This window comes from Porites lutea, chromosome 1 (genome assembly GCF_958299795.1).
Source record: "Porites lutea chromosome 1, jaPorLute2.1, whole genome shotgun sequence".
In the NCBI taxonomy this organism is placed as follows: domain Eukaryota; kingdom Metazoa; phylum Cnidaria; class Anthozoa; order Scleractinia; family Poritidae; genus Porites; species Porites lutea.
The window spans coordinates 24,011,736-24,083,824 of NC_133201.1; the positions used below are offsets into that span (position 1 = coordinate 24,011,736).

Here is a 72,089-nt window from a genome sequence, read left to right on the forward strand (position 1 = left end):
CCGAATGGCATTCAGTTCATGCAGGGGTGCCACCAGGAACGAAACTGGGCCCCTGGCTGTTTCTCGTTATGCTAAAAAATCTAGCTGCAGATACTTTGAGCAGTCTTTTCAAGTACATAGACAATACAACTGTCTAAGACATAGAGGAGAAAAAAGGGACTAGTTGTCCGCAGTTAATCCTCGATGAGGTGTCTGCATTGTCTGCTAAGAACAAGTTCAACTCCACCCCAGTAAATGGAAGGAACTAAGGATAGCTTTTGCACGCTCTCTGACAAAACAAGAACTTGTTGAAATCGGTGGTTGTAACATTAAAACAGTACAGGTAGTTAATTTGTTAGCCTTTCATATTCAAGAAGACCTTAAGTGGAATTCTCTCTATGTAGCTTGCATCCAGTTTGGTTTACTCTATGGCTGCCAGGTTTTTCATTTCAGTCTCCCACCATATCTAAGCTTAACTTTTGAAGTGACACAGAAAAGTGCTCTGAGGATAATAATAAAAATGATTATTTTTGGTTACGAAGTGCACAACTCAGATGCCCTGTCACGTTCAAACCTTGTTACGTTAGAGCAAAGACAGACAGAGCTGTGTAATAAACTCTTTACGAAAATTGTAGAAAATCCCCTTATTTATTTGTTACAATCTATGGATTAAAAAAAAAACCAAAGGATGAACTGTAAAGGAGTCCTAGACCCCATATGAAAATAGATCACCTAAAAATACATAGAAACACAAAATAGTAGTTTCAGAAAATACAGAAATATAAAAGCTACTTAAAAATCACTGAAAAATTTCCTAACTCTAGCCTTAAAAATATTTACATTATCAGATACACGAATGTCTAACGGTAGTTGATTCCACTGGTCAGTAATTCTATGGAAAAAACTATACTTCAAGACATTAGTTCTGGCATATTTCTTCTTTAAAGTTAAAGAGTCCTTAGCCCTAAGTGAGAAACGGTCAGCTTCTGAGTGGAAATCTATTATTTTACTGATGTCAATATCAATGTTGCCATTAAGTACTTTATATAAGAAAGTCACGTCAGCCAGTGATCTTCTCTTCTCCGATGACATGAAGTTTAACTTCTTCAAACGAATGTCATAGGGATCATCACTTTTTAAAATAAGTTTAGTCGCTCTTCTCTGTACTCTTTCCAGCTTTTCAGTATTTCTCTTTGTATATGGGGACCACACCACTAAGCAATATTCCAAATTTGAGCGGACCAATGAGCAGTAAAGAGTATGCAAGATCTTAGGGTCATTCAGACTTTTACAAGTTCTCTTAATCAGACCAAGCATTCTGTTAGCCTTGGATACTACGTAATCTATATGTGGGTTCAATGATAAGTGATGATTCGTAATAATCCCCAAGTCTTTAAACTCTTTAACCTCTTCCAGTTCAGAGTTTTCCAGGAAAAAAACTAGAAGTGAGTGATTGAATCTTCTTAGTAATTTTCATAATTTTGCATTTCTTGACATTGAAGTTCATGAAATTCCGAACACTCCACTGATGCAGACTATCCAGGTCCTGTTGAAACAATTCAAGATCACCAGCCGTGCCAATGATTCGAGAACATTTACAGTCATCAGCATAAAGAGCAATAGTACTGTCAGGAATAACTACTTCGGGAAGGTCACTAATAAATAAAACAAAAAATAAAGGCCCTAATAAAGAGCCCTGAGGAACTCCAGATGGGACATCAGACCAGGAAGGGGATATACCATCCAACAATACTCTCTGTTGGCGATTGCTTAAATAACTTTCACACCATTGTAATAATGAGCCAGTGATCCCAAAGTTGCACAACTTTTGCAACAAAACTGCATGGTTCACTTTGTCAAAGGCTTTGGAAAAGTCTAAAAAGACTACATCAACTTGTCTGCCTTTATCACGGGCAGTAGCCCATTGATGATGGGTTAAAATCAGTTGAGTCTCACAGGATATACCTTTAATGAAACCATGTTGCCACTCAATTAAAAATGGTGAGACATGATCATAGATAGCAGAATGAACAATACGTTCTAAGTACTTGGCCGGGATTGGCAATAGCGAGATAGATCTGTAGTTGGTAACAAGCTCCCTGCTATCTCCCTTATGAATTGGGGCAATATTGGCTGACTTCCATAAAGTGGGCATTTTCCCGGTTCTCAGGGATAAATTAAACAAATGGGTAAGTGGAATAGAAAGCTCTTTTGCACAAGTACGTAAAAAACGGGCTGGTAAGTTGTCCACACCAGGTGCCTTGTTTACGTAGATCTTACTTAGAATTCCTTCAAGCTCTGGAGCTGTTGTTGTAACTTCAAATAACAAGTTGGGATTAACAACATCTGTGGCCAACAGTTTAACATCAGTAGAGGATTGAGAGTAGACTGAATGAAAAAACACATTGATGTTTTGCACCCTTTCATACCATTTATTTACTAGTGTTGAGCAGTGGACAGATCAACAGCCCAGCTCCTCACCATTACCGCCTGACCTCATGGACCAATTGGTGTCTTGGATTGTACAGGAGGTGACCCAAAGTTTTTCTCCCCCTGAGGTTAGCCATAGTGGGTCTTCCTTGCCACCAGGCGTAAGCAATGCTGCCCCTTTCCCCGGTCATGGTCCCTCACTTGGCCACAGCTTCCACCTCAAGTTTGCTGAAGGTACCCGTTGGAACACCCACAGACGCCCCAGTACTCAATGCTGTTTCCAGTGGGGGTCTAGCTGCTACCATTGTGCAAGGACCTTTAGATGCTGCTCAGCCCCCCTTGTCAGGTGAGATACATCCAATTAATCCTGCAGTCCCCTCTCAGTTGTTCTCATCGCCCAGCCCTCCAGTAGATTCCAGAGTATCTGACAAGCTTAGGGTCAAGATATGGAACAATGAGTATTTTGAGTTGGGAACCCTACTGACTAATACAGTGCATGAAAGTCGATACCAACTTAGCTGGGACAACTGCTGAGCAGTTGCCCTCTTTATATCTGGAGCCCGTAGCCAAACCAAGGAAAATTTTTACCATTGAAACCTGGTTGGGTTGCTTCCATATTTTTCTTGCGATATACACTAGACGATACCCTCATGAGGCCCTGGCTCTCATGAAGTATTGTGGGGTAATCCAGGATTCGGCAGAAAGTGGTTTTAACTGGCGCTTTTACGATGAAAATTTTTGTCTTTTGAGACAAGCGCACCCCTCCTCCTTTGGTTGGTGTAATATCCACTGGGAGCTTTGGATGCGCACTCCACATTCTACTGCGAGTAAGCCGTAAACACTTCCACGGTGTCTAAGATCTCATGAGCAAGGTACCCCTAAAGGTTTTTGTTTCAAATTTCATGGGGGTGTCCAGTGTGCCCCTGGTTGTGCTTTTAAGCATTTATGTTACAAATTCGAAGGCCCTCAAAAAGTCAGTCAATGTAATTTTCGTTCCTAAAGCAAAAACACTGGGAAACAATCCTTCCTGCCAAGTCCCAACCCTCAAAGCCTTAACTTGCCGACACCCATAAATGCGGAAAGGTTGGTATTCCTTCTTTCTGGTTATGATCCTTCAATTGTTGAATTTCTGTTTGTAGGTTTTAGCGAAGGTTTTGCTATACAATACGATGGTTTACGTGAGTCATCAGATGCCAAACATTTAATTTTGGCCTTGGAAAATCCTGATGTTGTGGATATCAAAATAAAAAAGGAACTTGATGCTGACTGTTTGACTTGTCCTTTCATTGCTCATCCCTTTTACCCTTTCTGCATTTCTCCCCAAGGAGTTGTGACGAAGAAGACTCCAGGGGATTTTCGTCTTATACACAATCTATCTAACCCCAAAGGTTTTTCTGTGAATGATAGCATCTCCTCTGACCATAGTAGTGTATGTTATGCCACTACTCAGGATGCTATTCACCATATTTAGACCTTTGGTCCAGGATGTTTTTTGGCTAAGACTGACATAAAGAATGCTTTTCAGATTATTCCTGTGTGTCCACAATACTACAATCTTTTGGGTATGAGATCGCACGAGGCATATTTCTATGATTGCTATGTGCCCATGGGGCGCTCTAGCAGTTGTAAAACTTCTGAGACCTTTAGTACAGCTTTGGAGTGGATTGCCACTTCACAGCTGAGCATTGGCCACATCATTCATTTGCTTGATGATTTTCTCATTACTGCCCCAACTCATGCCTTATGCCAAAATCAAGTAAATTTATTCCTGGACCTTGGTTCTTATCTTAGTTTTCCCATAGCACCAGACAAAACACTTGGCCCCTCCACTAAAGGTTTGTCCAAAACTCACAAATAGACTCCATTAGTGTTAGTAGTGATAAGAAGGGTGTCCATTGGTACCAATGGTACGATTGGTACCAATAGATAAGGACATCATTCCAATGGTTCTATTACTGAATATGCACATCATTACAGGCACTTAGATTATTTTCCATGTGATCTAGCTGGGTACAGGGCAATTCCAATGGCCAAATGGTGCGATTGTCACCAATAGAAAAGCACGCCATCCCAATGGTTCTATTGGTGAATATGCACCTCATTGAGGGGACCTACATTATTTTCCATGTGATCTAGCTGGGTACGGGGCAATTCCAATGGTCCATTGGTACCAATGATGCAATTGGTACCAACAGAAAAGCACGTCGTTCAAATGGTTCTATTGGTGAATATGCATCTCATGACGGGGATTAAGATTATTTTCCGTGTGACCTAACTGGGTACAGGGCAATTCCGATGGTCGATTGGTACTCATGGTGCGATTGGTACCAATAAAAAAGGATGCCATTCCAATGGTTCTATTGGTAAAAATGCATTCCATTAAGGTCATTTAGATTTTCTCACGTGGCCTGGCAGGGTACAGGGTAATTCCAATGGTCCATTGTTACCAATGGTACGATTGGTACCAACAGAAAATGATATCATTCCAATGGTTCCATTGGTGAATATGTATCTCATTAATTGTCATCACCATATTTTTTCTATCTGTTGTCTGAAAACAAATGCATATGGATTTTGGTTGGCATGCTTTTTTAAGAAAACTGCATGTTCTTTTCATTTTAGAGTTCCACCATTCCACAATGGTTTCGTAATCCCACCGGGCAGTTTTTCAGATGATCACGGCTGCGAAGTGATTCAGCATGGACCGCTTATATTTGGCCGAGAAAATAATGGAATAGAAGCAGCATCAGCAGCGGCACAACTTCCAGTGAATGCAACTCTCCAAATGACATTTGCTCTATGATTTGGTGCCGAGAGAAAGTACGGCAACACTGCAAGGGCACACAATTCAGACAAGTTTACTAAAGCCGAAAAGCGCCGAGCAGTCACACAATCGATGGGTAGAAGGAGAAGTGAAGCTTCTCATTTCAATCTATGGAGAGGAATATAAGAACAGACATAAAGGAAGAAACCTGGATTCCATGTGGGAGAAAATAGAAGCCAGACTGGCGGAAGAGTCTAAAGAAGTTCTCAATATACATTGCGAAAAGTCAGCCAAGAGTTGCCGTGATAAAATAAACAATCTCAGCAAAAAAGACAAGAACGTAAAGGACAAGAGCAAAATGACAGGGGAGGGCAGCAAAAACATCAAATCGTTTCCCGAGTTTGATGAATTAGATCAAATTTGGGGAACAAGAGATTCTGTGAATCCTAAGTATGTAATGGAGGCATGAACGTCTAAGTCAGTCATCGCCACACCAAGTCCAAATTCCTCCATGTCTTCCTCAGGTAGTGGAGATGGTACTTCATTTGGCCCCCTCGAGGATAGCAGTGATGAAATGGATGAAACCCTATCCTTGCCTTCTGCAATTGCCAGACCTACTAGGAGGGAAAAAGCAGAAAAGGGACGTAGACAAGAGAAAAAAAAACGAAATCAGCCTTCAAATGACGATGACAGCAAAAAAGATGAGGATTTAGAATATTCATCCAGTTTGTTTTTCAAAAAGAAGCAAAAACAACCAGATTCCTACATAAGTTGAAATTCAACACTTTTCCGTACAAATAACCTTAAGAGAAGAAATGTTTACATAGTGAAATTGAATCACGTCATTTTTGCGAAATCTACAAATGAAGATTCAAACGAAGTACATGTAATATTTAAAAACAATGCTCATTCGGTTTCAAAACTTGGATCACTTTTAGTCCAGATAACATAAAATACTAACATAAAATACTAACATTTGAACCTGTTTCGAAAGTTTGATTTATACTAACAACGCCACCCGCACGAGTACATACAACCGCACTCGTTCGGCCACCATGCAGACACTATGCTGTAAGAACTCAAGTAAACTGAATACACGCAAATAAGAACAATCTGCGTGTAAATTTTGCACGGAAAGTTGCATGTATTTTCTTGTGTATTCTTGCGTGGATTTTTTTACACATCTGTTTCGCGCGTGTTTTTCTGGTGGAATTGGCGTGCAATATGGAGGATTTCCATGTAGAAAACACGCGTGTAATGCTGCAATGTCCGCAGCCTGTACTGTACCAGAGAGCAGTTGTAAATGGGTCTACCTTCAGTTGCACAAGCACCATCGGGCTAGAAGCAAATTGAAGAACTCACATACATGTACTGTTCAATATCAGGATGTAAAAGAACAAATTATCCAGTTTAGAGAAATAAAGGGATTCTCAGTTTTAGGAAGATACCACTTTGCAGTTGTAACAAAACAGGACCAAAGTGAATCTCTTTTATCCAAAATCACATCTTCAAAACTTTTGAACAACATATGCAACATACAGTAGGTGTTTTTCTCCACCACATGGCTGTTACCAAAAGATCAAAGAGTTTGTTCTGGCCTTGATACACTAAGATGAATATCACCTTACGATGCATACTGATAAAGAACCCATGACAATTGAATTAAAATGATCAGTGTAACTAGCATAATGATGGCAACATGAAATTGAGTCTGGTCGCATGTTTGTTTCAGCATTGCACTCTACTATGATTTGGGCAAATTATGGAAAAAACAAATTCTTTCCCAGGATCAGACAAGAAATCAAGGCTAAGAATCTGGCATTAAAATTAATATCCCCATACTGAGCCAAAGAGGCAACACTCTTGAGAAATCTCAGGATTTCATAACAAAGATTTAAGACCTTTATCAAAACCTTTCAAAAATCCAAAGGTCAGACAACGAGGCTTTCGCAGTGTTCCCCCCCATGATTTTAGAAGGCCAGGGGGTCTTCTGACTGAGATTTTTAACAGTGTTTATACCCAACCTGCTGTAGCCAGAACAAAAATTCATAAAGACTCTGGAAATTAAATTCAGTTGTTCCTTTGGTTAGCAAACAACTGTTATTCTCCAGTTTTACTGAGCCCCCAAACCAGTCTGCAGAGTATGGCAGGACCCAACAAGATCTTGTGCATGCAGAGCCAATTTTAGCTGTATGCAATACGTAAAAGTAGTGTGTTGCCTACCAACACATTAAATTTTTTCAGTAATAAAAATTCAAACAAGAGCAGAGCAAGCGATTTTGAGAGTGATTTCCCGTACATGTGCAGCTAATGAGATTACCCATGAAGACTGACATTTAGCATGGTGTATGTGTGTTAAAAAATGCGTCACACTTTTTGTGCACATACACTCATCTGTTTTCAGCGAGTATGTAGTGTGTCACTTACATCAATATTTTATTATATCATTATGCTACATCACATACATTATTTAATTCATTAATTGCAATAAATGGCTTAATGACTTTGTACTACTACTGGCCAATATTTGTAAACTAGACACTTAACTAAAATGCTTAATTCAAAAATGGTTAAAAGCTTCACCTTAGAAATCATTGCAAGGCAACATATGTTGAAAGAACAACAATCTATATGCATAAACAACTGCAAATGTATTAGATTATATTGCTGTAACTGTATAGCAGAGGTCATAATAAGGAAGATAAAATCAATGACCGCAAACCATGCAGACAGCAGAAATACTATGTTAGTAAATTGGTCTCCTTAAGTCAGTCAAATGAACCATTCGCTCTTCCTGTAGCCCTGGAGAAGAACAGCATGTGTATTTGATACAAAAGTGTCACATAAGAAATGACAGAATTCATTCTTGTAATCACTGAGTTTTATAGGCCGCAGACAGATGGCTCTGATCACCTCAGACAAGTGCCTATGTGCATGGATGCTCTGCTTTAGTCTGCCATGCTGGACTGGCAGACTCAAAAGTCCAGCCCTTTTGAGCATTGCATTTTTTATTTAATAATTAAGGCATCAGGCACCCTTTTGATTCTATTCAAATTTTTTCACATTAATTTATTATAGGAAATTAACGATGCACATTGGCGATGCAAAGAAAATTTACATTACACGAAATTAATGTGAATTTTGCAAAAGTTAGATTTACATCAAATTAACACAAAATTTTTGAAAACAATGTGCACCTAACTTCATTTCATGTGAATTTGCTGCAATACAAACTTCACTGGTTCAAGGCGGCTTGGTAGTCCCATAAAGGTAACTGTGCAGTGAGAGGATGAACGGGCCAGGGAAATTTTAAGAAAAAAGACAGAAGAAGTTGGCTATCACCTCAGGGAAAAGGATCAGTATGAAGACCAATTGAACTCAATTGAAGAACCTGATGAATCAAAAGGTAAAACACTTCAAGAAGCCTACACAGGTACGGTGGCTGTCAACACATGAAGCTGTGGAAGCCATTTATTCTGCATGGACACTGTTAATATTGTCTCTGAGAATGAAGCAGCATCTAGCAACAAAGATGGGGCAGCAAAAGCAAGGGGTATGATTTAAAAAATAAAATGTTTTGTTTCTATTACAACCACTTGCTTCCTTCTTGATGTACTTGGTGTTATTAGTAAATGTAGCAAAGTCTTTCAGACAGACATGAGTGATGTTGATCAAATACAATGCTAGAAGCAACTGTGTCAATGATTAAAGACATGAAAGAAAATCCTGGTGAGCATTCAGAAGAACTACTTTCCTATATGGAAACAAAATAATTATATTGAACACAAAGGAGCCAAAGTGGAAGACTTCAATCTGGAACAGAAAAATCGTTTCAATAGAAACAAGGACAATGTTACAGACAACATGATTGTTCAAGGGGAAGAGACAATTCCTGAAAAAGATATGCAATTACTTAAAGAATTTTTACAGACCATTCACAACACTGCAAAATTACCTGACACACCAACTGGAATTTGAAAACATGGTCCTGAGAGGCTAGAAAGACTCCTTGAGAGGCATGCTGATGCATCTAAAGAAGAAAGTCTAATTGATGCTGATGGAGCAAGAAATTCATTTATCCATTTCAATCACTTTATAAATACTGGTAGTAATAAGGACAAAGCTCCAACAGAAATTTGTGAAATTCTTGCAAAGCCAGGTGTTTATGAAGACACATTCATATTGTGTAGTCACGTGCTAGGCAACAAAAAAGTTCACCCATATCATGTTCCATCATGGGAAACAAACCCAATTCAGTGATTTCGTTACCCCTGCATACTGTATCCCTGAAACACAAAAATCCCCAAAGACGCAAAATAATTCATGGCATGCATCCCATAGGGCGCAAAGACGGATCAACAATTGATCGATCTGAACATAAGTTTTTGTAGAAATACACTGTTTGTGTAATTACTGTGGCAGTTAATATGGCTGTTGTTTAACGATGCATATTTCATTTAGCCTTTGTTGTGCTTTAATTTTAGTATACTGTAATACAGAGTTTTGGAGTCTGTCTTCAGATTAACTGTCTGGTTATTTAACTGTCTGGTTACATAAAGGTCCAAGAATTTTCAATTTTGGACTTCTTGTTTTTTGAACTGGGACTCAATGGTTCTGGACTAGGACTGTATGGTGGCCTAGGACTGCCACTCCAAACAAAACCCTTCCTTGACAATTTCTGTGTAAATCGACCATTTATTTCCTTTTTTTCTTTCTTTTTACTATTTTTTCCTTTTCTTTTCATTTTGTTTTATTTTTCTGCCATTTTGTTTTCAAAATATAATTATTATTAATATTCGTCAAAGTCAATTAAAATGAAAAGATAAATTATCGTACAAACTATAATACATGTGGTTCCATATTGGAAGTGAAGTGCTGCCCCATGTACAAAAATCAAGGGGTTGGAACGGTGGTAAATAATCAATTGTATCTCAGTTTAGGATGGATATCACATGGTCTTCCAAGGTTGTAAGCATTGCATAACAAGACAAAAACAGCTGCGGGGGAGACTATAAAGTAAATAATTTGATGATGTATAAAAATAAGACAATAATATGGTCAATTTTGATCTGATAAGATGTAAGAAGGTATGTAGTTAGTATCACCCTTGTTAACAAGTGAACCATAATTTAACTAAAAATAACATTTTAAACACACTAATTTCATTATAACAGAGAGCAGTTTCATAAATACACATGTATGTCATGTATCTGGGCATTATTAAATATTGTGAAAAGACAGTGTGTTCCTTTTTGTTTTCTCAAGAGAGGGAAGATCGGTAATTTTTATTTGACATTATGTAAAAGTCATGTTTGCTTGGAGACTGCTTTTAGCATATGTCATGGTCCCAGCAGTTCATAGAGAAGTTGTAAGGTTCAAATGAAATAGCCACATGATCCAAAAACAAAGATACGTTTTTACCAGATGGTGTTCCAAAACATATATGTAGTTTTCCAGATAAATACAGACTGGAAACATTTCAGTTTTTTGGCTGCCCTTTTGCACACGGACACTACTTTCTTTGCACGCTGATACCGCACACTGGTTTTCATGATTTCAGAATTCTCTGAATAATGGAACTGAGCTGGAAGGTCTCCAATAACTGTGACCTGCCTGAAAGAAGTATCCCTTTCAGTTTTGACAAAGATATAATTTCCATGAATAGTTCTTTTATATTTAGTGCCCAATGTACATGTAAGAAAAAGACCCTTAAACTTTTCCTAATCTCTAATGTGTATTTCAATGACAGGACATGTATTCTTGATTAGCAAACCACTATTGACAGGACTTAAAGCCACAACTTTGAAACAGTCAAATACCTCCGAAGGGAAGGTCCATAAAAAAGAAATAGTCCATGGCCCATCCTGTGATCAGGCGGTCCTTCTTCCCTTTTGTTAGGGAGTTCTTTTTTTTCCCTCCCCCCCCAAAAAAAAACTCCTTGTTGCAGGTTATCCATAGCTGGAAAGCACATGTTTTTTGCTTCATTTTCTCAGCACTGTCTTGTGCCAATAACCCACACTCCTTGCCACCATCCTCATACGTTGAGCTAAATGAAATTTAAAAACTCTTTCATTGTTGAAGGTGTGCAATGACTTGTAAGAACCTTGCTGCCAATTTCTATTGCTAGAGACCAATTTTCAGCAGAATTCATGTAATCATTCATGGTTTCATGCACTTTGACCAATGAGGCTGTCATTTTTTACAAAAATACATATATTTTTATCTACTGATTGCTGACCATTTATAAGCCAGCTCACTGTTGTTAAAATGGCACGATATGGCTTGCTCCTGGACCGGCATAGCTGAACTATTTTACACATACTCATATCTTGTGCATGAGCAGATACCCTGCAAGCAGTGGTTTCTCCAGGCCGGACGCTACGCTACGAAGGGAAAGAAACCACTGCGAGCATCCGTCTGCTTCTTTGATCGAGCCGCCGTCCAGGGCTATGGACGAATAAATCAATTTTTGCGTTCGACGTTAGGAGAACGCTTCGTAATCTTTGGGGATCCTGTGGTCGATGGGATACCTGTGCATGCCAGGCGTGAAGATTCGAGATTTTTGGTTACTTGGACGGGCGATGTTCAAAATCTGCGCCATTTTGAATAATTATTAAGCGCGCGCACGAATTTTAAGCCCAATAGCCGGCCAAAGAAATTGCGGGCTCACCTGGTGGACATACGCACACAACTATTTTTATGCGCAAGCAACTATACCTCGTGCGAGTGCGCACGCAACTATACCTCGTGCGAGTGCAAGCTGCTCGTGCGTCCGTGTCGCCTCCGTGGATATCTTTGGATTATTCGGTAAGTTCATTTATTTTTCTCAAACTTCATGCGATGTTTCTTAAAAAGTTCATCGCTTCAACTTGTCAAAGCCTTACCAGGAAACTTTTTAGTACTCCAAGAGCATGTAGAAAGCCCGATGTCGGCGTTGTCCGAACTACAACAAACCGAAGACCTTCGCTGCTCTCCTGCTTTGAATTGATGTCCTCGAATTTGCCGAACAACAAAGCAAATCAACCGATAACTCTGACACAAAGTTGTCTCAAAGCAAATCTACCAAGCCATTGTGCTTTGACCCATAGCGGTCACAAATACAAACCAAACAAACCGAGTCATTGTACTCGGTGGCCATTGCGCCAAATGACCCGTTGTGGTCACAAAGCAAATAAACCGAGTCATTCTGCTCGATGGCCATTGCGCCAAATGAAAAGTGACAAAAGTCAAATGGTTACCGGGCTGATAAGTGGTGATTGTAGTTCACAAGATCATGATAAGGCTTTGACAAGTTATTCTTCTGAGAAAATTGAAAATCATAGTGTAACTATTTCTGAAAATGTTGAAGTTCGTAAGAAAAGAGTGAATTGTCAGAGGAAAAGGGACAGGGAACCATCTCGCGTTCCTGTTAAAATAATTCTAAAGGCACTAAGTAATACGAAGTCTAGGAATAGAATCAAGTCTTTTGTAAGACAACATCTTCCAGACAGTTCTTTTATCACTAATTTATGTAGAAATTACAACACCTGGAAATTCTGGTATACCAATGATCATTATTATAGTAAATTTGTTTTTTACATGAACATACAGAAAAGAAAATTTACAACAACAGATAACTATTCTACATGTAACTGTAGACAAACACATATCCGTGTGGCAGATTTAATGAATTCTGGTGGAAAAAGCTTTCCTCAAACTCATAATGATAATTCAAAATTAAATGGAGGTATGTCTCCTGAGAATGCTGTTAGTCATGATTTACCATGGGATTGTTTAACTGAAAGGCTTCGTCTCATAGGACTTATACCACATGATGTAGGTGGATTTGGAGATTGTTTCTTTAAATCAGTTTCGCACCAACTGTATAGGACTGCTGACTTGCATCTTGAAATTCGTATGGCTGGAATTGGCCATTTACAGAGTTACCCAGAATTGTATATTGAAAGCATTTCTAATGATCACTGGAATAACTATATTCAACAAATGTCAAAACAAGGCACATGGTGTGATAACATCATAATGCAAGCTGTGGCCAATGCATACAACTGTGTCATTCATATCACACAGTCTAATATAAATTCACCTGAAAGTACAATCTTAACTCCTGTTGCTGATCAGGATGGACGAAAGACAATATTTATTGGATATATTAACGAGTTGCATTATGTTTCAACATTGACTGACAAAAACAGTAGATATAAAAACAAACTCACATGCATAAAGAGAAAATTATCAGAAACCAATGAAAACAGACATGGTAGACTTCTTAAGCACAGAAATTACATGAAAAGAGTCAAATATACAGAAACAGCTAATGAAAGGGCAAGCAGACTTGAAGATAAGAGAGGCACTTATAGAAAAACAATGTCTGAAGAAACTGCTGAAAAGCGAAAAGAGAGACTTAAAAATAAGAGAGACACTTATAGAAAAAGAGTGTCTGAAGAAACTGTTGAAAAGCAAAAAGAGAGACTAAAAAGTTACAAAGACTCTTATAGAAAAAGAACGTCTGAAGAAACTGTTGAAAAGCGAAAAGAGAGACTTGCAAATAGGAGAGCCAGTTATAAAAGGTCTCAAACAATTTCTGCAGGACAAAAAGAGAGCTCTGCTGGTCCAGTTCACGAACAAAAACATGCACAAAATAACATGAACGATTTTCATAAGTCCAATCAGTATTCAGTTTGCCAATGCACTGTCTGTTTTGAAGCATGGCCATTGAAATCCAGTCCAAGGAAGGTTGATCACTACCAGTGTCAGAGGTGCATACGAGATAAACAACAACCAAAAAAGTTTTCTAAGGAAAATGACATGGTGCCATCATTAGTACCTTTACAACTGCAGGGGTTAACCCAAGTAGAAGAAATGCTTATTGCACGTGCACTTCCTGTTATGCGAGTTTACATAAAACCTGGTGGACAAAGGGGCTATTCAGGCCACTGTATCAATTTGCCTCAGGATATAGCTGAACTAGCACATTCTCTGCCTAGATACCCAAAAGATCTATCTGTTATTGTTGTTAAGATGAAAGGTAAAGAGAACAGTTTTAAAGATGTGACAGTGCGAAGGCAAAATGTAGCTGATGCACTACAATGGCTTGTTAATAATAACTCACACTACAAGGACATAACCATCAATCAAAATTCTTTAAATTCTTTACCAGAACATGGTGTTCCACATGGTCTTCTCTCGGTTGAAACAGAGAATATAGATTTGGATGCCACATGTGAACCTGACTTAGGTCCTCAAAATAAAGATGACATTGTTTATAATGAGGGTACTGAAATGAGTAGTTTTCTGCCTATTCCAGAGTGTCAGCAGCAAGAAATAGAAGCTGTGCGCCAACAATTGTCTAATGATTCTAATCACTTGCCCTGGCCAACAGTTGGCAGTGAACCATTAAACGAGTATGTAACTCCCTTTTTAGCAACAATGGCTTTCCCAACATTATTTCCAGATGGTAAGGGTGATCCTACTAACCCATCATTACGCCGAGATATACCACTCGGAGAAAGAGTAAAGCACCTTTTAAAGTTTGGAGAAAACAAGAATGACAAATGGGTATATCGCTTTGCTACTCACCCCAGATTTGGTTACTGGGCATTGAATATGATACAAAGAAAACGTATTCTGCAACAGACAGGCATGTTCCTAAAACAAAACCCAGGAGAAGCTCATTTGACTGCTGAAGAGCTGCGGCAAATGGCAACTAGCAATAACACAAGTATGTTTATATCTAAGATATCACGCTATCTTAGTAACATTACTGGTTCTAATGCTTATTGGCACAAAGCTAAAGAAGATTTAAAAGCAATAATAGCCCATGCTGGAGCTCCAACATTCTTTTTCACATTCTCCTCTGCTGATATGCATTGGCCTGAACTTCATGCAATTTTTGGCAACTCAGTCAGTAATAATTCAACTGACAACAAACGGCAGAATGTGATTAACAATCCTCATATTACAGACTGGTTCTTTACACAGCGTTTAGAAAGTTTTATTAAATACTGGTTATACAATTCACTAGATGCTGAGTGGCACTGGTACAGATTTGAATATCAAGCTAGAGGTAGTATACATTGTCATGGTGTAGCAAAGCTGAAAAATGATCCAGGTTCATGTAAACTCTCAGAAACAGCTCTAAAAGGCTATTTGGCTGAAATGTCCACTAATACAGCTGAGCAAGTCAATATACTAGAACTCAATCAACAGATAGTGGATGGGAAAAAGGCTTCCCAGGTAGTTTGTCAGTATGTAGATTGGTTATTGTCTACATATAATCCAGATCCACCAGATAATGGCACATGGGTGAAGCCCTCTATTCATCCTTGTCAAAAGCATCACAAGGACCTTGTAAGTTTACAAGACTCTGAACAAGATTATGTTGATTTGTTGAATACTGTACAAAGGCACACTCGCTGTAGTACAAACTATTGTCTTAGAAAGAAACAAAACGAAACAGAACTGAAATGTAGATTTAAGTTTCCATTTGAACCTTGTGTTAATACAAAACTAGAGTTTGAGCCCATTCATACAAAAGATCGAAGCACTCAATACAAAGCAAAGATCATAACAAAGAGGAATGATAGCAGACTCAATAATCACCAACGACTTCAGCTTCAAGGCTGGAGGGCAAACTGTGATATTCAAGTGATCATTGATTATCATGCATGTGTTGAATACCTTGCAAAATATGCTTCAAAAGGTGAACCAAAGTCACCTGTAATGAAACTTGCATTTAATTCTATTGTCCGTAATTGCAACAACAATAGCAACCCTACAAAATTGATAAAAAAAGTGATAATGAAGTCACTTGGCCAACGTGACTTCTCTGCACAAGAGACTATGCATCATCTCATGTCACTGAAACTTGTCAGCTCATCATTTAATGTGGTACCTATTAGTCTAAATGGTTCACGTAGAATCAAAACTATAACAAATGATGGAGATACTGTCACCAATGACTCATTGCTTGATACTTACGCTAAAAGGGAAAAATATATTCAAACCATCCCAGATATAATGGCTCTTAATTTCATTCATTTTGCAACAAAATACAAACTTGTCAACAAAAAACTAACAGTTCAGCCTCATAACATGATTCCCAGAGTTTTTCCAGTATTTTCTTCCAATTCAAAAGGTCCAAATTTTGGACTTTATTGCAAATATCAGTTACTTAAGCACAAACCTTGGCATACTACACAAGACAATGCCTGGGATTGTCAGGAAGGCACTGATGAAATATACATCACAAAATGGAAGGAATTTCTACAAACACCATATGCTGAAGAGCATGTTCCTGACTGGTATGAAAAACTACAAAGTGTACAGAATAACACAGAAGAGGAACCAAATATAGAGCACTCTTCAGAAGAGCTTCCACAGCGTGAAGAGTGGATGGATTTAGCAGATCTCATACCTGGGTATTTTGTTAACCAAGATAATATAACACAACAAACCTCTCAGCCTGATTATGACTGGCAAAATGACAAGATTAAGTATGCAAATCACTTAATACAGGAAATGCCATCCTGGATAAAAACTAAGAAAGATACTTTGGATTCTACCTTTGGTTTGCAACAACAAAATATTGATGTTAATACATTCAGTGACATGCAAAGACATGCCTACAATATGGTGAAAGCACATTCTGAACAAGCCTGCCCTAAAGATCCATTGCTTCTTATTATACTTGGAGTTGCCGGTACAGGGAAAAGTTACCTCATTAATGCCATCCGAAACCTGCTCCAACACTCTTGTGCAGTGACTGCCACAACTGGCAAAGCTTCATTTAACATAAACGGATGTACAATCCATTCACTATTAAAATTGCCTGTTGGCCCAAGACATAACAAAGAATTAACAGGACAAGGGCTTGTCACATTACAAACCAAGCTGAAAGATATCAGTTATATCCTAATTGATGAATACTCTATGCTAGGACAAACATTGTTTGGCTGGATTGATAGACGCTGCCGACAAGCAACAGGCAAAAATGACGAAGTATTTGGTGGTAAATCCATGATATTAGTTGGTGACCCAGCTCAATTGCCTCCAGTGGCAGATAAGCCATTATATCATTCGAGACCCTCCAGTTCTACAGGTGAACAAGGTTATTTAGCTTATCACATGTTTGGCAATGTTGTAAAACTGTCAGTAAACCAGAGGGTTCAAGGCTTAAATCAACAGCAAGCTCAGTTTAGAGATTTACTCATACGCCTTCGCACAGGAGATTCTAATGAGCAAGATTGGAAACTTCTTTTGGCAAGACAGCCTTCCATAGCATTGAACGTGAATGAGTTTCAAGATGCCACTAGGCTCTATTTCAGCAATGAAGAAGTTGCTAATTATAACTTTGAACAGTTATCAGAACTTCATCAGCCAATAGCCTGCATCACTGCACGTCACTCTAGTGATATAGCTAAGAAAGCAAGTTCGGATGACATGTCAGGTTTACAACCGACCATTTTCCTTGCAAAAGGTGCACATGTAATGCTTACCATGAACCTATGGATAGATGTTGGACTTTGTAACGGTGCAACTGGAACGGTTGAAGATTTCATTTATGCAAACAACCAGCAACCACCAGACTTGCCTGTCGCTGTCATAGTAAAATTTAATGAGTATAGAGGTCCATCTATCAGTGATAGCATTCCACGATGTGTGCCTATATGCCCAATAACAATAACCTCACAGACACTAGATGGTTTACATGAGAGACAACAGTTGCCTCTCAAACTTGCTTGGGCAATCACAATACACAAGAGCCAAGGGTTAACACTGCCAAAAGCATGGATTGACATTGGTCAGACTGAAACTACTGCAGGCATTTCATATGTAGCTATAAGCAGAGTGAAAACACTTTCATCTTGTATTATTGAACCAATGACTTTTGAAAGACTTAAGAGTCTTAAGAAATCCACTAATTTAAAATATAGACTTGAAGAAGAAAGCAGGCTATATAATCTAGCAAATATAAATTGATCCCAAGTTGAGTGATGCGAACAAAGTCACTCACAACAGTACAGCACCCAAAATTGATTAATTAGAATAAATTGATTATATGGCCTTCAACACATGCATACATAAATGATTTTTTTTTATGGTTATCAATAGTTCACTTTCCAACTACATTTAAAGCAAAGTTCCATGTAATGTTTCAGAGTGTTGTATTAACTAGGGTTTAAAGGTATTTTAAACACCCTCCTAAAACATCTGTATACATCCTTATTTTTTTTTTTTTTCAACAGACAAGACAGAGATCTAATATGGCTTCAGGTATGTATCTCCCGGTCATACTTAAATATTATGGTTATACGTTCCTTTCTTCTATTAAACTAATGCTTCTTGTTTTAAAATCATTTTATAACCTTACCTGCTCTATATGCTCTCATTAATAAAACATATTATTTTGAACATCTAGGTATTAGATGTACACTGTTTCCTATCACTTTTGTCACCCTTTAATGTTCTCATGTAGTTATATGATACAATTTATTTTTCCCACACCTCTTGCATGTTGGTGGCGAACTTTGGCCAAAATATCACTGTTATTTGTACTAAAAATAATCTTAATTACAGTAATTAATGAGTGGTGAACTGCTCCTGTTTTGCTAAATTTTAACACTTCCCCTTCTATTAAGCCCTTCCTTTCTATTTAGCCCCCCCCCCCCCCCCCCCCAATGCGCCTTAAAACAATAAGCCCCCTGTGGGCTTAATAGAGGATTTACAGTACATGAAACAAGGAGACTAATATTTACACATATGTTTTTTTCAAATAACACAAGCTACCTTATGCAGTAATCCCATCCATGCCAAATTTATTACATTAATCTAAATATCTTTTTACCTCCTCCTACAGAAAAACAAGACATAACTTGCTTTGTGCATAATGTCTCACCAGTAAAAAAATCTGGACCAACAAGCTACTTTAACTGCCACCTTCAGACAGAGAAAGATCTCATTGGCAGTGTATGCTTTGCAACTGAAAAGAAGGAAACTCTTGATGCAATGGCCGCACAAAGATCACCGGTTAAAATTTCAAATTTTAACATCAGCAATAAGTATGGACGAAGTGATGTAGTAATAAACAGGAACACAACCATCACTTCAACAACAGCTGATTTTCCATACAAAGCACAAGATGATGTCACATCAATTGCATCCTTGTCAAAAGTAGCACCACAACAGCTAGTGTCAATAAAAGGAAAGATATCACATCTAAGTGCGACCAAAACTATAGTCATCCAAGATTCTCCTGTCAAAAAACAGGAAGGCTATATAGTTGATCCATCTGGTTACATAAAAGTTATTTTCTGGGGTGAGCATGTTGACAGCGTCACACCACAGTCCACCTATTTCTTCAACAACTTGAGAATGAAAGTATCTCAGAATCAAAGATACTTGAACACACCAAAACAAGATAATTTATACACCATCAAGGACGCTGAACCCTTCAAACAAACATTACCTGAAGTCAGTGACATCTCAACAACAACAGAAACCATTGGAGAAATACTAGGAATAAGCAGTGTCACCAAATACAACTGTTGTTGTTCATGTTCAAAAAAAGTTACAATCAAGGGAAAAATTGCAGTCTGCGATAACTGCAAAGTAACACAAAAGGCAACCAGCTGCAGTGTAAAGTGGACACTCAAGATCCATATCCAAAACTCCAAACAACCACTGCAGAAGCTTCAGCTACAGGTTTATCAAGAAGCAGTGCCAAAGTTGTTTTCAATTTGTCACTTAATTGCAAATGAAACAACAGAGGAGGAAATCACAGAGGCTGTCTTAAACCTAGACACAGTTAAAGTATGCTTTGACACGCAAACGCGAAAACTTGTGGACATTGAAAAAATTGCCATTTAACATGTTTTGTTGCATTTTCCTTTGTAACAAACCAATCTCTAGTAACTATTTAAGTTACTAATAATTCATGCTATGAGATACAAACACTAAACTTTTAGATATCGCAAAAACTTTTATAGCACTTAATTTTTGAATTTCATATTAAACTTTCTTGAAACTATTCCATTTACTATTATTCATGTTACTGTTAGAAAAATTAGTCTCGCTCATTTAGTATCTAAACTACATTGTAAATGAGTAGATTCTCATGTTTTAATTATTGCATTTTACCTTGTGACTAATCGAGTTAGTATCATCCAGGGCCCAGTTGTTCAAAAGACGATTACTGCTAACCCACGATTAAAGCTTAATCAAAGATTTAATCTCTTTTGTTTAAAAAGATTTCAAAAGCTAATTATAAGCTGCACATGAAGTCAAATCGAAAAATAAAACTAAAGAGCAAGAATCCTTAAGAAAATCTCTTTTGGTTATTAATTTAACTGGAATAAAAATTGACGCTAACCCTGGGTTTGCTTAATCGCGCTTTGAACAACCCGGCCCTGGTTACTGTTAAGATAAGAAAAATAGTTAAACAATGCTATGACACACAAACACGAAATATTTAGACATGGAAAAAAATCTAAGTTTCATAGCATTTTGAACTTCATCACAGCTTCATGTTCCAGTTCTTGTTATAAAATTTAGTCTATCTCTTTCAGTTTTTCAAGTTACTGAGTAGATTGACATGTTTTTTTACATTTTCTCTTGCAACTAAGCAATCCCATGCAACTATTCAAGTTACTATTCATGTTACTATTAAAATTTTTTTGTTAAACTATGGTATGACATGCAAACACCAGAACTTTTAAACATTGCAAAAAGTTTCATAGCATTACCAACTTCATAACTTTCTTGAAACTATTCAATTTACTATTATTCATGTTACCGTTACAAAAATTAGTCTCACTCATTTAGTATCTGAACTACATTGTAAATGAGTAGATTGACATGTTTTAATTATTGCATTTTACCTTGTGACTAATCGAGTTAGTATCATCCAGGTTACTGTTAAGTTAAGAAAAATTGTTAAACAATGCTATGACACACAGACACGAAACGTTTAGACATGGAAAAATCTAATTTTCATAGCATTTTGAACTTCATCATAGCCTCATGTTGTTGTTATAAAATCTACTCTATCTTTTTCAGTTTTTCAAGATACTGAGTAGACTAACATGTTTTGTTACATTTTCCCTTGCAACTAACCAATCCCTTGTAACTATTCAAGTTACTATCATTCATGTTACTGTTACAAAAGTTAGTCTCCCACAATCAGTATCTAAACTACATTGTAACTAAGTAGATAAACATCTTTGGTTACATATTTGGGTTTCACTATTAAAGTTGCTATTGTTCATGTTGCTCTTTAAATACTTCGTCTTTCTCATTTAATCTCTCAACTAATTTCCTCCTCTGTTTTTGTATGATTTTAGCTAAATTCATTGAACTTCGAACGCACTTATTAATCTTTGATTACTACTAGTTAAATATGTAAATCCTGTTTGAAAGCAAGTTCCATTTCGCTACTTGTTCGATACATACCATGGTAGATATTACTTCCTACAAACCTTTTAACATATTTCCTCAATCCCACTATAAAAGAATATTCAACTGAATTTCTTGTTCTTTTACGCTTGCTCCTCCGACGGTGCAAGTTTTGGACTTTGCCAATAAGCAGCGAGCCCAGTAAGCTTTTGTAGGAGCGAACTTTGACGTAGCGAATTTGACAAGTAGGGAAACCAGTGGAATACAAGTTAGGCCAACGGTAAAGTTAGCATTTAAACAAATTCTGACTTACCGAGTTCTCAATTCTTTGAAAGAACAAACAAGGAGCCGATGTTACGTAGCTATACATACTGCAAACCTCGTAAAACTGCAAATTCAAGCGGTAATTCGCCATCTTCGATCTCGCTGTGCAGACAAAATAAATTAAGCTAAAATTAATCAAAGTGGATAACTTTGTTTACGTAAACCGTCTCCAAAATCTAACAAAACTATTATTTACTAGCTCCAAGTGTATATAAAAACATAATTTGAATGATTTCATTTCAAACAAGGTGGGTTTCAACGAAAACACATATGTTGAAAATAGGATTTTCAGCAAAATTAAGTCTTAGTCGTATCTCAAAAAAAAAAACATGCACCGATCAGCGACTGACACTGTACGATCACAAGTTGTTTGTTGATTTCTTTACTCTCAAGAACCATTTTTAATAGTTTAATCTGACTGGATTTCCTCAGCAATTGATCTTTTTGTTCCCTTAATTTAATTGCCTCGAAAAAGACAGATTTAAGCCAAGAAAACTCACCCTTTACTTCGCCATTCCGTTCACTTCTTTCAGCTCGCTGTCGTCAGCTGTGGCTGTGATTTTGCACGTGTCGCGTTCTGCGCATGTGTTCCCCGCACAAGGTTTCAACCTCAACCACAGGCCAACCATCCGGATCAAAATGAAGGTAAAGGTAGGATCGGATACTTTCAAACGATTAGAAAAAGGGATTTTCAGAAATTCTAGAAAATTTTCTGACTGCCGGGCATTCAGTTTTTTAAACCCTTTCCGGCTTCCGAGCATATAGCCACGGCGTCTCTGTTTTTTAAATTTTTTTAAATTTTTAAATTGTAACTAATTAAAATTAGTTACAATTTCTTTGACCGCTTTCAAAGCGTGGGGCTAAATAACCATTTATAAAGGTTTCAGTTTCATTAGATTTCTCCGAAATGCCTGGATCGGAATAACTACATAGTTTTTTGGTCCATGTATGTATGTAAATCCCTGTTAAGTTTTTTCACGCTGGGCCCACAGTAAATCTTCATATGGCTTCGCTGCGACCGCTGAAGGATATCAAAATTATTTTCTTCTTTCTACAAAAAGTTCATCCCTACCACTAAAGAATGTGATTAAACTTCTGTCTTCACAAAGTTCGCTTTCCTGAACTGAACCATGATATATCCTTCCTGGCTACTGAGGCCAGGGTGAAATAACTCCGTGTAGACAGTACGCATAGAAGCTCCGGAGATCGGCCCGCCCTATCCCTATTTAGTCCATACAAGTCAGGGTGATAAACCTTTATCTGCCCTGATCCATCACTTCTAATAATAGGCCATTTCCGTGTTCCAAAAACTCGCACTTTCAACACCAAGGCCCGGTCCACACTTACCAGGATATTTTTAATCCACACCTTTCCCCACGTCCACGCGTATCTGCATTCAAACCGTATTAAATTGCCTTTTTTATTTTTTAACTATATTTTTTCAACACAAGGTAGTTTGCATAATATCTTACGTTCACATATTCGTGGCACTCATGTAAATTTTAAAAAAGAAAAACGTTCACGAAAAGAAATTTTGAAGAAATTTCATCCTCGATGTTAATGTTTCCTTTTAGTGTGTGATAGCTAATGCATTTTCTATTCACCATATAAATTATAGCAGCCTGATTAAAGTTTAAGCGGCTGGGTATTGGTTTTATTCCCACAGAACCTGGGTAATAAGAAGTCAAAAAGCTTCCGTTGTGCTCTATTTACATAGTCTCCAAAACGATACGTGTATTAAAATATATTTTTTTGTCATTTTGTGCCAGTTCCATTAGCTAAACTGAGTGGGTGGAGCAAGTTGTATCACAATTTGTTGTAAGCAAGAACTTTGTGCAGAATTTTCTTCACGTATTTTCTGTACAACATTTTTATCCTCGCTGACAAATTCGTTTTGTAAAGGATCCCCCCCCCTAATTATATGTTTTGCCATTAACGGCAAGTCAGCAGAATGCAACTCCTTAAAATTAGAAGGCCGCACTTAGTAGTAGGGGAAAAAATTGCGAGAGGTTTAATAAAAAATGGTTTGATAACTATTTCGGTTTTTAGAGTTCCTGAAAAAAACATGATGTCTGTAATTAAAATCTTCCTTAACTTTCATTGAGATATAGCAATGTGTGATACTATTAATGTTTGATATATTTTTTGGAAATCTAGTATACTGTACAAATTGCAAAGATAGTAGGATTCAAAAACCTGTCGATGGTTTTCACTCGCTACCTTTGAATTTTAATTTTGAATTAATTGATTTTTGGCTATGTCGGAGAAACATCGTTTTCATTGTGAGCGATAAGTTTACACGTCCTATAAAATTATTTTTGTTTGAGGTCTCAAAAAGAATAGAAAAAAAGTTCGTCTAAACGGTGATCAGTAAATTGGAAGATACGTGTTCTTTTGGTGCTTACCACTGGGGCACATTATACTTTACTGGAGTCGTGAAAAGGTCGTTTTATTTGGAAGCAATTTCTTGATGCTCTATTCTTCTTGGGCTATAGGAGCTAATTTTCTCGTCTACATTTTGTGATGATCATGAATGCTAATGAAAGATGTCACTTTGCTGTAGCAAATGTCACAAATTGTGTCATATCAATGCGAATGTTTAAAGATTGCAAAAACACAGATTGTTCCAGAGGATCTTTCTTCGCCTTACCAGACTACGATATTTAGGAGAAAATATATTTTGCTTCTAACAAGAGCATTTAGGTTTCCTTGGGTGAACGAGCAATACCTCAATAAAATAAAAAAAATGTGTAATTTCTTACTTATCTGTTCGGAAAGTAGCTGAGCAAAATTTGAATAATCCAAAAATTTACTGATAAAGGGTGAATTAAAATAGCAACCGCCATCTATCTTGTGATCATTTAAAGTTAACTGTCAGTCAAATCAGTTTCTGTCAAACTGATTAGAATCAGTCAGCAGGATTTCACTGTCGTTTTTTAGCAACCGACTTCCTTGAAAAAAAGGAAGGACTAAGCAATTCTCACGATCTCTTATTAAAAGATTCATTGCGAGTTTTGTGCAATAATATTGGCAATATAGAAAAAACTAATATCTACCTTCGTTTGAATTCAAACGTTCAAGCCTCACGTGCTCAGTAATTTGAGGAAGGCAATTTGAAGGTGACACTGTGACCGAGTGGTTAGAACGCTGGACTTGCAATAAGGAGGTTCCGAGTTTAAGTCTTGCCCTTACCGCTTCCTTGATTTGTTTCCAACATCCCTGTGTTTAAATATTGGGCCATGTTTGTAAAATAGACAACTGGTTCGCTTTCCATCATTTTGGGTTCTTTTCTTTGTTTTCTTCCATTTGAATTATTTGTTTCATTATCCCTGACAAGCCCCTATGGAGAGAAGATAATTATGTATTTAAATTTCGTTCACCATCAAAAGAAAAACTTTCGTCCAGCTTATTTAATCTTTATTGTAGTCAGAGACATTTGAGCTCAATTTTAGGGTTTGCCTGCAGGTGTTTAATAAAACGGTGTAAATTTAAACTTGGATTTTGGTCATAAAAGTTCCTCTGCAAGCAATGCTATAATCAGGCTTTGTACAAGGTTAGTTACTTGATATCAACAATTTTGTTAGTTTGAATACCTTCACCAAGCAAAAAAGTCAGGGATAAATTACTTTTATGTTTAAGATACTTTTAAAAAAGTATTTCAAAGTGTATAAGAGAAGCAAAGTAGAATTCATCTCCTCCTCGCGCCAATTCGATTCTCATAACATAACAGTAAAATAATTTCCATTTTAGTTGATCAGTCAGTCTTTTAAATAGTGTATTTTTCTTTAAAAAGATGTTTGTACTCGATACCATTCATACTTCGTGAAAAATTCTGCGCCTTGTGTGTGAACCATGTTGTTTAAAATTGACTGTTGATCGAACAGCGGAAGTTCAGTAGCTGAAAACAAATATCAAGGCACAGTTAAAAAATAAAATAAAAATAAAAATGTTTAAGATGGCTAGAGATCCCTTTGATATCTCTAGATGGAACAGAAATTTCTATTTGAGAATTAACCACGAGGTCAAAAAAGGCTTCCGTTTTAAAGAATTTTTACGTCAGGTTTTCTGGTTCTTTACCTTTTACGAATTTGCTGAGTATAACAGAAACCTGTTTATATTAAACGAACTATTGACAAAACATCTTTACACATAATAACTATGTATTTTTCCACCATAGTACTGACTTTCATTTATTGGTGGGTTTAAACTTAAGGATAACGGAATAAATTGATCGCATTTTGAGCATCTTTACCCCCCAAAATACTTGTTTGCTGGCAGCAGGATTCCATGTTGGTTTACCTTCTGTCAGGAAATCGCAATTTTTTTTACTAGATTTTTTGATAGAAATACATTTATAAATTCTCATTTAGACATATCTTTTTATGGACAGTTCTTTCCATGCAAAGATATCAAATTTCTTACCGCAATTCCAATCTCCATAATACGTAAAACTCTCTAATGTGGACTCCTGGATATGTCCCTGTAGTGTCCATAAAGAGACATCTTTACTCCACCGAACTTGTGCGTCTCATTTATTTTCTTTTTCACGGATAAATCATTAAGGTGAGTCCTGACTCACAGAACATTCTTAAAACAAACAAACGGAAGTTGAAGAAAGCGGCTGATGGAGACCCCCTTAAAATATTTCAGTTCCGAATGTCTTATTTTGCAATTTAACTGCAAGGTCACAAAACGTTTCGTGTTTGTGTGGTTTCTATGCCAGAGGTTCGTGCTTTAACTCTAGAAATTTGCTAAGCGTTTCGAACCCGCCGAAAATGTAAAGTAAAGGACTTAATATTTACCGCACTGGTAAGAAATATTCTCGAAGAGACTACAAGTTTTCACGATATTCTCAGCCGTTTTGGTTGAGGAATATTCATCAATTAGCTTCAATCAACAGAAAAAGGGATTGGCTATTAAGAATTAGCCAGGGTATTGAAGCCAATCATGATTCTTCTCTAAAAGAGCAAAGTATCATGGCCGAGCTTGTAAAAAAATATGTCCGCATAGGATGACAACATTTTACTTTGTAAGGTTATGAATTTAATAGCTAACTGTTCCAAATGAATCTAAGCATATGAACCAATATCATTGTCATTTGGGTGGCGAACAAGGCTTTTTGTACGTAAAAATTGTTTCTTGAAAAGGGGAACAGCGAATGAGACTACAATCCTTCAAATTCATTTTCTTACAGAAAAAGTATTAATTAAAAATTGTTAGTGTTGTAGGAGAAATTTTACCCTTCTTCAGACATTTCAGTTGTGTTTTACTATGTTATGCCTTAAGTTAATTTATGTTTAATGTATAGCTTTAGCCAGAACCAAAGGAAAAGCCCCCGTGAAATTGAAACTATTGCTAAAGAAATTTACAAATCTACACTTGCCTTAAATTAGGGGACGACCATATGACGTTTTAGGGAGGGGCTCAATAGACAAGAAACAATTGCTGCTAAGAACATTGAATTTGAACCTGCGATCAATTAAAAGCAAATAACTGGTCAGCGGAAAATAATAATAAAATACTTGACCTCGAGTTGAAACCTGAATCTGCGATAAGGTCATGCCATACTGGTCAGCGGATACCCTTTTGCTGACAGTTGTCAATTAACCAAACATGGATGTCTATCATCAAGTTAAACACAGGTTGCAAGCTCCCACACGAAGCACAAAATGCCATTTCACATTGGTTACCCTGTGGTGCCGTCTTACCGACGGACGGGCGGGACGGGCAGGTATACGTACGGTCACGTGACTACAAAAATTTCTCTGATGTGTATGGATACCTAAATAAACCAATTTCGATATATTAAAATTCATACTTGGTTCCGAGGCTTGAGGGAATAAAACAAAAGAAGTGTATCATTCATGAGCCTTAAGACTCTTTGCCAAGTCTGAGAGCGAGAGTCTCGCTATAATGTCTCCCTTTTGATTGATTTTTCCTGTCTTTTTTTCAGATTTTGGCCTTTTCAGAGTGGAAAAGGAAAGAGATTGGAAATGTTAAGAATGAAAAAAATATTGTTTGCAGTCGTTTTCATCGCAATGTGGCAAGGCAAGTGGATTTTTCCTTACGACATACACAGTAATTTCTGTCATCTTCGTACATTGAGACGGACTGATGCGCGTGGCACTTAAGCTGTACTCTGTGTTGGCTGTTAAGTTGAGGTCGCATTAATGTTATAGGTGCCAAATGTAAGGGTCCAAAATTAAAGTAATAAGGAACTGGCGCCTGATGTAATAAGGGTCAAAATAATGCATTAAGGTTTACAAATTCTGTGGGGATAGGTCACAAACGTAATAAGCGATTACGTTTTTGCTACATGTAAGAAATTGGTATCAAATGTGACAATGTTAGCAAATGTTATAAGGGGTGGGTCAATAATTAGTTCTACAACCCCAGCAAGGGGTAGTCTAAACATGGACGACATCAATATAATACAGTTACGATTGCCAGATTCTTTGAAGTAAAAATATGGAATATTTTCTTGCGAATAGGAGTTTAATGCTTTTCCCCTCCGCTTATAGTAACTTGATTGTTATTGCCTGACATTATCCGTGTAACTGATCGAGATATTGTGTGACTTGACCAATTGCTTCTCCCTCTAGAGTTTAGTCGCACGTGGAGTCGATGAATCAATTGCGTACTGACATTCGCTCTGGTTACTCGCGGCTAAAAGGTTCACCTTTACTGGTAGCCTGTGAATAGGCTTTTTTTTTCCCAAACAGAGAGCCTGTTCACAGGCTACTTTACTGGGCGAAAAAATCTCGAAAATATTAAATAACACAAATAGAAAGAATATTGCTATTTTAATAAAAGCGGCGTTCAAAAGAAAGAAAAAGTATGCTGAGACAATGGCTTTTATCAATTTGACCAAAAAAGAGGACTATCACTTCTTGTGGTAATCGGTATGAAAGTTAAAGAATACCGAAAACAGTCTGCACACAAGCACGGACAAAACCTGTTGAGAGAAATCGCGAAAATGCCTATTTGTTCCTGTCATCCTGGCAAAAACTGAATCCTCCGCCAAAAGAATGCCCGACTTCGCCCCTCCCCTTATCCAAAGTTGTTTAGGATACCATGGCAATTATACAAATTGGTTTTCAGACCAAGACAACTTTGAATAGAGGGTGGGGAGGGGGCTATTTTTTCCGTGTAGAGCAGACGGGATTGGGGCGCAAAAGTTAGAAAATAGATGGAATTGTCTCGACAGTTTTGTCCGGGGTTGTAGCTGTTATTCAAGGGTTCGAATTCGGATACTACTAATACACCGAAAAAAGGAAAATAAAATTTAAACCAATAAACAACAACAACAACAACAATATTTTTTTATTCATCTTTCTACAAAACTCCTGTAAGCAATATAAGTAATCATAAACAAAATTTATGATTACTTATATCATGGACGGCTCATGGAATCTGTCTCACTAGTAAATCCTGAGGAAAGGTAAAGCGATCTGCATCCAGACTAATCAACCTTTGATTAAAAGATCTTTAAATATAATTAAATAAAATTTGACAAAAATTTTCAACTATAAAAAGAAAAAAGTGTATGGTCCGCAGACCATTTGCCATTAATTTTGTCTCATGCCGCGAGAATTCGTTTTGATTCGTCACCTAGTTTGCAAAGTTTCACCGAGGTTAGAAGAATAGATGCACCTAAATTTCAACCTGTTTTCGACTAAAAGGAAAGTATGCAATTTATTCGCCGAAATAAGTTCGCTCTGATTTATTTTACACAGTACTGTATCCTACTCAAGAAACGTTTAAGGGGTATTTCCTTAGGACATTCACCTCTTCACTTGTAGACGCATAACGTGATGTTACGTACAATTCACTTTTTATCCATCTCCTAAATTGAAACCCTAAACACGCTTTTCACCAACTCTAACTTTTCTTCCTAGCCCTTGAGATATTTGCGACTATTGATATATTTGTGACTCCACTTCCCATTACAAATGCCATTACATTAGGGATCCTTGGCACAACAAGGCCGACGTGACGTCACGTGATTCAAATGCTCTTCAAGCCTAATCTTCTTTCCAAGACCCTACTAAAAAGTTGCCACGACGGGAATGGCAACTAGTTCTGTGCATGAGCCACAGAAAAGTTTTACCTTTTTTATATTCTATGATATTGTTTCTTGTAACAATTGCTTTTTAAGGGTAACCTCAATCCAGCTTATACTCTTAATATTCAAAGTTGCAAACTGACTGTTTTGTTTAATTGCTATTTCGAATGATAAATATAATCTCTATAATTTTGTACTCATTTCCAGATGTGCACGCCAATCCATGCTTCTACAATGTGGGTAGCTCCAATGGCGTCATCAGCTCCAGTTTTACCAAAAACTACTCCATGTATAATTGCACTTGGATCATTACAGCACCATCTAACCACACCGTCAAATTAAACTTTACTATATTCAACCTCCGCGGTTATGGTGCAAAGACCTACAGGAGCGAGATTGAAGTATATGATGGAAAGAGTAAAAATGATACCTTGCTGGGTATTTTTAGTGGATCAAGACGCCCATTCATTGTACAAACAAGTGGTCAATTCATGATGGTAACCTTTCAAAGGTATCACGAAGAGGCATTTTTTAACTTCAAGGGAGTCTACTCTTCAAGCTCAATAAAAGGTGAGCTGTATGTACCAAAAAAAAGAATTCAAAAATGTTCGAAGAAAATTCATTGAGGATCAATTAGGAAAAACCTATTTGATAAGATTAGTTGAACTATATCATATTATTTATAATCATCAGAAAACTCCCAATAATAAAGTCTAATTTGTTCTATATAGGTAAAAATGAAGAATGACTTTCCTACGTGACCTTGTTATAGGGCCTCTTGATAGAGCAAATGACTCCATACATTACTTACAGAAATACCTTATTTATATTTGGTGTCTAGAATCACTGTTCTGTTATACCCGTTGACTGCCATAAAAGCTTTTTCTAAAGCAAGATTACTTCCAACAAGCCTACCAAAGTAAAAGGACGACACTTTTCTACGGTTACTGTATAAGTTGCTTTGATCTTTGGTGTCTTCCTTTTGAAACATGAGTGCGTCAAAGAAAGAAGGAAGGAAGTATGATGTGTATGACGATATTTCTGAATCGCATGTGAAGGACTGCCTGGAAACAATTCGGCAGGATGTCGAAACCATAGAGAACAATTAAGCAAAATTCAAAGTAGACTCGAAATCTTCCAACAAAAGCTTACTAAACGCTATGATTTGTTTTGAATCATGTGTTTGATATCCGTCGATGTTTTGATAACTTAGAAATAGAGCAGGCTTTTCCCAGCGGCGAAAAAAAGTCACAGGATCGAGGTCCAAAAAGCAAGAGCACTATAAAAACCTTAACAGTTTTGAGTTTTATCGCTTTAAAGAAAGTTGTTTCTTTTTCTCAACTTAAGAACTGTTCTTGTGTCCTTTACCTTACTATTTTCGGGTACTTTTTTACTATTGCCGTGTCTATTTGTACATAATTTTCTGGGAAAGAAAAAACAGATTCTAATAGAAACGTTTACCACGTTCATTAATTTGTTTTATTATTCATTCAAAATATTTCCCGGATTATGATTGGCTAAAGGCACGCGCATAATTCACCACAACCAGCTACTGATGACAAAGTTTGAAAGAATTTTGCGATTAATGAACCGATGACGTCAAAAGTGCAGCTTCCTTGCAGGTTAATACACCGTTAACTGAGAAGCCCTGGGGACGGAGTTGAGTTGTTTTGGTTGTGAAAACAAAAAAGGCGGACATTTCGCATGTTTCAAGAGTAAGAACTAGGCGAAATAATAGCTAAAAACATGACAAGAACAGCAAAAAGACAACCCAAAGGGCGACATCTGCTATTTGGAGAATATTTGCATAGCTGAACAACCCTAAACGTGCACTATCGAAGATGAACCTAACATCGATGGAGGTAAGCATGTTTTAGCTATGTTTTTAAACTAGGAATTATTTTGAATAAATAATAAAACAGTTTTTGAATTCGCCTTTAATACCATATGAAGAATTATGGAGATCTCGGAGGGTGTTATCCCTCCTTGATCTCCATAATTCTTCATAAGATACTCAGCCTCATTCATTAATTTGTTGTAGAATATCTGTGAACAGAATGTAAGGGTTGTGAACTCACGCCCCCTGGACGCGTTGCTAGTCTATCGCAGGTTTACCACAGCAGTTTGTCGCCGGTACCCATTGTTTAAGAGGCACAATTTGGAGTAAATTTCCTTGTCCAAGGAAACAACGGGAGGGGTGAAGCTTGACACACAGCCACACACGTCTCCCCTGAATTTTCCAAAGCATGTTCTAAACAGCTTGAAGTATCTCACGCGGTCTCTGTAATGATTATTTCTCGAAGGCAAGACGTAATGGGTTTGCCTATGTTCCTTGTCATTTTGTCTCCCAAAAAACGATCGCGCTCATTTTATAACGAGAAGCACAATTTTCTTCGCCATTTAAGACAAGTATTGCTTATTTGTATTTATAGATAAGCCGAAGATAAGGATGCCTTTGTCCGTAGTACGCAGTGTACCAGAGCATTATACCTGGTTCATGCTGGAAGGCACCCCACCCATTGAAGCTTGGTTAAACAACTCATCTACACCTTTGGAGGGTGGGCCAGTGGTGAAAGGACTTAAATTCACTCAGACGGGAAACTATACAATTCTGGCAAATAGTGAATCAGGAAATAGCTCCAAAACGGTTGTCGTTAACGTCATGGGTAAGTTTTTTGACTCAAGTTAACATGTTAATATATCCAACCATATTTCAGTACTAACCTGTGATAATTGTGTTAATTTTTTTGCTCATATTGAGCGTTTCTCCCGATCGAACGAGTCAACTTTGTTGCTTTTGATTGCACCGATGGTGTATTTATTCAATGTAGTGAAGGCGTTTTCAATATGGTAGTTTTCATTTTTACAGCGTAGGTTAATGAACACATTTGGTTTAGAAATCTACCCTTGCAGTTGCCTCATCCACTTTTCGCTTGTCATCTCTTACCTGAGACTAGATGCATTGATCTCGCAGATTGCAGTCATTTATGTCAGAGCAATGGTTTTATGAATGGTTCCGGTCAAGTAACCAACGATCATAACTGCAGTGGAGGCAATGCTACATATATTTGGAAGTGTATACCAACAACAACTACTAATTTGTAAGTGAATCTCCTAGCTTAGGGACAGTGAATCATGCATCAAAAGAATGAAAACGTTTAAAAGTAAACGCCCTAAAAATCGTTTAGCTTTGAAAAAGAGCCTCCTGAGGTTTCTATTAATTAAAATTAAAAAAATACATTTGGGGTAAAACGGACATTATTATTACTTTCATCATTAAAGAAGTATACCAGTCGATGAGGGTTTTTTCGCTTGAGTTTTTTTTTAGAAGTTTATACGACCTCAATCTGATTTTGAATTACAAAATGTTTGTGGTTATATGATTATTCTTCGCCAAGCGAGCGGCCTATAAATTTGTCGCGCCGTGTATCGCGTGGATCGCACAGCGACGCTCAGCGACGCAGAAACTCGAGTTGGCAATATTTCTAGATATCTCTTGGGTTTCCGCATCCAGTGTGACGTCATGGTGCATTTTCAACACGACCTCAAAATATGTGTGCGCTATCACGTTTTATTCATGAAAGGCTGGTGTCTTCATTCATCGTCTGTTAAACAATGTTTACTCTCGGTGAATCGCGATCAATTTCTCAGACAACTGAAAGAGAACGGCAAGCACAAGACAACGTTTCATTCAACAAGTGGCTGGGAATCCTCGCTGGGGACGATTTACCATCGAAAATCCACTGCAGCGAGAACGGGAACTTAAAATCCAGCGCGAGCAACCAAGAAGACGAGCTCGAAATGGCTTTCAAATACTCGCTTAATACAACTCCACAAGCTTCAAATAGCGTGTATGGTAGAGAAAACTGCTGTTAGTATATTAATCGTACGGTACGAATTGTCCAGTGGTAGCAAGGCCCAGTGGTCTGGAAGCTGACTTCACGCACTAGAGGCAATTATAGTGTAGGTTCGAATATCGGCGTGGTTATTTATTTATTGCGTTTTCTTTAAACATTTTTTTTCTGTTTAGTTTTCTTTTTCGACATATTTTTGCCCTTTGGTTTGTTTTCCTGTATTCTCATTACGGACTATTTACAGCCTCGCGAGATTTTTGCGACAACGTATTTCTAGTTTAACAAATAATATGAACGCCCATCATTCTACACCCGCAGAATGTGAATAATCATGGTTCTCAACTACGGAAACCCGTCGTGTGCCAATTATGCAACCAAAGGATAACCATGATCAACAATAACAATATGACAATGAGGTTGACCATGGTCAATCTGGTTGTAGCTAAGGGCAGTAGAAACCAATTCACTACTTCCTTAACACTCTAAAGTGGTCTCCGAAAAAAACAGAACACACTAAAGAAGGTCAAAGCACAAAACATACTATATTACGGTAGGCATTCGGAGGTGAGACCGCTGACCTGAAACTACGAAGCCGTGCTTTTTATAGGCAAGTTTCCACACTGATTCTCTCTAAGGTTTTTAGTCTATCCAAGTTTATTGCAGTCTTGAATTACCCAGCCAATTTAAATGATAGAATATCTGCCAGATATTCCTTTCAATTTGACACAAGGATTAAGCCCGTGTATGGGTACCTGCGGAAATAGGTTTTTCAGGCAAAATCGTCGCACATCAAGAATTTTTTAACCTTGCAGGGCTACTACAAAGCTCAACGCAACCACAACAACAACAAAATCGAGAAAACAAACATAACAAAAATTCCGAACGGGCAGCACAATGTTTGGCAGGCTTCCTTGCCGTCATTGAAAGGCTAATGTTGTCATAAGGGATTGAAATGGCTATGCGATAGCTGCATCTCTAAGATCGTCGCGACTTCGATTTCGTCTGCAATGTCAATGGAGAGGCTTCGGTTTTTTTCTTATTTTTTAATGCATAAGGGGTCAAAATGTTTTGCTATTTGTTGCACCAGAAAATAGGTCGTGAGCCATGCAAACAACACCGCCAATTTTAACAGTGTAGGTGAAAAAAGTGTGATTCTACATTGTTTATGATTTGGTGGAACCTGGTACATTTACATCATGGGAGTGTGTCAGTTACATATCCTTAATTCGTGAATAAGGATAAAACCCATGAATCTGGACTTAAATGTTCAATTTATTCCACAAAAGATCACTGCGTTGCCATTGGCTATTCATCTTCTGCTAGTTAAAATGATTGTTTTCCACCGTGGTTGCCAATAAACCAAGGTGAAGAGCTGATGGTTACACCCATCGGCGCAACATTACCAACCTCGGTCGAATGTGGTTGACGATGAAAAACCATGATAATGTTGATAAGAGACAATTCTGTCGTTGTATCATAGGGGTCAGCGGTGTTCTGCGTGGGCCGTATTGTATGTGTAAAACGAAGATGGTTGCATGTGCTTTGAGAATAAAGTGTTGTGTTCTCGAAAGCTGTTGTTCCTTTGATGGAAGCTTTCCCAGCCGGTTAACATGGTGTCAGAAGTAGACGAACACGCGCCTAAAGTCAGGAGGTTTCGTCCATAATACGGTCAGTTTATGTTTGAGAACGAACTGTGGGAGTTGTACGAATTGTTCCCGCCATTTTCGGATGTTATCAAGCTGGTGCCCGTATAAATTGTTTCTGTTTGCTATTATCATGGCCAACGTTCCAGTGGGTTTTCCTCTCCCTCAAATGCAAGATGAGCGAGAAGCTCTACACTGTTTCATATTGGATTATATTGATTATTGCACGGTGATGGGATGGTTCGAGCGGAAAGACAGATGTAAATATGACGATCAAAGCGAGGATGGGGAAAAAACAATGGAAGAAACAAAACCTTTGCATGTCAACTTTAGAGCAAGTCTGCCTTCGAAGATGAAGAGATTGATTAATCCAAACAACAAAACGCTGGGACTATCCGAAGAAGATAAGAGTGACCCGGCGAAAGTTATTAAAGCCCTCATTAAGAGTTTTGGAGGCAGTGTCAGTGTTCAAGCTGAGCGAACGAAAATGGGACGCATGTCTCAGTCCGAAGGAGAATTCATTAGTGCGTGGGAATGTCGAGTGGTGGAACGAGCTAGATATTGTGAATATGGGAATTTTGAAGATCAAGCATGTCGCGACCGTTTTATTGCTGGCTTGGTGGACGAAACTTTACAAGGAAAGTTGAATACTAATGGTCAGCGTGACAAGAATGGTAACATTGTGGAGTTCCGTACTGTGGTTGAAGTAGCAAAGAATTATGAATCCTCCACTGATGCTCGAAGGCTTATGAGGGAAGTCCGTGAAGATCAAGAGCACGTGAATTGGACCGAAAAAGCACCCCATTCAAAGCAAAACAGCACTCGCTCTCAAAGCCAAAGCAATGGCAAAGAGTCGTCTAAAAAACAGTCTAAGTGTTACTACTGTGGGGTGACACCGAGTCACCCAAACGAACCAACACCCTTGCAGTGGAGGACCTCCACTGTGTCCAGCAGGGGTTGATATCCATGGTCTAATCAAACCCTCCTCTTCCATCCTGAGTACCTATGGAGGAGGTGTAATAAAGCCAGTGGGGCAAATAGCATTGGTCTGTGAAACTCAAGGAAAGTTTCACACTCTTCAGTTTCAGCTGTTAAATAAGGACGTCATGGGATCAGAGCCACCTCTTCTAAGTGGATCTGATTGTGTTAGATTAGGCCTGGTTGAGATAAGAGGAAACACCTGCTCCTTGGATCGTAACAACCCAAAAGGGGGTGCGTCAGAAGTGTGTCAGCTTAACTCGGGACCTCTGCGCGGAAGAGTGGAGGAAAGTGAACCTCCTGATCAGGAAGTCAGGCCCACCTCACTGAATGGTAGTGCAACAGAAGAGATTAATCTGACTGAGGAAACCACCAGCACCTCTCCAGTACATGGCACGTGTGAGGATATTAGTGTACTTCATCGCGCTGTAACCAATGAAGAAAAAGTTCGTCCAAAGGAGAGCATGGCTAGTGAGGTGGGTGTGTCCCATGAGCCTGTCCCCTGTGGAAAACTGACTAAAGCCATTGTCATGGATGCATTTAAGGATGTCCATACAAGGTTAGGAACTTTGGGGCCGCCCCTGCACATCAGCATGAACCATAATGTGACTCCAATCCAAGCTCATCCACATCGGTGCCCTGTAGCAAAGGAAGAAAAAGCATCTGACGTAATACGTGACCTTGAAAAACAGGGTATCCTGAAAAAGGTTACTGAGCCGACTGCATGGATCTCCAACAGCGTCATAGAGAAAAACCCGACGAAAGCATTCGTATGTGTATTGATCCTAGCCAAACGATCAATAAAGCCATTAAAGTCCCCAAGTACCCCATTCCCACAGTTGATGAGTTACTGCCTAAGTTGAGCAATGCCAAAAATTTATTCCTGTGTGGATGTCTACAAGGGGTTCACAAACATTGAGTTAGATGACAGTTCCTCATTCCTAACGACCATGCATACTCCAATTAGTCGTTACCGTTGGTTGGGTATGCCGTTCGGGGTCATTTTAGGGCCGGAGGGATACCAGCGTAGACAACATGAAGCACTGGAGGATTGACTGGTGTTGTGAACAAGGCTGATGACATTTTGGTCTTTGGGAGTGGAGATAGTATGGAGGAGGCTGAGAAGGATCACGATATTAACTTGTGGAACTTAATGTTGCGGTGCCGTGACGTGAATCTCAAGTTAAACCCCAGGAAATTAATTTGAGTTCAAAGTGAAGCAAGTTACCTGGATAGGCCAGCTCCTTAGCAGTAATGGCATTACCCCTCATCCAGGTCGAGTCCAGGCTATTAAGGACATGAACCCACCACAAGATGTGAAAGGGGTTCAGCGGTTCCTAGACATGTGCAATTATTTGTCACGCTTTACCCCAAACCTTGCAGAAATTGTGAAGCCGCTCACTGAGCTGGCACACGTGAATGCAGTGTGGTCATGGTCATCTCAGCATGACAAAGCTTTTAAGAGAGCCAAAAGCTTAATTGCAAATGCCACGACGTTGAAGTTCTTTGATGTGAACAAGCCATGTGTATTACAAGTGGACGCCAGTGACACAGGCCTTGGAGGTGCCCTGCTGCAAGATGGGCAACCTGTGGCTTTCACAAGTTCAACGCTGTCAGTAACTGAAGTCAACTACACGCCTACTGAAAAGGAATGTCTGGCCATCAAAGTAGCCTGTACAAAGTTCTACCAGTATCTTTATGGTAAACAAGATGTTATAGTACATTCTGATCACCAGCCGTTAGAAACGATTTTCAAAAAACCCCTCAGTAGAGCCCCAAGACGCCTTCAACGGATGATGCTTCAGCTTACATCCGTTCAAGTTCACAGTAGTTTACAAGAAAGGCAAGTACATCTACTTGGCCGATACACTGTCGAGAGCCGCCTTGAACCTCCCTACACCCTCAGACTCACACGAAGAGGTGTTCCAGTGCAACTCAGCGGATGCACTAGAGATGTCCCGGGTAGAACTAGAGACCATGGAACTAGACTTCCCTGACATGTATCCTAGCTCCCTGGAGGAAATTAAAGCTGAAACCTAGGCGGATCCTACCTCGTCAATCCTATGTATGTTCGTGGCCCATGGTTGGCCCTCCGACAAATCACAGGTGCCCACAGCACTCCGTCATTACTATCCGTTAAGGGATGAGCTAGCGGTATAGAATGGTGTATTGTACAAGTCACACAACGTCCTCATTCCCGTGAAGCTACAGTTTACTATGCTAAAAAAACTCCACCACGGTCACCAGGGCGGTGAAAGCATGATTCGCCGGGCTCGAGAAGTAATGTATTGGCCTGGAATGCAAGCTGCAATCCTTCAAGAGAGTGCCAAATGTTCATTGTGTGCTAGCTATGGTTCGGCCCTCCCAAAGGAACCGATGTTGTCTCATGAAATTCCACAAGGTCCATGGAAATTTATCTCGCAGGACCTATTCAAGCAGGGTGGGCGTTGGTATTCTGTTACAGTAGACCACTGCAGTGACTTGTTTGAGGTCCATCTGTTGAATGAAGACATCACTGCTGCCAATGTTATCTCAGTCAAAAAGGCGCACTTTGCCCTTTATGGTATACCAGATATATTTTTGTCCGACAATGGACCTCAGTTTACCTCTCAGGAATTTTCGAATTTTGCCAAGACCGATGGTTTCAAGTTGATTACCCGGTCACCGTATTATGCTAGAGCTACCGGTAAAGCTGAAGCTGCTGTTAAGGAGGCCAAGAAGATGTTAAAAAAATTAGACCTCTCCACTGGTCTCTTGGACCATAGGAGCACACCCCCTCAGGGTATGACTTACTCCCCGGCACAAAGGTTTCTCTGCCGACGAACAAAGTCTAACTTGCCAATAGCTGAAGCATTGTTGAGCCAATCTGTGCCACCTGTAAACGTAGTCCGTGACGAGCATCTGGGTAGGCGAGCTAAAGCCAAAGCTCACTATGACAAAACTGCTAGCGGAGACTTACCCACTCTTACGCCTGGACAGTATGTGTACACCAGGCCAAATGACCATCACCATGGTGAAGAGTGGTGTCACGGCGAAGTCTTGGGCGAAGTAACACCACGTTCGTACGTGACGAAAACGCAAGACAGGTTGGTTAGACGGAACAGGATCCACTTAAGACCTAATGAGCCTCAGGTCCCATGTGACCCACAACCATTGCCAGAACAACCAGTAATAGATAGTGGTGTGGATGTAGGAAATGCTGCGGAAACCATAGTGCCTAATTCACTTCAGAGTCCACGAATGAGAATTCACTTCCATCAGTGCAAACCTCGGGTTATGGCCTTTCAATTAGACGACCAAAGAGACTGGACCTTTGAAACTGGAGACTAGAGTGCAGTATGGTACTTGATGTTGACTATTATCTGACATTGCCTGTTCACATTTGTTTGTGTTAATGACTTATTATGTTCTTCTTGTTTTTTTTTTTTTTTCATTTTTCGAAACATATTAAAATGTTAATAGTTTTCTTTGAAAGGGAGGATGTTGATAGGAGACAATTCTGTCGTTGTATCATAGGGGTCAGCGGTGTTCCGCGTGGGCCGTATTGTATGTGTAAAACGAAGATGGTTGCATGTGCTTTGAGAATAAAGTGTTGTGTTCTCGAAAGCTGTTGTTCCTTTGATGGAAGCTTTCCCAGCCGGTCAACAATAACATGCACAACCTGTTACCGTTAGACCATTGCGACAGAGGGAAAGACTACTGCTTTTTCGCATAGTCGGCTTGTTGCTATACAAACATTTCGTACCGTAAGGCCCGTACCGTCCCGGCGGGCCTTACAGCCTTTTTAAAGTCCATAGAACGCCTTCATACTGCGATTTTTTTACAAATTGACAATTTTAATATAATTTGATTTTACTTGAATTTGGATTTTAAAGAATGCACAGGATGTTTTGTTAAAATATATACTTTTTTCGTTTAAAAACAAAAAATAAACAGTCTACCAGTTAATGTAGGCTATATATATTTCAATTTGCTGTAGGAAATTGTCAAACAGCAGGATCGAGGAAATCCCGCACGGAATTTTCGCAGGCCTCTCTTCACTGCAGATTTTGTAAGTTTATCACATTTGATTTTGTTTTTGTAGTTGTTTAGATCCACATTGGCTAAATCTTGTGACAATTAATTGCTGCAGCTTGGACATATAATCTCCTAAATAGCAATAGCAGCACTCAGTAAAACTGTTCCTTTTTGCCCCATTGTAAAAAATGTGCATTTGCCAAGGGAAAAAGTTAATTTTCCGAAGCAAGGCCTATTTTTAATGACAAAACTTTGAAAATCACTTACAAATAATTAAACGCGTTGACCAAAGAACTAGTTCGGGATTCAAGACCACAATCGAAACAGCCGCGGAATCCCATTAAAGCCCTTTATTTTTTTTGGTTAATTTGTAATTGCTTAATTTGCTATTACGACCGCTGACATCATATCTTGTACTTATACAGTTTACATTATCTTCATTTCATGTTTCAAATAAATCAAAAAATTGACTTGTTGCTAATGTATGGGTTATCAAAGCTCAGTTGGTAGAGCACTGCAGCAATTTTGTTAAGGTTTCTGGAGGACGCGCTTTCGTGGAATGCGCCTCTATGAAATGCCGCTGAAATATCTCTTCTTGCTTTAAGACAACTTTTCTGGACTCCAATCAACCTCTCCATGCAGTAATAGATTTCAGTTTAAGATTGCGTATTTTAGTCACTAGGTTTAGGATAAGCCGTCTATGTCCTTTATCCTTCTGAAAAATCTTTATCGTCACACTTGAGGTGAAGCCATTTTTGATAAAAGCAGGCCCATGACTCAACAGATCAGGATGAATTTCCCAGAAAAAGAGTTCAAAATGATTTCTCATCGTAAGCAAGTCATGTGTGCACCCAATCAGAACATAACTTTCGTCATGTGTCAACCTTCAGATGAAAGCATGAGTATTTTTGGCTTCAATGCTTAGAAAAGCATTCATTAAAAGAGCAAATTTGTCAGCCTGTTTCCCAGTCATATTCTTATTAAAGAGAAAATGACATGTGAACGTGGGTTGATAGTTTTCCCATATTTAATTATTAATTTACAGTACTTTGTTACAGGGATTTGTCGAACAACGTGGTCAAACAGCTCGTACCAGGAGTATTTGCAGATCTCCCTTCGTTGCAGTCCTTGTAGGTGTCACAGTCTGCGTACCTGTGTCTTCACGCACATCCACTGTAATAAGTAGAACAATGTGAAATGTTACAGTTACCGAGACAATGGAATTGGTGAAACTAAATAAATACGAAGATATCTACTTAAATTAACTACATTAATTAATAATATAGATTTAGCCAAGCCTAAAAGCGGGGCTCCCGATTTTATTACAATAATAATAATGATAATAATAATGATGATGATAAAGATCATTTTATTCACACTTTTCCCCTCCCTTTCTTTAAAAAAGTGCGAACAGACTGTGCGAAGTCGGAGTTAAATCCTCTTTAGTATACGTTACCCACCGCCCGTGACAATAAGGCACCCATTCCTGATCTAGAGAATCATAAAGCAACTGTAACCGGAACTTGTTTTTTTTTTGTAGAGTTTCTTGGAAATTTTCCATGTCCCATGCAGTATGCAAAACTTCCGCAACGAATTTGGTCCCGCGATTCAAAACAAATTCGGCCACGTCTGTTTTGCCTTCAAGTCTTTGCTCTTTAGCAAATGCGGGGAACTCGGTATACGATTTTCAATTTTTTTGGCTACTACAATTCGGCACGTTCATACAAAGACATTCGTTTTTTATGATTACTATTTATGTTATTTTTCTGCCCTCGACCTTGGCTGGTTTCTTCATTGCAATCTGTAGAGTCATGACGAACCGATTCAGCGCCCTGACGTCCGGTTGAATGTGGTTTATTGGCGAACGATGCCTTCGTAGTTTAAGGGAGCCCATCACTGAGATCCGGGTGTCCAGGACTTTCAACAAACTCCTTGTCTTGCTTGGTCACATATTTCCAGGCACTGAAATAATTTCTGTGAATGTCTGAAAAATGAACGGATATGCCACAGTGTTCTAAAAGAAACTTTTTGCTTGACAGCCTTCCCTTATCTCTGTTTAGTTTTAAGGCCGTTTGAAAATAAGTTCCACCTGACGCTGGATGTTCTTCCATGCAGCAGGACCAGTGCATGATTTTGTCTGGTCTATCATAAAACGAATACAAAACAGCCTCTACAAATGACTGTCGTGGTGGAAAGGACCCAACGTCCGCCTGGCTATAAGTAATCAGATAAAGTTTGCGCACACTTCGCACATCTATTTTATCGTTGGGATTAGCTGGTTTACACGAATTGTCCAAATCAGCATATTCCGTACCCTCTGATGACGATCAGTCAGATTCATGATCCCTTACAAAATCCATGTCGTAATAACTAACACTGAGCAAGCAAGAAACGTGAGCAAGTGAGTCGTGAGGAAAACAATGTCCTGACACGTGACGTTCTCGTAAAATTGCACCCCCCCTCCTTAAAAAACTGGTTTTACCTCTGCCTCAAGACAACTGTGGCCAAGCGGGATATATATACCTACCTCTTAAAAACCTCTGACCGATACGGTAATATTGACCGACTTTCCCGATTTATCCCGCTATCATAGGGGGTGTAAAGCTTTTTTTTACTCTCTGACAATCGGTGACAAAATTAGCTGAGACACTTCCGAAAAAAAATACATCTCATGAGCATGTTTTATTTGTTCTTATCAAAACGGTTGTGAAATACCTTTCAATGGCACACCTTCCCCCTCCCCTATTCAATGTTGTACCACTGGCCACAATGTTTGTGGGCACTCGGAAACGACCCAACAATGTCAAGGGGGGAGGGGGCGGGGCCTCAGGGTACCTCAAAACACCTCTTTTTAGGAAAGTGTCAAAACAAAAAAAGTGCCGCCGATTGCAGGTAAACACAGCTTACCCGAAGCGAAGTAGATGTCACACACTTCCTTCGAGATGTGTAAACTTCAAAGATAAAAAATCTCTAATCTTCGACTTCATATTAAGCTTAAGCTTGTCTCAACCGCGAGCGATCGCTCGCAGACATGTATCATATCAGTAAAAACATCAATACCGCTTCTTCTTCCACTGGGGATTCCAGGGGGATCGATTTTTGGTCCATTATTTTTTGAATTTACATCAATGATTTGCCACTTTCTTAACAAAATTCTGAAACTGATACGTATACCGACGACACTACCATGAGGCCCTACCATCTGGTCAAGCGGTAACGCGTGTGAAAGTATACAACAGTCATTATGTCTCGACAATGCAAATTGCTGGTTCAGCTTTAACGGATCAACGGGATGATGCGCAATGTCAAAAAAACAATGCAAATGTTAATTGGAACTGCTCAAAAGCTTCGTTGTGCAAAACTCCTTGGAATTAGGATCGACAAATATCTCGCTTGGAATCTGCATATTAATCATCTTATTCGCAAGCTGAACTGCAGAATTAGCCTGTTCAAAAAGTGAAATCTGGACTGTGGGAAATTATTGTATAATTCCCTCTCAGTTATTGAATATTGCTGTACGGTATGGGGCAACTGTTTCAAGAAACAGTTGGATATATTTTTACGATTACAGGAACGCTGTGCCAGAATGATATTAGATGCTAATTTTCAGGATAATTCAGGAATATTATTTACTAAATTAGGTTGGCTTCATTCGTACAAGAAAACTATCTCTTCTTCACAAAATCTGCAATGGCTGTGGTCCAGAATATCTTTCCTCCTATGTTAACTGTGTCAACAGTAGCCATGATGACAACACGAGAACCTCAATAACAAATTATCTTATCACGCCTAAGTGTAAAAAAAATTCAGGCCTCAGAACATTTTATTTCAGTGCCACTCGTCTGTGGAACAAAACTGAAACCATCTCTTAGAGAAACTCTTTCACAGAAACGCTTTTTAAGGGACCTCCAACGGAAGTAAGGTACATTGTTTAAGGAAAAAAAGGCCAGTGACGACATCAGAATTATCGAATAATGCTGAAGATAAAAGAAATACTAACACAAGAACACCAATATGGGGCGAAAAATACACCAGACATTCCTCGTTTCTCGCGGCTTCGCCGCTCGCCCCTCGCGCGTGCCCGCATTCTACAGTGTTCAAAGACTGCTCGCAGTCTAATCTTGATGACGCCTTTTCAGTGATCGCGATCTGGACAGAACTATATAATAAAGACGAAACGGTAACAAATTGATTGTTTGAATATCATCGAGCATATAATCTTTCAAAGCTGATTAAAAGAACGGTATGTTTGTACTGACCTGCTCCGATTGTGCACTAAACGTCACTATTCAGGTGACCAGGAATGCGAGCTGGAAACATGGTCAAGAACGAAAAATAGACCTACCGTCCACGAAGATTTCCGTTTTTCTCTGACTTCTCTTTTTCCATTGGTGAAAATCGAATGAAGAAGAAGATTTTAGAAAAGCGACCCAATTATACCAAAATACATTGGGTGAAACTGTAGACACACGACACATCGAACTAAAAGGGGAACCAAAGACTTTGATTGACCTTTTATTGACATGCTGTGCAATTTTTGGAATAAGAAAGAAAGCCTCACAAATTAAGGGCCTGTTTACATGAAGGTGGGGGACCCCATTTAGGTGAGGTAACATGTGGCGGGTCACCCCTTCTAACATGTAAACATGATCACACTAAAATTAGAGATTATATGGACAGGCGGGTTACCCTACCTTAGGGGGTTACCTCACCTAACTGGGGTCCCCTAACTCCGTGTAAACAGGCCCTAAAATTCCCTCCCTCCCCCCACCAAAGACAGTGAAGGCGAGAAACTATAAAAGTTATGATCCTAATGTATTCAGAGCCGACTTAAATCATGTCCCATGGGATTTTATTGAACTTGAATCAGACCCGGACAACGCGTGATATTCTTTTAAGGATTTTTTTATGACTGCAGCTGATAGTCCAGTACTAAATCGACATGTGCGCGGGAGATCGTTACTGTGGATAATACCTTCTATAAAGGACTTGATGATAAACTGCGATTAATCACAAAAATGCCATTAAAACTAACAAAGAGCTTCACTGGAGCAGTTACACAAGGTTGCGTAACGCTGTGTCGATGAAACTTCATAAAGAAAAAGCCAGTTATTATTCAAATCAGCTATGTGAAAACCAGGACTCGCGTAAATTTGGAAAACCGTAAACGAGCTTTTACCAAACAAGAAGCAACACAAAACTTCGAATGCCCCAGCCTTTAAAAATTTAACGGCTGCTAGCTTTAATGAAATTTTCACGTAAGTTGCTGAGAAACTATGTGGTCATTACAAAGGTAAAACCATGATGTCCAATATTTCTCTCCTAGAGTTGCAGAAAACTTTGTTCTTCAAAAGGTGTCAACTAACTTTGTTTTGAAGGAGCTGTCTAAACTCAAGGAGACTTAAGCCTCGGGTCCTGATGGTGTCACTGCTAGACTTTTGAATGATGCAGCTAGCTCAAGTTATAGCTAAACCGATGATGTGAATAACTAGCGACCGATCTCAGTTCTTCCCCTGGTGTCAAAGATTACAGACCGGGCTATGCAAGTACAATTCTCGGATTTTTTAACAGAACATGACTTACTGTCAATCTACCAATCAGGTTTTCGAAAGAAGCCCTTTTTTGAAATTGCGGTAGTATACCTCCTGATTGTATTTTGGAACATATGGATACTTTAGGCAAATGATTACAGGAGCTGTGTTTATTGACTTGAAAAAATCTTTCGACTTGGTCAACCACGAATTTTTGCTTTTTAAGCAAGAACACTACGGAGTCAGAGGAACAGTCTGGATTGGTTCCAGAACTATCTTACCACACGAACTCAAAAGGTGCAATTTGGAAATGACATGTCCTCAACACGAGCCATCTGTTTTGGCGTCCCACAGGGTTTAATTTTGGAGCTACATCGCCTACAGAACCGCGCAGCTCGAATTATATATTACAGAAGAACACCTCAAATGACACTTTTCGTGCGCTTAACTGTTAAATCTAGCTTCCAGAAGGAAAATGCACAAATTTATTCTAGTTTTTAAGTGCTTAAATAATCTGGTACCAAATAAGCCATTTCAGAGTTCCCCCGGGCCTCTGTTTCAAAATGATGGTAGGTGCTCTGCCTTTGATATGGAAATCATTTTTCATTCTCATGCAAATAAAACGCATTTTCACAAGAAAGGTGTAAGGGTTTTTGGAACTCGGAAGCGGCCTATTATCTTACGCTATATTTTATAAGGAATGCGGATTTGCAAGATCATGCAACTAGGAGAAGAAGCGACCTGCACCCATTAAAGCCTAAACGTAACATAGGCAAAATAATTTTTAAATATGGGGGGACTATTTTTTTCAGTTCTTTACCCAATTGTGTTGAAAGTGTCAAGTCTATAAATAGTAATAGTATTTTATGTTATAGCGCACACACTTAGCCACACTTTTTATATCGACCTTGCTAGATTTTTTATGGCATTATTGTTTTCTTTTAATAATGCACATGCCTTAGAAATTTCTCAGGGCCCATATGGATATCAGCCTCTTTGCTGAATGGGCTACCCTGGTTCAATAAAGTTACTTACTTACAAAAACAAAAAAACAGGGCCGGTCAGTACTTATTCATTCTTATTGAAATACAAAGTTTTCAAAGCGAGAAAGCACCAAGCTGCGGTCCACATCAAGATACTAATTAGTCTAAATGTTACCATTTCAAGAAAGAGTCACAGACTACCTTTTTACGTAAAATTTTGGCGACACTTTAATTCAGCGAATTCAATGATTTTTCTAAATATCTATAAATTAAAATGCACCAACATTAAGTGTCGCTAATTTAAGGAGACTACAATATGAAATTCCGTGATCTGGTCAGTTCCATACACACATGGTAGGTAGCCGTACAAGGAGCATTGACTGCATGTGACAATGTACCTTAAATATGACTGAGGAAGGCATTAATGTATGACATTGCAGTTGCAGTTTCGTTTGTTTCGTTCAAAATTAAGTTTCAGAACGTTGTATGATTTTGATTTCAATGAAGCTATTGACGTTTATGATTTTATCACATAAGTGTTCTATTGTCGTACATCGTAAAAGTTTTGAATACCTAATTAATACGCCAAAGTTTAAATTCGTAAGATCGCAAAAATTAAGTGACTTCTCTTCCAAACTTTACGAAAAATTGCGAAATTAAAGGGCCACTAAATAAGGATTTTTCAAAGTCGCTTAATGAACGTTTGGCCAGAATTTAGTGTAATAAAGTACGTAATTTAATTCTTACCAGTTTGCTTTTTTCTAAGAATTATCAATGCCCATTATGTCACGTTGCTGCTGGATTTGGCGGAATTCTACTCGAGCATTTTTTTCTCTGTTGTGCGGTTAACTTTGAAAATTTCTCTTATTTGGATAACTGTATTGCGACGGCAAGTTGACGCTTAAACTGCGTACTTTGGATGCATAATGCATTTGCATAACTATTTCTGCTCAACTTTAGTTATTTTGTTTTTTTTGTTTGATCTTGTTCAATCAACACATTTTACAGCACGTGTTTTAAACACAACTTAAAACAACTGCAGAACAGATCGAGAGCAGCCTAAATAATTTCCTCCTTAGGCTATGAAACGAGATTAGAAGATCTCCTTAAATTTCTTAATTAAGATAGCCTAAGATGAGGCTACGCCTTCTTATGCCAGTATTATAGACAAAAACGTGCACAATATCTGAGGGAACTCGTTCCAATATTGAGAAGCGAGAGCAAACCCTACAAATCTCGCCTTAGATGAAGTAACTTAAATATTGAAATAACTTGTGTTCCACAAACGGAATGCTACAAAGGTTCAAGTTCCAACACTAGGGAGCACAAAATTTATGGGCGTTTTTTCTTGTACTTTAATAGTCTTGTACTTACAGTGTACATTGTATATTTACATTTTTGAGGGGCTTTCACGTTAAGACGTTTTTAACTTATTGGGTCAACCGTATTCAAATAAAAGTAGTATTCACTCACCACTGCTGTTTTTGTATTTGAGCGAAGTATACGATTAGTACAGAAACAATCCTCGCTTCTACTAAGGAGCCACTAAGTGTTCCTAAAGTGCTTATACTATATTGAGCATCGTACGAGGAACAAGATTTCCGTTTCCGTTAGCAAATGTTTTATACCTTGTCCGAGACCATGTGCACCAGCAACTCTTCTGTGAGCTATAAACCGTATCTTGTCCAAAGCAAACGCATGGCATATGACGACCTGTTTAAATGGAAGTGGGGGACCCCAGGTAGGTGAGGTAACCCGCTTAGGTGGGGTAAAGAAATAACCCTTCTTTACATGTAATCTTACAACCCCGCCACCCCGGGTGCACATTTTCAAGATTACTGAATGGTCGCTAAGCACATAAAAAAGAAAAATGCTGGCAAACCTCGTGTTTTTGCGATTAATGCTCTTCTACACTCACGTGCTGCTCTTGCTGCAACCTTCAGTGCTGTGGCTTTCTATTGCTACCTTTAATAATGATGCAAAGCCACCGCCAAAATGAATTTTGCTCGAATTTGATATATTCCGAATCCGACCCCGGTTAGGCGGGTTACCCCACCTTGAAACGTTTACATGGCAACATTTGACCTCGGCTGAGAGGGTTACCCGGCCTGGCAGACCGGGCTACCCGCCCAGGCGGGTCACCCCACCTATCATGTAAACGTGATCCGAGTAAAATGAGATATTATATGGACAGGCGGGTTACCTCACCTACCTGGGGTCCCCACCTCCACGTAAACAGGCCCTAAACAAACTTCTGCTGGTCAATAATGACAAACGTATTTTCCTGAGTATTCTAGTATTTTTTATTGTAAAGGATAAAATATGAATAGGGTGTACAAACTGACGGTTGAAAATTTTCTTTGCTGTTCATCTGACACAAATTAATTTATTTTGTTTTCCCGCAGGGATTTGGAAAGCAACGAGCTCAAGAAACTACTGCCAGTGCCTTTTTTAAATCTCGTTTCCTTACAGGAATTGTGAGTAAATTCCTTACCATAAGTTTTAAAATAGAGTTGATTTTCTGCTGGTGGGCAACATGACTGAGTTAATAGTCCTTAGTTTGTGTAATTTTTACATTTTTCGCTTTTTATCGAAGAAGACTAAAGGAACCAAGAAAAATCTTAAACAATGAAGGATTTTCTAAAATCGCTAAATTAACATGTGGCCAAAATTTAATCTAATAACTAAAGGTACATAATTTAATTCTTACCAGTTTGCCTTTCGGTAAAATTATCAAATGAATGCCCATTATGTCGTGTTGCAGTTAGCTTTAGCGACACTCTACTCAAACATTTTTTCCTGTTGTGCGGCGGGTAAACTTTGGGAATTTCCTTCCCAAATCTTGTGCACCATCATTGGGAGAGAGAGAAGAAAGTAAAGTGTCCCAACGAATTGACTGAGACTGTAGTTCATCAGCGCATTCCTTCAAAATGGATGACGGGAGCTTGTCTGGCCCTGGTGATTTATGTAGATTCACGTTCTCGAGGGCAGACAATGCCTCAGCTATAGATAAATTAATGCTGTTTGGTAAAGGAGCGTCAGAAGTGGGAGATATTGAGAGGGATGTTGAAGTGACGTCTCCTTTACTGAAGGTGAAGAAAAAAGAGAAAGCGGTTGAAAGCCTCAGCTTTGTGCTGGTAAACACCTGGTTGTTGTATATGACGTTTGCTAGAATAGAGCCGACTTGTTTAAGTCAGCGAAAGTAGGACCAAAAAGGGTTTTGGGTTTTTCTTAACACTTTCGCTTAAAGCAGTATTGTTTTAAACGTTTGTCTCTCAGCATACTGAATCGTAGTCTAGGCTGTCTGTTGATAAGTAGTTCCCTGGGTGACTTCTCTAAAGCGGTGGGCGTAGCCCTGTGGGTCTGCAAAAACCTATCCAATTTCGTTTGCAAACTCTCCTGTATTCCCACTCAATGTATCCTTGAATTCTCACACATACATGTAGCGTTCCTCTAACCCTCTTGCTGCAGGATGCCCACTAGCGGTGAGAACATGGAAAAAATATTTAGGGCACCTTTATAACCTCTCGTTTCAGCTGACGTTGGTGGGGCAGGAACGCGAGACGACGACCTAAGAACGTCTTCTTGGGAGGTTAAGCCGATCACTGGAAGTTTCAACGCTTTTTCCTTGACGTTTGACGGTCTATAAGGCAATAACATTCAATGATTTTCCTTTCTCTGATGAACATTAACTTCATTTATTTTCCTGCAGGAATTTAAAGCGCAACGAGATTGAGGAGCTTCCGCTAGGGATATTTTCAAATCTCCCTTCCTTGAGAAAATTGTAAGTGAACGAAAGACTCTTTCTTTGTTTATTAATGTTAATAACTAACACAGTTTAACTCAGAAGACATTGCGTGTTTCGGGAAAGCATGCTTTTTCATTTTAGTGCGAAATTTAAACTTCGAGAATTTTGCACACAATTTTATCTGATAGCCTGGGAAGCTGGATGCATGTTTGGCGAATGGGCAAATGAGCGGTGAAGAAAAAATGCAAAGCGTAAGAGCAAAGCAAGTTACTCACTAGTACAAAGTTTTTGACTTAGAATCCTAGAGCTTACAGTTGTGATGAATGTGGCCCAGAGTTTTGCTTTTGTTTGTACCTGTATGTTGCTAAGTTTTGATCATTAAATTTGTGCAGATGCTTCTCCTACATTCTGTGTCTTCGCTCATTTAGTAAGCACGATTGATGTCAGAATTACAGAGTTTCAAAAAAGTTTAAATGTTGACAGCTCGCTTTACGTTTCTCTTGATACATACCTTTTGATGGATGTGTAATTACTAAAGCCACCGAAATGGGAACTATATTAATCGGTTTGACTCGAAACTTCACATGTCATACACGACCTGTATTTGACTGAAGGATCTTTGAATACGTACCCTGTAAATATGAGGGGGTATTACGGTACTTTATGCCGCATGTTATTGTTACAGCCGCCCATAAGCCTGGCACTGACTAAGCTTGTTTTGATAAGAAGAGAGAAAGTGGCCGTTTATATATTATATAAATTGAACAGAATTCATTTGCCAATCAGTCATCCCTAAGGATGACCTAACCCTTTTGTTCTCAGCAAATGTGAGGGTGAAAACCGTCACCTTTGCTGCTTGAAAAAGCAGGGCCATCCCACCAGAAGCCAATGCAGGGCCCAGAGGAAGGCTAAACTGGGGTCTAAATAATAGAAAGAACACGTGCAACTGGCCCTAATTAAAACGGACAAATTTTAAACAGATTACTGAACTACGTCTGTGTCTAAACATTGTCTAAACTAGGGGTACCTTCCGGCGGGTGCCAACGAGGCGAATTCGTTTAAATCTTGTGGAATGTACCTATTCAGATCTTCGCGATATATATATATATATATCTTTTTCATAACTTTAGAGGTTTAAAATGGATTCCGCAATAGAAAAGGATGGCACCCATTTTCAAAACAACAACTTTGGCACATTCTAGGCTTTCACTTTTATTAAACAATCACAACATGGCTTGAAGCTTTGTTGGTAAATATGAGCAAGTTAGCACTAATGTTTCATGGAAAATTCCATTGGATCAAAACTATTAACTTTAGAAAGAGAAATATAGTTCAAATGAGGACTTAGACTGCTGAAATCAAAAATAATACTTACATTCCGAGCAACAGCCGTAGCAATATATATAAGAAAAAATTGGTGTAAAGTAAAATGTATGAAAAGCGCGAGAATGGCGTGGAATGTGTCAGAGGTATAAAAATATAAACTTGAATGAAATGCAAAGATGTAATGAGCGAGTGTCACAGGACAAAGAGTCTCTTGAAAGGCATAATGATAGTCTTCAAAAAAAAAAAGGTCCGCAAATTCGTTGCATTCCTCACTGGAGTTTTGGGCTGTCTCAATGTAAATCGAGCAGCAAAAAAACATGCTGGTTGACAAAATCTCTCAAAAGACATAATTAATTCTGAAAAAAAAGGTCCGCAAATACGTTGCATTCCGCACGGGAGGTGAGGACTGGCTTAACGTAAACCGACCTGAGAAGAACTAGAAGAACTAGAATGATGGTGTTAAATCTACCATTAGTCGTATCGTTTTCATGGGTTGGAGAAACAGAACTTTACATTTTGCACTTTCAAGAACAGTTTTAGAGTGAAATATTAGGTTTGGTACCACCAACAAACCTACAGCGATACAATGTCAACAATAAAGTGGCAACCTTGACAAAAGTGCATTTTTGGACACCCCCCACAACATTTAATTGCATGCAAAATTTTAGTGCGGGTCAAAATTCTTCGTTTCCCGCGTTGCTTGACTGTCATAGAGAATCGCTCTTAATTACAATTAGCCCAAATAAGTGCCAAATGCGTGTGCTTACACGTACCAAACTGAGGTACTGCTCAATAGTTTACACTTTTTATCAAAGCTCACAACACCAAGTTTTCATTTTTGACTTCCTCTTCTGTACAAGGTACCCTTGTTGTTCTGACTTGTTGCTGACGTGCGTCAGCGAGACAGTGCATAAAGCGTAATAATAACACCAAATTGTTTGGGATGAAAGATAGAAGGCTGCGCAGCTGGTTGGTTTACAATTATAATATATAGATTTAGCCAGGGCTAAAAGCGAAGCTCCCGTTAATAAATTCATAATTCAAATCAAACAATAAACTTGTAATCCACAGATCAAGGCACATTCATTTGACTTTTGAGGCAAAGGCCAAGTGATTTTAGAGAAAAATAATTTGACAGTCCAAGAGTGAAACAGCTTTTACATCGAGTTATTAAATAGTCTTATTTGTACACCCAAAAATCGCAATCATGTTCGATCCCAGTAGATTAGGCCTGGAAAACAAATAGACCTACCTATTCGTGTATTGTATTTGCATTAGCTGTTGCATCATAATGTGGCATTCACCAGTCTCTCCAACATTGCTCCGTTTGAGAGACTATGGATAATTGGACAACCCCGAAATATAATTTTAAGAAACACACGCGCCACGATAGTCCTTGGTGGCAGCCAATTTACACGTTGCATTCCTATGTCTTAAAGAGAGGCCAAAATAAAAAATGAGACCTAATTTTTTGTGTTCGACAAGTTTAGTTTACTAGTAAATCTTGGCGACGAATCTGGTGGCGTGTAAACCAGCCTTTAAACATACTTTTTCTCATCACTTCTCAGGTAAACAGTACTATGAGGCCCTTTTTTTATCATACAGACCTCGGACAGAATTTGTTCTTTTTTGCCCTAGTTAAACCTATAATTCTGCAGTTTTTCACAATTTTGCAAGAGAATTTGCACTCATTCAATATCCACGACGATCAAAGCACGCGCTTCCTTTGCACAACAAATTATAGCATTGAATTATAAAACGTTTTCATGAAGAGAATTCTATAATGCCGGGACTTTTCAGTTAGAAAAATCTGGTCCTATGTGATATGCAGGGTAATAATTATGGGCTTTTAATGAAAACGATAAAACAATTCCCCAAATCACTTTTCGGCCAGCCGGACGGGTCTCACTTTTGATAGGCACCAAATTTGCAGTGCGATTAATGGAGTTACCATTTACGCTTCAACATGATAGATAAATTGTTATGTTTAGGTTTTATTTCCCTTTATTTATTAAACTGTGTATGGTTTTGTTATGTGTAATCTTTAAAAGCAAGTGATATTTACGCGCGGTGTTTTGAGTATTCCTGCATGCCATGTTTATGTGCGACTGGAAACAACCGGTGCAGCGATAAAATTGCGAGGGAAACTACTAACAATCAATAAAATAAATATAATTCGGTGAAACATGTACAGAGACAATAATTTTCATTCACGAAGAGAAGTATTGAGAGTAAAGTGTCTCTGAAAATCATGAGTCAGGTAAGCATAAGCTTATTTATGTTTTAAGCCGGCTTCCCGGTGTTGGCTCTTTTTCAAGATGAACTCAATGCAAGAAAATCGCTCAGAGCTTTCTGTTTACAGCCAAAATCATAACTAAAAAATCTTCGGAACCTTTTCTTTGAATTTGCGGTCAAAAAATGTCTAAAGGTTTTTTAACCCTGATACTATTGTAGGTTAGATCATTGCTCGTGCGTAAACTTAAGCCGCATAAACCATACGCTCGACTTCAGGAAACCGAAAAAAAGAGCACATCAAAGACAATAATTGCTCAGGCTTACCAGTCGAGATGCTGCTTCTGAAGGTCATCAACTGTTTCAGAATCGCTTGAGACTTTTCAACCCTCTTACGCCTCAAGCAAGGGCAAGTGAGTAAGCTCATTTTGAAAACGATGCCATCCGAAATCGGGTTTCCAATGACTTTGACAAGCGGTGCATTTGTCAACAAAAAGCGCAATAACAAACCAGCCATGAATTACAGAACAATCTTGGTAGCAGCTGTATTTCATTTTGTACACCAAGTAGAAAAAGATAGTTTAAAACATCACAAGATGACACAAAACTCTGTCAGCTCCAGCTATCAGTAAGCAAGTTTCCAGACGCTGCATAAATTTTCCGCATGAACTCACCTGTCAAATTTTGACCAATCAGAACATAAAAATTGGACGCAGAGCGTGATCAACGCGTGACAGTGAGAAAAGTAAAAAGTGATTGCCTTCCCTGTATGTAAATGTAAAAGCCGTTTGAATTTTCGCGTCCGAGGTCAGTTCGAAATCAACATTTTAAAAGTGCGGCTCATGAACACGACTTATTTCATATGCATTTTAAAAAAATTGAACTTGAGCCTGCGATAATTGAAAAGTAGCAACTTGTCAGCGGATACCCTCAAAAAAAACACTCGAACTCAGTGGGTCGATACCTGAGCCCGCGATAGGGTCAGGCGATACTGGTCAGCAGAAACACTATTTTGACAGCTGTCAATTAATCAAAACATGGATGCACAATATCAGGTTGCAGGCTCCCAAACTAGCTAAAAAGTGTGAGATTAAACATTGGTATGCCTTTGGTGCGGACGGACGGAAGGTCGAGTGGTCGGTGTACGTTCGTAGTTTTTTTTCCTTCAAATTTTTTCAGGGCCACAATTGATTAACTAACTACCCGGACTCTGAATTTCTTGGTCATTGAAAAACTGTGACATTATCTTCTATAAGCCCAAACTTGAGTAAACATTGAAGATTTTTAGCGTTTTGGCTGAGTTTGTGCTTTGGGAGTTGTCTATTGTTTCTAGTCTGTCATGATACAGCATTCTTGTTCAGCACGCGTGCAATGACCGCACTTGGCTGACTTCCGAATATGATAATTTTGGTACAGTGAGACAGGCCATCGCGTGATACACAGAGGTTTAACTCACAATTTTTAATCAATTCTCGTGCTTCTTGTGCCTTTGCAAAAAAATCAAGAAGTGCTACACACTAATCTACTTACTATTAAAAAAATATCATTTTTTTATAGGTTTAATGCAAGCCAATAATTAAACCAACTCGTGACGGGAATCCCTTCTATTTTCTTATACTAAATTATCATATCTCGGTGAGCATTCGGAAGTCAGCCAAGCGTGGTCATTGCACGCGTGCTGAACAAGAATGCTGTATCATGACAGACTAGAAACAATAGACAACTCCCAAAGCACAAACTCAGCCAAAACGCTAAAAATCTTCAATGTTTACTCAAGTTTGGGCTTATAGAAGGTAATGTCACAGTTTTTCAATGACCATGAAATTCAGAGTCCGGGTAGTTAGTTAATCAATTGTGCCCTGAAAAAATTTGAAGGAAAAAAAACTACGAATTTTTAAGAAAATGCTTTTTTCGTGAGATTGACTCTTAAACGCTGACAAACGTCAACAAATAGCGAAAACTATAATTTCTATATGTTTGCTTTGCTCGAAATCGCGCGCATTTACAAGGCCCTAAAGCATTTTGCTGACTTGCAAGGACCCATATGTTATAAGGATGCCCAAAATACAGAGATGAATCTCAAAGTTTATTAGATATAATCCGTGTAAAGTTTGCTTATCATTTTCGCATAAATTATGACCTAAATTTGGAAACCGCTGAATTTCTCGAATTGGGTCTTTGCGATTTTGGTGAAACTCTGTTCAGCGCAAGGCACTAATGCGCACTATGTGTAGCCGAGAGATTTTCACGAAAAAATGCCGGCAACAGCAGATTTTCGACTCAGACCTCAAAGGGGCGTGGCATTATAACCACGTGACATTTACTCCGATCGCCAAAAATTTTATGTTATATTGTAGATTGATCTATATGTTATCCATTCTGTGTTAGACTTACGATAAAAGTAAAGGTGGGGATACCAGAGAGCTTCAGAGTACGATGGTACCCCCTAAAAAAAACTGGGTCGAGTCACCTTAAGCTTAAATTCAGTTTGGATGCTGTAATCACGATAGTGTTTTGAGCTAATTTTATGAATGGACAAACTCAAAACAATAGACAGAGAAGCCGTTTCTTGAAAATGTTTATGCAAAATCCAAAAAGTTAATCCTTTAAAGCAATTCGGATAACACTATCTGGATCGTGGATCCTTTCACGCAAGTGAAATCGGCTGAGCACATGGCAAAATTAAACACAAAATCCATTTCAAATTAGGGCACATTTTGTAATTTTTCTTTAGCGCCGAAGAGAAAAATTCATAAAACGTCTAAGAAACATTTAAAAATACATAAATTCTCTTTCAAAAACGTAATTGTCTTGGCCATAGAGTGCAAAATGTACCTGAAAATTCAGCAAAAACTTCACTGCCTTGGTTGCATTTCAAAACAGACCATGCGCTCCGTCGAGAAGAAAACAAGTTTGAATACCTCGAAGGACGATTTCTGGATGAAAAGCTTCCCTTCCTCCGCAAAAAGAAAGCTGGGCATTCTTTTGAACTTTTTCTTTCCATTTTTTTTCTCTTTACGGTGTATTTTTAACCTTAAAATGCAGAACTCTTGCCTTAAAACATCTGCATGGTGATCGCGCGGCAGCCATTCTTGAAAATGGATATCTGTCAGTAAGGTTTCCAAATATGGTAAAAGTGAATATTCACGAGCATTGAACGCGAGTTTCAACCCCTTGTGAGTTTCTGTCCCAACCAATAACCCTTACTATGGAAGCAACCAACTGAACCAGAATGATTGTGCGGAAAAGGGGTAAGGGATGAAGTACTCTAAAAACGAACGACAATCACTTTGTGTCGGGGTTGGTAATCCCCCAGGATAATGGTTAAAGACATAAGGGGGTGACAATCCCTCAGGGTAGAGAGTGAGAGGTGATAATCTTCTCTAGGGAGTGATAATCTCTATTATAGAGAATCGCTTTTAATTACAATTAGCCCCAGGATGAATCATTTAAGGCGGGTCTATGCACGAATCTCTGGTCAAACCTTTTTTCCTATTTGTTCAACGGACAGACCAAAGAGCGTAAGGAATGCATTAACGTCTAAAGGTTTTGCCTTACCAGTCAAAGAAAATTAGTTTTTATGAGTAAGTGTTTTGAATCAACGGGCGAAGTTACATGCTCATAAGTGGCCCTAACCTACCAACAATATCTCCCGGTTTTAAACGCCTCAAGAGCTTTTTCAACCTTAAACTTATTTCAGTAGCCTCCACTACGTGTTCAGATAGTAGGGAGCGTCAGTCAGATGGTAAATCTTGAGGTCTTTTGATGCCTAAATGTTAAAAAAATGGTCACTTGAAGACATTGAAAAATAAATAAAATTACCGAATTAGTAGCGAATTCATTTTGTTTGGATAAATACATTGCCGTTTCAGATAACGAGTTCATATATATTTCTTTCAACCTTTGAAATGAATGCACCAAAGCTTAAAATAAAAGTTCTTAGTTATTCAGAATTAGATTTGGGCATTTAAAATGATGTTTTTGCTCAGTTTTTTTTAATTGAAGTGCGATGGACTGTCATTCCAAACGTGAAGTGATGGAAATTTATTAATATGTATGCAAAAAATGATTCTGCTCGACTTCTTTTCTTGTTAAACACACCAACGGTTTTTGTTAATTTTAAGATTTTTAGCAAAATGGCCATGAGAGATATCACATGATCTATTCACACAATATTTATACTGGAGAAATCGGACTAATGAACTAGCGATGGTGGTGAAAGACATTCGTGCGTTAAGGGATTCATTCGATCCCTAACCCTTCGCCCGGGAAACGCGGGAGACATCGAACGATTTGCAGATTTGTTGGATGTAATTGTCGTAAACCTTCAAGAGGCTAATCGTGACAACGAACTCGGAAAAGGAACATTGTACATTAGCTTATGCAAGAAATTAAACGAGGGGGATGCTTGCCCAATACCATCGTTGGATATTCGAGAATCACTGCTGGGAATCAGTCAAGACCCTCAAGGAATTCGTGTTACAGGAAGCCTAATTCCAAACAGTAGCATCGGAGACCAATCGAGGAGTAACTTCGTCAAACGGGAACGTTGATTCAAGACGTAATCGGAGCGAGAAGGCATTCTTTGGGAATGCTCAGGCATCGGAAATTCAGAAATATCGCCCCTGCAAAGTGTGCAAAGGAAATCGGAATTCCAAACAGTAGCATCGGAGACCAATCGAGGAGTAACTTCGTCAAACAGGAACGTTGATTCAAGACGTAATCGGAGCGAAAGGGTATTCTTTGGGAATGCTCAGGAATCGGAAATTCAAAAATATCGCCCCTGCAAAGTGTGCAAAGGACATCACGGAGTTTGGCGTTGTGACAAATTCAAAGATTTGCCAGTTCAAGAAAGATGGAATACTGCGAAACGCTTGAAAGTGTGTTTTCGCTGCCTAGGAGGAGCCCACCGCGGTCAAACGTGTGTCAAGACCAGGGTGTGTGGAATAAGCAACTGCAAAGACAATCACAATAGACTTTTGCACGTTAGCAAAGAACAAACTCAAGCAGATCAAAGACAACCGGTTGAAACTGGACCAACAACAGACAAGAACGAGGCAGCTCACGTCATATCGAACACTAAAAGTGAAACGAAACCTGAAAATGAGAAAGTATCATTGGTTCTTTTACCTCCTCGGGAGCCTGGTGACAAGCAAGCAGAAAGATTGCACACGACTACAACAGCAGAGGGTACACAGACAGGCTTTCTTGTTCTGCGAACAGTTCCTGTGATTCTTAAAAATGGTAATCGTGCAATCAAAGTGAATGCCTTACTTGACGAAGCTTCAACCAAGACGTACATTAATGCTAACGTGGCAAGTGAACTCGGACTTCAAGGAATCTCGCGGAAAGTCACTGTGAACGTTTTGAACGGTCAAACGGAAACATTTGAAACTATGCCCGTTGATGTTGAACTAGAAAGTTTGGATGGGAGCGAGAGCAAAACTGTCAGTGCATTCACTACAGAAAGGGTCACAGGAAACTTAGAGGCAATCGATTGGAGAAAGCATGCTAACAAGTGGCCACACCTGAGAGGCATCCAGTTCCCGAAACCTGGACCACACCCCCTAGTGGATATTTTAATAAGAGTTGCTCAAGTCAATCTGCACTATTCATTCAAGGATGTCAAAGGAAGACCAGGCGAGCCAGTGGCCAGATTAACCCCCTTAGGATGGACGTGCGTTGGACCTTCCAGCACCCAGAGAAGCGGAGGCCTGCAGACCAATTTCACTCCCACGTACTTTGTCAGAGAGCAGCAAGAAAACTCAGAGGAGATAAGCAACCTGCTTCGAAGATTCTGGGAGATCGAAAATTATGCGACATCAACGGAGTTCCACCCGTTGACTACAGATGAGAAAGCTTCTCTAGAGAAACTGGAAGAATCAATTAGATACATTGATGGCAGATATCAAGTTGCAATTCCCTGGAAGCATGACGAGCCTGCATTACCAAACAATTACCAAATGGCACTGCGTCGACTATTAGACACTGAAAAGCAGTTGCTGAAGAATCCAGAAATAGGCGAGGCCTATACCAACAACATTAACCAGTACCTTGAGAAGGGTTACATCCGCAGACTGGACCCCACAGAGAGGAGCCCTCTAAAGAAGTGGTACTTGCCTCACTTCCCTGTTGTAAGGCCAGACCGAACAACAACAAAGACTTGCATCGTATTCGATGCTTCCACCAAGTTTGAAGGAGTCTCCTTAAATGACGCCATTTACCAAGGACCAAAATTGCAGAGAGACTTAACAGATGTTCTACTTCGTTTCCGAAGAAACCCCGTGGCATTAATGTGTGATATTGCTGAGATGTATTTGAGAATTGAGGTCGCCCCCAAATGTCGACCATATCAGCGTTTCTTGTACAGAACATTGAATAAAGAGAGAGAACCTGACGAGTACGAGTTCAATCGAGTTGTTTTCGGAGTTAACTCTTCACCGTTTCAACCCCAATTTGTTGCCCAGACGCATGCAGAAAAACACAAAGACGAGTTCCCAATGGCCGCAGAGACAGTGCTGAAGTCAACTTACATGGACGATAGTATGGATTCAGTGGTAGACGAGAGTCAAGGTATCAAGCTCCACGAAGAATTAACTCAGCTCTGGTCCAAGGCAGGGATGCAAGCTCATAAGTGGCTATCAAATTCGACCAAGGTTCTCGAAAGGATACCTGTAGAGAGCAGAACGTCAGAAGTCCACATAGCGAGCGATGGACTACCGATGGTGAAAACACTTGGTGTCACGTGGTTACTAGGAAGACGTTTTCACCTTCAACGCCAACCCTCCGGAGAAAGACTTTCCGCTTACTAAACGGAATTTCGTCAAGAAGATCGCCAAGTTATTTGATCCGGTTGGGTTTTTAGCACCATTTATTATTCGCGCCAAAATCTTAACTCAAGAAATGTGGGCCCCTGGGATGGACTGGGACGACTTATTCCTGGGAGACCTAGCCAGTAAAGCGCGTAAATGGTTCAAGGAGTTGGAAGATCTCCATACCATTAAAGTTGCTCGATGTCTACGCCAAGGACAAGAGGAAGAAATGTTGTCGCAAACATTACATACTTTCGTAGACGCATCACAAGACGCCTATGGAGGTGTTGTCTACTCAAGAGCAACCTATAAAAGCGGAGCAGTATCCATAAGATTTGTTGCTGCAAAGTCAAGAGTAGCACCCCTTGCAGCTACAAGCATTCCTCGACTGGAGTTAATGGCCGCAGTTCTAGGATTGAGAATGGCAGGATCCATTTCAAGAGTTTTGAACGCCAGTTTGGATCAAGTAACTTTCTGGTCGGATAGCATGAATGTACTTTGGTGGATTAGAGGAAGAAGCCGATCTTTCAAACCTTTTGTAACAAATCGTGTTGGGGAGATCCAGACTGCAACAGACCCAAAACAGTGGCGATACGTTCCAACCAACAAGAATCCAGCAGACTTACTCACGAGGGGACTTAAACTGTCAGAACTGACCAAGAACGAGAATTGGTGACTGGAACGGACTTTTTGGGGCACGAGGAGTTGGAATGGCCAGTTAACAAAGTAGTCATAGAACAAGGAGCTGCGAAAGTAGAAGTAAAGAAGTCAAATTCAGAATTACCAGACCATTTCAATCATCTTTATGACGAGCGAGCAATGATTACTATAAACCAAGAGGACCCATCATGGCGTTTAAACCCCAAACGTTTCTCAAGTTGGAAAAGATTCACGAGAGTTCACGCGTGGGTCCGTCGTTTCGTGGATAACTGTAGAGGTCGCGCGAGACAAAATGGAGAATTAAAGCCAAGTGAAATCGAGGACACAGAGGTTCAGGTTATTAAAAGCGCCCGCCGAGAAGCCTTTCTTGAAGAGTATTTGGCCCTTCAACGCCGAAAGGAGCTACTGAAGAACAATAAATTACTTGCCTTTCCACTACGATTGGACGAAGAAGGTCAGATGAGGTGTGACAGTCGACTTAAATATGCAGAGTTCTTATCTCATGATGCTCGTTTCCCGATAATTCTTCCTCGCAAGCATCAAGTCACAAAATTGATTGTGAAGCACTTTCACGAAGAGGGGAATCATGCAAGTGGAACGAATCAAACGCTAGCAGTCCTATCGACTCGATTCTCGATAATATCTGGACATGAAGAAATTCGAGAATGGGGAAGGAGTGTAATGAGTGCCGCAGGCGGAAGGCCAAAGCTGCAAAGCAAATTATGGCACCCCTTCCACATATCAGACTTCGGTTATCACTCCGACCTTTTGCGCCAACAGCTGTAGATTTTGGGGGAGCTTTCGTCACAATTCAAGGAAGAAGATCTCGAAGACAAAAGCGATACTTGTGCTTATTTACTTGCTTAGAAACAAGGGCGGTTCACCTTGAGATGGCCTTTGGACTTGACACTGATTCGTTCCTAAACGCCTTCTATAGGATGGTCAATCGAAGAGGACTACCCAGAGAGATGTTATCTGACAATAGGACGAACTTTGTCGCGGCCGAGAGAGAGTTGCGCGAATTGGTTGAGGCGCTGGATCAAAGCAAAATTGCCCAGTCAACAGCAAACAAACAGAAAGCTTCGTTCGTCTTCTGCATTTCTTTTAAAACAAAACAAATGGAACCTTAAGTCTTATGGTTTTAGAACTTTTACAGTAGCTGCTCCCTATTTATGGAACTCCTTACCTTTAGAAGTCAAGTCTTCGCCCAGTTTAAATATTTTTAAATCTAAACTGAAAACACACCTTTTTAAATGCGCTTTTAATCTAAATTAGTTTACTTAATCTTTTGTTTTTATATTTCTAAGTCATACTGTAATACAATGGATGTAAAGCGCTTAGAACGCATGCGGATAAGCGCTATATAAGTGTTATTATTATTATTATAAACAAAGGAGTAATGTGGCACTTCAAGCCGCCACTAGCACCACACTTCGGGGTGTACACGAGACGATGATTAAAGCTGCAAAGCGGGCTGTGAATGCAGTATTGGGCAATGCAGACGTGACAGACGAAGAATTAACAACAGCATTCACAGGAGCAGAAGCGTTATCGAATTCAAGGCCCCTCTCGTACCAATCAGCAAACCCTGAAGATGATATACCACTGACACCGAACCACTTTCTGATAGGTCAAATTGGAGGTCAATTCGCGCCAGAATCCGTAGACGAAAACCAATTATAGTCTTAAGAAAAGATGGAGAAGAGTCCAAGAGCTAGTTAGACATTTCTGGCATCGTTGGCTCAGAGAATGGATCCCAAGTCTCAGCCTCAGAAGAAAATGGCTAAAAGAGCAACGAGACCTTCAATCAGGAGATGTTGTCTTAGTCATGTTGCCCAACACACCAGGCGGGCATTGGCCTCTAGGAAGAATCGTCGCATTATATCAAGGAAAAGATGGTCATGTAAGAGTCGCGAAAATCCAAGTGGGAAAGAGCCAACTGACCAGACCTATTTCGAAATTGTGTCCGTTGGAATTGCAGTAAAGAAACTTCCGTAGAAATGTAGCTAAAGCAGAGCTACATGAATGAGACAGCAAGACGTTCGTTAATGAACTTTGGTGACAATGTCATCAACATCGATTTGGATTTTTTATATTTATATTAATTTGATGCGCCTAGAGACATTTTCCCCTTCTTTTGTATAGATAAAGTTGATATGCTGTGTCATATCAAGGGGGGAGAAATGGACAAAAGGATTAACGAACTAGCGATGGTGGTGAAAGACATTCCTGCGTTAAGGGACTCATTCGAGCCCTGATTGGATGAAGTGTTATGGAAATTTGCATGGACCGAGATTAAAACCTCTAGTGTTAAAAAAGTATAAGTCAGAACAGTTTAGAACTTGGAAGGACTTGGACGGAGACAATTTTCGTTTATTCGATTAATAGTTTTTGAATTCGCTTGGTAATTTTTTTGTCAATTTGAATTCGGTCAAATTGTAAAATTCGTAGCTAAGAGTTTGTGTACAATTTTTGAATATAGTTCATTCTCGTGAACATATACTTTGAAATGTTACGACAATCAGTTCTTTTTTGAACCAAATTTTGATTCCTGCTTTATAATCTGTTCCGAAGTTGTAACCAATAAATCATTTTCCATTGGTAAACCCATTAGAAACAGGTTTTAAACTATTTGAGGCCGGCAATCAATTTCATCTTGAAACTGCTAGTCAAAAAATCGTTGAGTTACTTACTGCCTCAATAACATTTCGTCTATTTTATAATAAAGAAGGAAAAGATTCTTTTTCAGTTTTAACAGGTCAGCAATCCCTTGTCCAGCATATAGTGAACATCCCCTTTTTCAGGTCGTGTGATTGAGGAAAACCTCATAAGAGCTTTCTTCATTTAAGTTCAACGTTTTTTAAACCAAAAAATTCCGTTCTTTTTGCTTGAAAAGTCATGCAATAGAAGCTGTCTCTTGCAGCAAAAACGGGCGCCATGTTTTGCAACAATATGCTGCAAAAGGAGTAGGAGTAGGAAAGTCGCGTTTTGCTTTTTATCACCCACGTTGAAGCCTGCGTTACAACAATCAGGTCGTTAGAAATTGCGTGAATACTGACTTCTGATTGCATAAAATTAGGCAGGAATCACGCCGTAAGCGGGAGTTACGTCACTCGCTGCAAAAGAAGTTTGCCCTGGGTTGTAAAACGCGCAACACGTACAGATTTTATTCCAAAAAACAAACTACTCTACTCACTAATCACTACTTTTGCGTTATAATGCGCAACACCACCATTGAACTAGTTTTACAGCATTTTTATGTTGAAAAACAAGCTGCTTGTATTACCGTACCTTTTCTGTGTAGATTAAATTAGTATAAAAATCCCCTTGTTAGCATCCTTTTAAGGTGGCCCGAACCTATTTATATGCCCGTTGGTTATGTTTTTGATTTGCGTTTTTCAGAATGAAAGATTCAACCGATTTCTATGATATTAAGTATACCCAATAAATAATGATGGAACTTTAAGAAAATGTTATTTTTTTTCTTGTTGATATAAAAACCTTTGAGATTTATATATATATTTAAAACCGCATTTTTACAAAAAATGTAAATAACTTCGAAATCCCGCGACAGATTTTTCCCTAACCTCAGCAAATAAGCCTCAGAGCTCTCTAGCTTTACATCTGCAAGTTTGAAAGCAATCGTGACCGTAGAACTCGCTGCACAAAATGCTGGTCAAATTTAACCTTAAAATGCTACGCTAACACATTTATGAAAGTTGACGTACGCGAGAGGTAGAGGTAGAGTGCCGACAGACTATCCCCTATCCTATCTCCTATCTGAAAGCATATTCCTACCTAAAGCTTTATTGCAAGAAACAGAGTAAGCAGAAACCTACGGCGTGTGTATTTCTGGTTTGCAAAGTACAAATAGGTTTTCGAACTGTTGGTCGAGTCTTGGTAGTGTGATGAGTCGTATTGCCAATTCGCTATCGTAAATTATTCACAAATTTAAGTCGATGAATGCATTTATTTCCTGTAGGTTTTTGCGGCACAACGAGATCAATGAGCTTCTGCCTGGGATATTTTCAAATCTGTCATCGTTATACTACTTGTAAGTAAATTGCGCATTTCATATCATGCGAATCTCGTAAGAGGATCTGAAGACCTCTCATGGTAGCTGGGAAATTGGGGAGACGAGAGAGGATGAATAACCTTAGTGTGTATGTATCTTTCTAGCTTTTCATGATTTTTTGAAACATTTTGGCAACATATTTGTTCGCTGTGGTGGGGCACTATTATGTCCTGATCTTAAATAACAGTAACAATAAAATTTGCGCTTTTGTTTGATTATAAAAAAAAGTAATTTGTAATGTTATTGCCTTAAATATTAAGAACTGTTTTTTTAACACCTTGATCAGAGAATGATAAGAGTATGTAAATGAGAAAAGCGAATGTAAACAAATTTTCGCCTATGAGAGAAGCTAGGTTTTCTTGCAAAGCAACTTACCTATCAGTTTCATTAAGAAGTAAAAAGGATTCTAAATCTGAATTTGCGGCATCTCCATCGAAAGGAGAGCTTTTCGTTTAGTGAGAAAACAAGCGTGATACAATAGAGAACATATAGAATATTTACCCACAAGTTGTTGTCATTCACTAAAAACGATTGCATTTTAATTTTTCAATTCTGTTGTCGCTCTATAAGCCTGGTTAGGGTTTTCCACAAGTTGCTCGAGATTTCCAAAAAGTTCCGTTTAATTTCTCAAAAAAAGAAATGCTCAAAAGTTGCCAAAAAAAAACCAATCAAAAGATGCTTTTTATAACGAAAGCTGCTCAAATGTTGCTTGGAAAAATTAAAACTTTTTTGGTCTGGTGCTAAAATATGCAAATTGTACAACGAAAGTAACATTTCTAAGCATTTTTATGCAATTTTGCAGTGTAACCAGCGTTGCTAAATAACTTTGTCCTCAATTAAAGCCAAAAAATGTAATGAGTCAATATAATTGTTCAGTGACCTTCTTCACTCGAGATAGTCAAGTCAGTCGAGTGAGAATTCAGGAGAATCTTCGTCCACCATTTTGAATTTTCTCTAAAAACCGCTGACCTAGCAGCCCGACTTCTTTTATCTTGCGCCCATGATCTGCCCCAGGGGGGAGTATTTGTCTCCTTTTTGCAGGAAATTCATAAATTGTCTACTAAAACATTGTGAAATATGGAAGAAAGACCAACTAAGCACGAAAAACTGCTCCGATATCTCAGAATTAGAAGATAACTAGAGAAATTGCTCAGAATGCAAAGAGTTGCTCGAAATACGAGAAGTTGCCAAAAAGTTGCCGAGCAACTAGTGGAAAGCCCTAACCCTTGTCAAGTTAATTAATTTCCAGAGAAATAAGATATTGTACGATGCAAGAAAAGGACGACTTCACTCAAATAGTGCAAAAGTGTTGCGAGTAATACTGGGAAGATCATTGATATAGACCAGAAAAAAAGAAAGATGCTAGAATGAGGTACACCGGGCGTAACAGGAAGATTCTTAGAGGAAATGCCGTCAAAGATGCAGCACTGTTGGCGTTCCTGGAGGTAATTGGTGAACCACGACAAGAGATTATTGCCAAGACATACTGGGATAACTTAAGGATGACTTTGAGGCTTTTCAAAGGCTTTCACTAACACCTCTTTAGTGTTCGGCGCATGTTGGTCCATGTTCAATGCGCCTTGGTACATGTACCTACAAGTCATTCAGACTTTGAGCAAGGTGAAATGGTTTTTCGCTTAAAGAAAAGGATGTATTAGTTAAATTGAGTATGTACGTGACCCGTTAGCACTTTGAGGATACCTTTTATTCTGGCCTCGGAAGTACAGGAGTTTTCCTGGTTTCATAATATACATCGTTGGTGTGCGCTATGAACTAAAAACCCATGAAAATCCTGTGAATTAATTGATGGTAAATTAATGAGATTTTCAAAGGGTTTTAATCGGGATTCTTATAAGATTTTTCATGGCATGTCACCCTGGAAAAAGCATGAAAAAAAAAACATTTAAACAGCCGTTAAAACCCCTTAATCTTTCAGTTTTCATGGGCCACGAAAACCCTTAGGTTTTGGGCAAATCCATGACATACTCATGAAACCACCATGAAAATTTTGGGTTGCTTTTCATGGCCTTTTAATGGCACTGAAAATGCCATGAATTAAAAAGAAGGATTTTCGTAGTGTTGTAGTTCATGGTCTTTTCATAAGGCCACTAAATTCATGGCCCATGAAAACCCATGGTTATTCCATTAATATTGAAGGATTAATAGATCATGAAAAATGTTCATGACTTTTTGATGGCTTGTTGAAGACCCATGAAAATTAATAATTCAATGGCCTTCCACTATTTTCATGGCGTAAACAAAATATAACATGGACCATGAAAACTGCATTAAAAGTACTTGACTGTTAACCATTCTTTTCTAGACTCAAAATCAAGAATGAAAATGCACTGAAAATGCCATGAATTAAAAAGAAGGATTTTCATGGTGTTGTAGTTCATGGTCTTTTCATAAGGCCACCAAATTCATGGCCCATGAAAACCCATGGTTATTCCATTAATATTGAAGGATTAATAGATCATGAAAAATGTTCATGACTTTTTGATGGCCTGTTGAAGACCCATGAAAATTAATAATTCAATGGCCTTCCACTATTTTCATGGCGTAAACAAAATATAACATGGACCATGAAAACTGCATTAAAAGTACTTGACTGTTAACCATTCTTTTCTAGACTCAAAATCAAATTAATTCAAGCTCACTAATGGAAAATTAATGATGAAAACACTAACTAAATCGGTTGGAACGTATAATGAACTACAAAAAGCAATGTACATGTATCTTTGATTGATATTGACTTTATTTCACCCTTTCCATGGCATTAAACAGACAACACTATTTTTTCCGGTATCATTTCATATTCAGACTTGCCACTAAATGCAATAATCTTAATAGAACACTGTTCACATAAAAAAGTTAATATTAAAAACATGTAGCTGATTTTACTGAACAAGTTATATTCAACTTTAGAATCTAATAATTTCCAAAATCTTCAAAATCTGCAATATTTCCAAAATAAGGATTTTAATTATAAAAATTCCCCATGGCCTCTTCCGAGAACAATTCAGTTAAATATTTTTGCTTTCTTTCTACCTGGCAACTGTATAACTCTGACATCAGACATTAATCATTATCTATTAATTTCAAAATTTTGATCATAAATAATTTCATTTTGTCATATAAAATATGTGGAATAAGTTTATATAAAAATTTGAGTAGATAAGCAACTTTTTTCATTGCAATATCTTTACAACTGGAACATTTACAAAAAATAAATTCTTATATACATTTCAAGAAGCCTTGCCTAATTCCAGCATATAATTTACTAAGAATCATTACATTAATCACGGCTGACCGTGATCATGATGACATATAAGACTTTCTTTCTTTCGGCGGGTGATAATAATTGTCTCAATTGTTGTACACAAAAAAAATGTATGTCATAAAAAGGAGTACTCAGACTTGAAGTGAAAATTTTCATTTCCATGGTATCTTAAAGGCTCATGAAAAATTAAAATAATCCCTCACCACTTTCGTGGGAGTAAGTGAAACAACACTAGTAACACCATGAAATTGTCCTTAAAATCACATGACACTGATCTACATGAGCGAAACCACATGAATAAAATCTAGACGTAGCTGTCATTAAGAGCTGTGGGCCGCGGACTTCCCCCGGCTAGTTGCATAGGAAAATAGAAGAAAAATAGAACCAAAAGAAATCCCAGCTGTTTGATTCCCCGCCTACTTGTTTTATTTACCCGGCAATGTGAAATCTTTGTGACATTCCTGCCTACATGTTTAGACAACAAATAGATATAGTGCATAAAGTAACCTATAGCTTAAGTCATGATTGAAAAAAAATATTAAACGTACCCTGTTAGTGGAATCTCTAGACATTGTTTGTTTATAATCCAAATCACAAGATCAGCTGAAATATTCTCCTTTTTCAAATTTATGTTACTCAGCATACACATCACCACGTACATTTAACATTTGGATTTCAATTTTTTGGTTGGAAATATTTTTAAAATGAATTGTAATAATTATGATTTTACATGACATAGTGGCCAGTTCTTTCCAATTTCTGCTTATTAAGGTATACCAAGTAACAGAAAAGCAATTTAGCACTCAATTTTAGTGAAAAGACAAAGTAAATAAACGTCTTCGAATAATACATGCAATCATTTATATAAAAAAAGCTAAATGACTGTTTCTTTCAAAGTCGCCGAACAGCCTTCTGAACTGAAGGTCCACACATCAGGTTTAAAGTGCTAGTGCTCTGCTTTTTTACTTTATATGCAGCGATGTACCTTACAATTATAATGAATCGAAGTTCAAATAAACAAACCTACAGGCTTTATTTTAATGTAAGTTCAACTTTCAACAGGGGCACCCAACGAGAATACATAATATAATATATACATGGCATTGTTAAACGTATTTTAGTATTTAAACGGTAGACATAGACATATTTTTATCCCCTAAAAATTTTCCATCTGTTCGCATTTCCTAGCTGAAAGTCTAGTCATCCAGAAATTTTAGGGATCAAAACTTACCTTTTCGAAAATTTCAGCCAGAAAAAAGGCTTCCGAAAATTGTAGGTGACCTTTTTTGGGTAAAAATCCGTTAAAATGGGCAATTATACCATTTTTTAAATGTTCGAAAATCCTAAGAGAGACAGGCAAGCAAGAAATTTTTCAACAAATGTTCCGAAAATTCTAGATCTGAGATCGTCTTCCGAACAGATATTTTCCGAAAATTGACGTTGGGTGCCCCTTTGGGTGCCCCTGTTTCAAGTCATTATAACTGGAAACTATGCTTCTAACCTGTAGCAGACATTGCATGCATGCATATCGGAAACTTATGCTATGTCTTCTCCTATTTTATTTAACATTGGTCTTGACAAGTCTGTCATAATCTGCAGCGCCAGAACATACAATTTTCAGAGTATTCCCTTGACGATTTGCAACAAACAGTACAGTTATTCCCGCAGTAAATAGCCTGAGTATCAGGCCTTTCTAAGGGGCTAGGGGAGAGGAGATTTTAGATGGGGGAGGGGGCAGGGGGAGAAGAGAAAGGAAGGCCTGACACAAAACCATCCAGCAAATCGTGTGACACATCCAAAATCTGGATGTGGCAATGATTGGATAACACACAATACTCCTTGACGTCACCGACCGCAAGTAAATACGAGCAGAGCGATCGGTAAGGAGAAGCCATTGAATTTTTTCATAGATGTTTTGATTTCATGTTATGTGATGTACTTTTATGTACAGAGACGCAGAAAGAAATCAAAAAAGGCTCTAGAGGGCGCTCTTAAGTTCTTCCCTGGAATAAAAATAAAACCCGAGCAAGAATTGTGTTTTCAAGGCCTCGTAGTTTAAAGGAAAGATGTACTATACCAACTTCTGCCGAAACTTTGTCCGAGTATGGTTTCACAAGACCGGGACAAAGAAGACGATATCAGTGTTTGAGATATCTAAGTTCTGATTTACAACATCCTTCCGTTAAAAGGGCATTGTTAGTGTAAATGAAAATAGAGCGAAGTAGCCATGTATTGAGATAGCCTACAGCACCAAGGCTTTTAAAAAGCTTAACTTTGCTTATGGCGGTTACTATAGCGAACGTGATTAGAATTCGTTCGCTTCCTCTTCCAAAAATTTCTCCCTTTTGAAATGTCTTAAGCTCAAGCGGGCGCCATCATACTTCGCCAACAGGCGAACTTAACTGAACTTGTAACAGCTTTCACGAGCTCTCTGTGAAGTGCTGCTGCATGATAATTTTCTAGGCATAGGTGTTTCACCATCGCACCTTCCCATTTAATCTTGCAACTCCTTTCAACCACCCGAGAATACGAGGGATATCCAACAAAACCTAAAGAAAAAAATAGATTTTCCCTCGGAGGATTCTCGGCCTTATCTACATCAGCTTTTTAGCTCTATGTAACTCTGTAAACAAAAGCAATTTACAATTTTCCGGGCACACGTTTATTTACAAACAGAGCGTTGGCCGTTGATCTTACACTAGCACAATTCCTAAAACACGTAATAATTTCTCAAAAACGGCAGGTTTTCTATTACATTTATTCGAAAACTCCTCATTGGAGGTTTCAGAAAAAAGGCGAGATCGTAGCAACACAAGCACCTGAGCTCGGCCAGACGGTAAGGTGAGACTTATTTTAGGCGAGCTTTTTGACACGTGAAGATGGCAACCCAATGACCGGAAGTGATTTTGATTGGATGGTGTCGAATCATGCTGTGTGGGGTTGGAAGGCTCCAGTAAAAGCATCTGTGTCAGGCGTTTCTCTCCTTCAGCTCTCTC

The 72,089-nt window shown here is 38.7% G+C and overlaps 4 protein-coding genes, 1 long non-coding RNA gene and 2 pseudogenes across 5 annotated transcripts; 6 read left to right on the forward strand and 1 right to left on the reverse strand.

Annotated features, from left to right (window-relative positions):
- Positions 1-771: 771 nt before the first annotated feature.
- LOC140926638 (uncharacterized) lies at positions 772-1,486 on the reverse strand (annotated as a pseudogene).
- A 10,159-nt stretch (positions 1,487-11,645) lies between these two features.
- On the forward strand, positions 11,646-21,448 carry LOC140946853 (uncharacterized). Its single transcript, XM_073395961.1, has 3 exons — positions 11,646-11,980; positions 18,418-18,445; positions 19,029-21,448. Exons 1-3 carry the CDS (start codon positions 11,873-11,875, stop codon positions 20,036-20,038), a joined length of 1,146 nt encoding a protein of 381 aa, XP_073252062.1. The 5' UTR covers positions 11,646-11,872; the 3' UTR covers positions 20,039-21,448.
- Positions 12,902-18,222, forward strand: LOC140950428 (uncharacterized). Its single transcript, XM_073399657.1, has one exon. It carries the CDS (start codon positions 12,902-12,904, stop codon positions 18,149-18,151), a length of 5,250 nt encoding a protein of 1,749 aa, XP_073255758.1. The 3' UTR covers positions 18,152-18,222.
- Positions 21,449-25,339: 3,891 nt separating the features above from the next.
- Positions 25,340-32,640, forward strand: LOC140926648 (tolloid-like protein 1). Its single transcript, XM_073376370.1, has 4 exons — positions 25,340-25,439; positions 27,840-27,934; positions 30,159-30,521; positions 32,384-32,640. Exons 2-4 carry the CDS (start codon positions 27,880-27,882, stop codon positions 32,638-32,640), a joined length of 675 nt encoding a protein of 224 aa, XP_073232471.1. The 5' UTR covers positions 25,340-25,439; positions 27,840-27,879.
- Positions 32,641-32,924: 284 nt separating this feature from the next.
- LOC140936451 (uncharacterized) lies at positions 32,925-41,680 on the forward strand. Its single transcript, XR_012165384.1, has 3 exons — positions 32,925-33,052; positions 40,406-40,477; positions 41,502-41,680. It is a non-coding gene; the product is annotated as an uncharacterized lncRNA (long non-coding RNA).
- Positions 41,681-59,919: 18,239 nt separating this feature from the next.
- LOC140936458 (uncharacterized) lies at positions 59,920-60,974 on the forward strand (annotated as a pseudogene).
- On the forward strand, positions 60,809-62,041 carry LOC140926659 (uncharacterized). Its single transcript, XM_073376380.1, has 2 exons — positions 60,809-60,937; positions 61,020-62,041. The coding sequence occupies exons 1-2, from the start codon at positions 60,809-60,811 to the stop codon at positions 61,749-61,751; spliced, it is 861 nt and encodes a 286-aa protein (XP_073232481.1). The 3' UTR covers positions 61,752-62,041.
- Positions 62,042-72,089: the final 10,048 nt, after the last annotated feature.

Excerpts from the sequence above, each read along its gene's own strand:
- LOC140926659 (XM_073376380.1), top strand. The coding sequence starts at position 60,809 with ATGGATTCAGTGGTAGACGAGAGTCAAGGTATCAAGCTCCACGAAGAA. Across the intron at positions 60,938-61,019 it reads AGGTTCTCGAAAGGATACCT|GAAGACGTTTTCACCTTCAA; the intron begins GTAGAGAGCAGA and ends CGTGGTTACTAG.
- LOC140946853 (XM_073395961.1), top strand. The coding sequence starts at position 11,873 with ATGCGCAAGCAACTATACCTCGTGCGAGTGCGCACGCAACTATACCTC. Across the intron at positions 11,981-18,417 it reads GGATATCTTTGGATTATTCG|ACAAGACAGAGATCTAATAT; the intron begins GTAAGTTCATTT and ends TTTTTTCAACAG. Across the intron at positions 18,446-19,028 it reads GAGATCTAATATGGCTTCAG|AAAAACAAGACATAACTTGC; the intron begins GTATGTATCTCC and ends CTCCTCCTACAG.
- LOC140926648 (XM_073376370.1), top strand. The coding sequence starts at position 27,880 with ATGTTAAGAATGAAAAAAATATTGTTTGCAGTCGTTTTCATCGCAATG. Across the intron at positions 27,935-30,158 it reads TTTCATCGCAATGTGGCAAG|ATGTGCACGCCAATCCATGC; the intron begins GCAAGTGGATTT and ends ACTCATTTCCAG. Across the intron at positions 30,522-32,383 it reads CTCTTCAAGCTCAATAAAAG|ATAAGCCGAAGATAAGGATG; the intron begins GTGAGCTGTATG and ends TTGTATTTATAG.
- LOC140950428 (XM_073399657.1), top strand. The coding sequence starts at position 12,902 with ATGTCTCCTGAGAATGCTGTTAGTCATGATTTACCATGGGATTGTTTA.